Raw genomic sequence first — 69532 nt, forward strand, 5'->3', positions numbered from 1 at the left:
TTTCCAGAACCACTTCGACCTCTTTGGCTGGACGAAGCACTAGCCATCTCTTGCTTAGATAGAGCTTTCCTTACTTCACAGTTGTAGCCATTCACAGTATGGTATTTCTGAATGACAATCTTGTCTACAGAGTCATGGTCGTCAAAGGTTACAAAAGCAAAGCCTCTCTTTTTGCCACTGCCTCGGTCAGTCATGATTTCAATCACTTCTATTTTCCCATACTGTTCAAAATAATCTCTTAGGTGATGTTAATCAGTGTCTTCTTTAATACCACCGACAAAAATCTTTTTCACAGTTAAGTGGGCACTAGGTCTTTGAGAATCTTCTCTTGAGACAGCCCTCTTTGGTTCCACCACTCTTCCGTCCACCTTGTGTGGCCTTGCGTTCATGGCTGCATCCACCTCCTCCACAGTGGCATAGGTGACAAACCCAAAGCCTCTGGAGCGCTTGGTGTTTGGATCTCTCATCACCACACAGTCTGTGAGTGTTCCCCATTGCTCAAAATGGCTCCTCAGACTCTCATCGGCTGTTTCAAAGCTCAAACCTTCAATAAAGAGCTTCCGCAGCTGCTCCGGGTCCTTGGGAGACTCAGACTTAGACATGATGACTGCAACAGGGGAAATTCCAACGATGCTTACTCCGAGGCGTTCACCAGCAGAAAGGAGTTATCTCACTGCTTTCACTTTCAATATTTTCCAGGTGGCCCAAATTTGAGACAATCCTCCTAGTTCCTTATATATAACATCTTATTGTAAAGAAACAAAAATATTTTTGACCAATTTGTTAAGGTATATTGACAATTTAGTCCTAGCCGGTTTGGCTCAGTGGATAGAGCACTGGCCCGAGGACTGAAGGGTCCTGGATTGGATTCCAGTCAAGGGTACGTACCTCAGTTGCAGGCTCCATTCCAGGCCCTGGTCAGGGTGCGTGCAGGAGGCAACCAATTAATATGTCTGTCTTACATAGATGTTTCTCTCTCTGTCTCTCCCACTCTCTTCCACTTCCTCTAAAAATAAAAATAAATAAAAGGTACAAACCTGTAGCTAGAGGTGCTATTGCCCAGGATAGTGTTTTGTGGGGTTTTTTTTAAAGGTATATGACAGTTTATAGTAAGTGAAATCTCATTTCATTTTCTTTTTTAGATCTTTCTGTTTCATAAGAAGAAGAATGCTTGGATAACCAATCCATACATCCTCTACGGCGGTCTCTCCTTAGTCAAGAGCTGCTCAAGAGACAAAAGTTGTTTGTAAATCACAAGAAATGAACCCAGACTTTATTTTTAAAAAAGTGATGTCCTTACATACACAGGGTAAATTTTATGGCAATTTCTTAGGGAAAAGCTATATGTAAACCCATTGTCTATTGCACATAATTATATTCCCAGTTAATTGCACAGTACAATTTATATAGTTATCATTCCATAGTGAGTTCAGTGATTTTAAACATAAAGTCTTTTTAGAGTACTAATAAAGCAATCCTCTCAGGCACATGTGCAACAATGACCTCTACATTATTACTCTAGCCATGTTCTAGTGCCAGGAGCAGGAAAAACAAATTATGTAGAACTTCTCACAGATGATTGTTGTTAACAAGGCTTATTTTTGTTTGGGTGCTCCACTTATTATCTATGCATGCCTGACCTCTTGTGAAACTAAAACCTCTTAGGAATGTCAAGGTTAGAAGTGAGGCTCTGTAATTTTCCATTCGTCATCAGGTACTAGGTTCAAGCATCAGATTGTCTTTCAATTCATTCATTTGACTGGTGCCAAAGTCTGTTCAAATGTTCCATGTGTTGTTTACTTTTGTATTTGTGACTCAAAGTATTGCTTCCAAGTATTCTATGAGCTTTCCAAATTACTTCAATGAAAATAGGTTGGCAAATGTCATAGAAATGATTATATTGAGAAAAATGTTCAAGTACAAGCAAGTGGGGAAGGGAAGCACTTCCATGTAGATCATTAACTTTTTTTTTTAAATCTAATTTTAATTGGCACTTCTTTTTTTAAAAAAATATTTTTTATTGATTAGAGCCCTTAACCTAGGCATGTGCCCTTGACAGGAATCGAACCCGGGACCCTTCAGTCTGCAGGCCAAAGCTCTATCCACTGACCCAAACCAGCTAGGAGATATATATATATATTATACTAGTGGCCCGGTGCACAGATTTGTGCACATTAAAATGAAATTAATTAGAAGAAATATTTTAATATCGCAGCAAGCTAACCCATGGCCAATTCCACGAGGAATCAGGCTCCCTCCTCCCTCCTCTCTGGGTCCGGGGTGTCAGTGAACCAGATGTGGGGCTGACAGGGCCCCAGCAGCAAGCTAACCCACAGCCAGCAACTTAACCTGCCCCCTGGTGGTCAGGGCGGATCATAGCTACCGGTCAAATGGTCAAATGGCCAAATGGTCACTTAGGCTTTTATACAGAGAGATTTTTATTGATTTCAGAGAGGAAGGGAACGGGAGAGATAGAAACATCAATGCTGAGAGAGAATCATTGATCGACTGCCTCCTACACTCCCTACAATGGGGATAGAGCCCTGACCAGGAATCAAACTATGACCTCCTGGTTCATAGGTCCATGCTCAACCACTGAGCCATGCCAGCTGGGCAAGATCATTAACTCTATCAATAAGGATAATAAAAGGAAGACACTGGAGTATTTACCATTAGCATGGAAATAATGATTAAGAAGTAAAAACATGTAAAACTAAGATTGGAAGGTGATGAGCACATCCCAAGCAGAAAGCCAAACAGGATTGAAACCACAGTGGCAGGAAGAACAAGATAGGAAATGCAGAAGAGGAAGGACTGTAGTGTCCTGGCAGAGTGTTTGCACAATTCCATTTGAAGCATCAGTATCCTGATAAATAAATAGCCATCCTAGTAAACACTCAACCCATATGTCCAGGGTCAGACCCTGAGGGGCTAAAAGCTACAACAAATGTGACCAGATGAACAATAAAAGGCCACACTTGTGTGGAATTAAACAGCCAGCTCTGCAGGACATAATTCTCATTTCTTTTTTCTAGTACCTGACAATATTCTCTAACTCCTTCTCTAGAATAAAGTGCAAATGGCATGGTGCTGCCATCATCTCATATCAGCTCTTTAAAGCCACTGTCAACTGTTGGTTTATAGGACTCAATATCTATAGTCTGTTTCAAAATTCTGGATATTACATATGCCTATTTTCTTTCTCTTCTTAGTCACTGTCCAATAAGAACCTACAAATAAATCAGAAAATAACTAATGGTAAATATGAAAGAGTTTAAAATATATAATACACAATGATTTTGTATTAAATTTAAATGTTTCATCCAAATTGTTTAGGATAAGCTCAGACCAGGTGTACAAGAGAAAATGCATCTATTCAAATACAGAGTCAGGCTACCATCAACAAATGATAAGTGCTGGTGAGAATGTGGAGAGAAGGGAACCCTAGTACATTGCTGGTGGGAATGCAGATTGGTGCAGCCATTATGAAACAGTATGGAATTTCCTCAAAAAATTAAATGGAAACACATTGTGACTGTACACTTTTTTTTTTGCATCTAGACTGTTTTGTACAAAACGTTCTTGAGCGTCATCATGTTGCTTTTATCAGTAGTTTGTTCCTGTTTATTGCTGATTAGTATTGCATGTGAACTGTATATCCTTTGATGGATATTTGTTGTGTGTTTTCCAATCTTATCTTTCTTTCTGTGCCTCAGAATTATCTCCATCCTGCTGCCCTGCCCCCAGCCTTCAGAGGGTTGTTTCCGGACACCTAACAAATCCTCAAAGGGACTGTTCCATCCTGGTTTTCACATGCTAATTTTGGGCACTTATGGCCTTTGGGACAGAGTTAGAGGGTGGGTGCAGAAGACTCACTCTGGACTGGAGCTCCATGAGCATGTAATCTAGCATTCCAGCCCACACACAGCCATTCAACATTTGGATGGTCTCCTATTACCTGTTTAGGGTGCATTCATGTAGTAAAGTTACTAGATGTACCATAAACTGTTCTGTAGGAAATGAAAAAAACTGTCATTCCCTCCTCTCTTAGCTCTCACTACCATCTGGATTGAAGTTTATGAATGTTTATTTGTGCCCTCAGTTCTGGTCATTTTTTCATTTTTTTTAAAATATATTTTATTGATTTTTTACAGAGGAAGGGCGAGGGATAGAGAGTTCGAAACATCGATGAGAGAGGAACATCGACCAGCCGCCTCCTGCACACCCCCCACTGGGGATGTACCCGCAACCAAGGTACATGCCCTTGACCAGAATCGAACCTGGGACCCTTCAGTCCGCAGGCCGACGCTCTAGCCACTGAGCCAAACCGGTTAGGGCTCTGGTCATTTTTTAACTGATTTTAACAAATCTTTTCTGGCTTGTGCTTGTTGTGAAGTGGAGCAAGTCTCTTATAACTTTATAAATCCTGACTGGTCTCTTTACTTTTATTTTGTAATCGTTTCAGAATACCTCCTCCAGGGTTCCTGAACAGAATTCTCCTCTATGAAGTAGTAGTGACAATCACTGAAAGTGCTCCTTTTCTTCTCCCCTTCCCACTTAACTTACTGTTCTCCTTTGCATTCGCGTAGGCAAAAGCCACTGGACCCCCCTGTGACTTTTCTATCTGGCCTTGTTTCTTATTCCCAGAGCCTCTCCCTCCAGCCATGCTTTCCCTTTCCTCTATCTATGCATAGGGTTGCGGGCTCCATCCCCTGGGTGGAGGCAGCCGATCAATGATTCTCTTGGGCCTCCCTGTACTTGAAAACAATTTTGACCTTTCACAGGAAACATGTAAGTAGAATTTACCTTAAAGATCCTTGGTTTATTAAGCTCCACTCTTGGTTTAGTACCTACCATACAAGTATTGTTCAAACATTTTGCCTAGATCCTTAACTTGCATTATGGTGGCTGTTTGTTCAGGGTTTTCATACTGTTTTGAGGACGGCCCCGCCAGCATGGCTCAGCGGTTGAGGGTCAATCAATGAGCCAGGAGGTCACAGTTAGATTCCCCGTCAGGTCAGGGTTGCGGCTGGACCCCCAGTAGGGGACGTGCAGGAGGCAGCCGATCAATGATTCTTATCATCATTGATGTTTCTATCTCTCCCTCTCCCTTCCTCTCTGATATCAATAAAAATATATTTTTAAAAAAAGGATGGCCTCTTCCTGAAACCTTTTTCTTAAATTCTAACCATCTTGTCTAACCCTGGAATCTGGAAGTGCTCCATCCCAGCTGGGCTGACCTTTTGGATTTGGCAGACTGCCCCGCTGAACACACAAAACTTGCCTCTAATTCTCTAACTTCAGCTACAGTTATGGCCTCCGAAGAAGAAAATTTCGGTGATTTCCCTATTACTAGAGTTCCACCTTGAATAGTCCCACTGTCTTCCACGTCACTTACGGTCTCACCCAAGATTGCTGTTCTGATTCGATTAATACACAACCTGAAACCACAAACACAGGAGCTACCAGTTAAGATACAAATACTAGGAGAGAATGTTATTTAAATGCATGAAATGTCAAACTTTCTGCAAGCCATGAGTCCCGCCTGTGCTGAACAGTGATTCCCTGTATGTCATTTAACCCTCAGAACAACTGTGTATTGTTGTTATTCTCATTTTCTAAAGGCGATAACCTACCCTTTGAGACGCTGAGGAAAGCGGCCAAGTTACACCGATGCGGGGAGCACGGGGCTCACACTCCTGTTAACCAGCCGCCGAGGGGGAGAGGGGGGGGGGGGGGCGCGTGTGCAAAACCAACCAAACCAAAACCAAAACGAACACCAGCTGGATGCCCTCCTGCGTACATGTTCCTTCTACTGAACAAGAGGCTCCAAGTTAAAATAAGTGCGACTTTTTTAAATTAAATTAAAACAGACGTGAGTCTATCGTCCAGTTCATCCCCCTCCCAGCGCCCGCGACGGTCAGGGACGAGACGACGGCTCGGCGGAGGGCGGAGGCAGGAGCGCACGTTTTTTCCCTTTGTAAAGGGAAATGGCCTCCACGGGGGGGGGGGGGGGGCACACTATTACTTTTAAATTTTCTAGGGCCAGGCGGCCAATTTTTACCTTCAAGTGTTGGGAGACCTAGGTAAGAAACGCAAGCGCGCACATTCCCGGCCGCTGCGCTTCGGGTTGCAGGCGGCGGAGGAAGGACGCATGCGCGGGGCCCGCACACGCCTCTGAGAGCGCTCTGCGCAGGCGCGGGCGCAGGTTGCAACAGGGCTCGCATCAGCTGATCCGTCCCCGCGCTGCTCCCGCCCCCTGACTCCGCGGCGACCCTGCTGCAGGCCAGTCGCTCCAGCCCCGCAGCCTGACCGCGCTCTCCGCGACCCTGTCCTCGGGCCTGTCCGCGCCGGAGCAGCTCGGGACTACGCGGCGCCGGTGAGCGACCCCGATGCGCGGCCGCAGGTCCCCTTCCCGAGCGGAGGGAGGGGAGACCGCGGGGAGCTGGGCCCGCCTGGCGACAGGGGCGGAGCGCTGGGCGGTGTGGATGGAGGGGCTGTGCCACCTCCGCCTCCTGCCCTGACCCCGACTCCTGCGGTGGGGACGGGCTTCGGCCCAAGCCCTGGGCGCGCTGGGTTGGTTCCTCCTTGTGCGGCCGCGGGTTTTGCCATTTTTGAGTTTTCTTGCACGGTTGACTGGGTCTTCGTGGTAACCTTTCCGGAGTAGACTGTCTGCTGGGTTTGGTTTTGTTTTGTTTGTGTAGCTGACGGAAGGGACTGGCTTCCTTCGTTATCGCAGAAAGTTACGACCCATTTAAATGGGATGGACTGCTGTACTTTTTTCTCTCTCTCTCTCTTCATACCGAGTCTGAGTTCCATATTGGTTTTCAGAAAAGTAAAAGGCTGCGATAAAACAAACAAACAACACTGTGAGCACACGGAAGAGAAGGGGGCCTAGAACCTCTCTATATGCCAACCAGCCGCCAGGGATAGAAGTGCTTAAAGTCAGAAGGGTTCTGGGGAAAATTCAGTAAGAAGTGTGGGGATGCCCAGTACCCGACAAGGTCTGGTGTTTGTCCATTAGCCTGGGAACAAACACCTTTTTTTAAAAAAATTTTATTGATTTCAGAGAGGAAGGGAGAGTGGGGGAGAGACAGAGAGGAACATCAATATCAACGAGGAGAGAGAATCACCGATCGACTGCCTCCTGCACACCCCACACTGGGGATAGAGCCTGCAACCGCGGAACCTTGACCTCCTGGTTCATAGGTTGAGCTGAGCCATGCCTGAGGCATGCAGGCAGGGCAAGCACACCTTTCTGAGGCCGACTCATCAAGGCCACTGCTAATGAGGTCCAGACAGAGCCACTGGTTTTGCCTTCTGTGTCTTTCTCTCCTAAGACATACCTGTGCCTGGCAAGAATGGATTTGGCTGGGATTGAATGTCATTGAAACAAATCAAGAGAAGATAATGCATTTTTGTAGAAGTCATAAGTTATGTTTTTGAACTTACACATAATAAAAATGGCTTTAAATTTATACTTAATTTTCCCCACATTATTTTTGACACTGTTATGCTAAAATTTTGAAATTGATGTTTTGTGGGGGTAAGTTATAGTCAATATTTTGGAATGTTCCTTTCATAATTTTAGCTCTGCCCACTGCTGAATGAGAGAAAAACATGTAGAATTTGGTTTTTGAGTTGTTTTTGTTGCAAGTGTCTAAGTGTTTAAAGCAAAGAACTGTGTGGATGAGAGGGATTGTAAATTTCATTTATCACAAAGGAGCATGAATTTTAAAAGATTGAAAAATACTACTTTGAATTTGCTTGGTGATACCTAATTGTTATCTGCCCAAAGAAACTTTTGCCTTTGGTGCTAATTGATCTAAAGGTAGTATGTGTTTGTGTTTTATTCTAAGAAATGTGAGGCCCACATTACTTTTCAGAGAAAGTATAGACTTGTTAAATTATAATGTTGTTTGAAAGCCCATTCTCATCACAAGTCTATTTCATAACTAGGGGCCCAGTAAACAAATTCATGCACTTGAAAGGAACTGTGGACCGCGAGGCTGCGGTGGGCACAGGGGCAGGTCTTGGCCCATCCTCTGCACCCCCGCCCAGTCCCTCCGCCATGGCCCCTGGTCCCCTGTCTGCTGGCAACTCCACTCCCGCTGCCGCCGCTCCCACATGATGGCGCCGACCCCACTCGCACCTGCTGACAGCTCAGAGAGATTGGGGCCGGCGCCAGTAGCGGTTGTGAGCGGGGCCAGAACCATCAGCAGGTGCAAGCAGTGGCTGCTACCCCAATCACCCAGGAGCAGGGGGAGGCGGAGAAGCTCTGAGGGGAGATCGGGGCCAGCAGCTGCTGCTCACACCCACTGATGGCACTGAGCACCAGGCGGGACCACAGCACACAGGAGCAAAGAATTTTCAGGGGCCAGCAGCTGCTGCTCACACCCACTGATGGCACTGAGCACCAGGCGGGACCACAGCACACAGGAGCAAAGAATTTTCAGTAACCACCAGAGGCTCGCCCAGATGATAGCGATGGGCGCCCTGCCTTGGTCTGGCCCTCACTCACCTGCTCCATAATCCCACCACGGCTGATGCCTGCCATGTTCCCCGCATGCCCCCTTGTGGTCAGCACACATCATAGCAACCGGTTGTTCCGCCATTTGGTCTATTTGCATATTTGGGTTTTATATATAGAGATATTTTGATAGATAAACACTTTTGGACTCAAGTAAGTGGCTTCATTGTTTCAGACATTACTTTGATTGAATATAATTCTAATTCCCAAAGTAGTCTGTCTGAATGAACATTACCCTGAAGTTTTCTAAATTAATTAGGTTCGTATAAATGTTCCATACGGTTCTTGCGTATACATGTTTTGTGTGTGAAGTTTACTATAAGATTATTCTTTTTCTTTAGACATGGGAAAGTCTTTTTCCCATTTGCCTTTGCATTCAAATAAAGAAGATGCTTACGGTGGAGTCGCATCAACTGAAAACATGAGGAATGGATTGGTTAGTAATGAAGTCCATAATGAAGATGGAAGGAGTGGAGATGTCTCTCAGTTTCCATATGTGGAATTTACAGGAAGAGATAGTGTCACCTGCCCCACTTGTCAAGGAACAGGAAGAATTCCTAGGGGTATGTGCCCTTTATTTTCCCTTTAAAGAATGATTTCAGCCCTGACTGGTTTGGCTCAGTGGATAGATCGTCGGCCTGCGGACTGAAAGGTCCCAGGTTCGATTCTGGTCAAGGGCATGTACCTTGGTTGTGGGCACATCCCCAGTAGGGGGTGTGCAGGAGGCAGCGGATCGATGTTTCTCTCTCATTGATGCTTCTAACTCTCTATCCCTCCCTTCCTTTCTGTAAAAAATCAATATAATATATTTAAAAAAAAAAAAAAGAATGATTTCAGGCATTGGCAAAAGAGAAACTGCATGAAGAGGGATGGCATATGATGATGAGTCAAATAGGAAAAAAAATATCAGTTTGTGGAATATCATAGAAATCAGAAGGAAATCATTCCCGTGTGCTGTTTTCAGGCTATTTTAGGAGCAATGGCAACAATAGAAATAGTAAAAGTACGTTTGTGCTCTTCCACTATCTGCTTGGTTAGAGTTGCTGATGTGACTCTGGAGAAGCCCAGGGAAAGGACAGAGTGGCAGTATAAGGTCTAGCAGAGTCTCTGATAAATGCCTTGGGTTGGGAAAAATTATATTTGAGTTGGCCTTTGAATGTGATGATTTTATCTTTGCAGTGATAGTGACTGAGAATAAAAGGATTATTTTCGTTGAAGGGATTAATGTACCGGACTAGGGGAGGGGAAGATTACCTAGATATGTTTTTGAGGTATGGCCACCAGGCTTTTTTGGCAGCTGGAAGTGGATAGTGGGAAATCAAGGATGACTCCAAAGGTATATTTTGTCTGAGCAACTGGAAGAATGGACTAGTTATTAGGATAGGGAAAAGGTTTGAAGGTGTATGTCAGGAGAGAGCTCAGGAGCTCAGTTTTAGTTATGTATGTTTGGAGATGCATATTTGACATCTAAGTGGGTATGTGCAATAGGCAGTTATAATGAGGGCCTGGAATTCAAGTGCAACGTGTAGGCTGGAGTCATCAGTACACAGGTGATACTTAAAGCTGAGATGGATGAGAGCGTTATAGATAGTAAGAAGGTAGGAAAATTTTAGGACAAGTGAAATTGGGAAACTAAACAGATAATTAAACAGCCGTTTGCAGCCACCTAGTAAATCCTATCTTCCCTAAACAAGGACACTTAAGAGTAAATGGTTTGTACTTCTCCCCAACCAGAGGGTAAATAGTATAAATCACTCTACTCAGGGAGACAGATAACAGAAATCCAATTAGTGCCATTTGCTAACCACACCCAAGGACAGACAGGTTGAGAGAATAAATCTCATTCTGGTACATCAGCATAAAGCTAATGGGTATTCTGCTGATCCTCCCTTAAGGCCTCTCCTAAATGCCCACCCTTTAAAACCCCATGAAAACAAAGGTCCCAGCAGGCCATGCCATTCTCTTCCCCCACAGGCATGAATCTCCTAAACTCTAAGGGACCCCATGAGACTTGCAACCAGGGGAGCAATGAGCTGCAGCAATTTGTCCCAGGCTAACCCTGAACCTGTCTCCAAGGCCCCCTTTTCTCTTACTTCCCAGTGAGCCAAGGCAGCCTAGCCTAGGGTCTCCAGTTGCTTCTTCTATGCCCTTCCTTGTTTCTAAATGTGTTTTTGCTACCGTCAATAAAGTCTTGCTTGCTCTTCTGCACTTTGTCTCTTGATTGAAATCTTTCCTTTAAGAAGATAAGAACCAAGGTCTTGTAGTCTCACAGGTAACAAGAGCACCAAGTTCAGCAGTATAGGGGGAAAAAAGGAAGAAACTCTAGCACTGAACCCTCGAGCATTACATTTTGAGAACAGTTACTTGAGAAAGAATTAGCAGACACTGACAGAGCAGCTAGTGTAGAAGGAGGAAATCTGTATTTGGTGTCCTAGAAGGTAAATGTAGAACATATACCAAGGAGAAAAATTGATCAACTGTGTTAAATATTACTGATAGATCCATTAATGTGAGGACTGAGAACTTACGATTGGATTTGTGATGTAAAGACCACTGGGGACCTGTAAAGTTTTGGTAGCCTGCAAAAGTATGTATATCGTGTGTAGAGTGGAATCAAGTACATAGGAGGAGCAGTTATATAGTGGGAAGATAGTTTTTGCTTTGAGTTTTACTGTGTAAAAAAGGAGTGAAGTGTTATAGCTGGAGGGGGCTGTGAGGTCAGGAGAGGGATTTTTATAAGATGGAGTGAATAATATTTGCTAATGAGAATGATGCACAGAGAAAGCATTGATAATGCAGGAGCCAGGAGAATTAGACCTAGTGCAGAGGGCTACTCTTAGTAACAGAAGAGAAGTTAGAATGTGTGGACACGGCAGTAGATAGTTTAGATGGATGTGGTGGTGGGAGCTTGCGAAAGTTCTCTTCTGTTTGCTACATTCTGTGCTTAGAATGAGTATGGGGAAGAAGATATTGGATGTTTCAAAAAAAGTTAAAGTTATGAAATGGTGGTCTTGGTATGTCAGGTTGAGAGTGTGAACTAAGGAAATTAGTATGATTGTTGGCATCATTAAGGGCTACTTGAGATTAGTGATCTAAAATCAGACCAGTAAGTATAGTTGGATGTTTTTCTCTCTCACATTTAACTGTGGCTATAGGCACAGTAGCTAAAGGGTTGGTTTTAACCAGGATTGTAGTTTAGCCAAATGAATACCAAGATGCAATATGTATATATACACAAAGATGCAATATGTATATATACACAAAGAGACATATATGCATAATAAATATATATATATGGGTGTGTTGGGGGTAGTGTAAATGAGGGGAGGATTAAGGAGGGGGTCAGGAAGGAATAATTGAAGCATTATGGAAAGCTTTGAAAGAGAATTTAACTTTGGTGCTTTAATGGCTAATACAAAGATCCAAGTTGGGTAATTTCTGAAGATTTTGTGAGCAGTTTATTAAAGGAATGTGATTAGAACCACATGGTATTTTGGTCTCTCCAAACCAGACTTTGTTGAGCAGTCACTACATTTTTAATTAACCATGTTAATAAATTTTTAAACTTCTTTAACTCTTAGGGCAAGAAAACCAGCTGGTGGCATTGATTCCATATAGTGATCAGAGATTAAGGCCAAGAAGAACGTAAGTGATTATACTAGTAGAAAGTGGAGGGTAATATGCTAATTAGACTGGGTTGACCGACGTCTTCCGGTCATCCTGCCTTCCTTCCGGACAAAGCCACAGTGGCGGGGGCCGGGGGCCGAGGCAGAGGCAGCTAGGGTCAATTAGGCCAGCAGGGGAGAGCAGTTAGGGGCGATCAGGCCAGCAGGGGAGGACAGTTAAGGGCAATCAGGCCAGGGGGGGGGGGAGCAGTTAGGGGCAATCAGGCCGGCAGAGAAGGGCAGTTAGGGGTGATCAGGCCAGCAGGGGAGGGCAGTTAGGGGCAATCAGGCCGGCAGGGGAGGGCAGTTAGGAGAAATCAGACTGGCAGGCAGAGGTGTTAGGGGTGATTAGGATAGCAGGCAGGCAGTCCCGGATTGCAAGAGGGATGTCCAACTGCGGTTTCCCTCAAGGATAGTACCTAAACCGACAGTCGGACATCCCCTGAGAGGTCCCAGATTGGAGAGGGTGCAAGCTGGGCTGAGGGACCCAACCCCCCCATGCACGAATTTCATGCACCAGGCCTCTACTATATAATAATTACTCTGGTTAACACTATTAAAAGGGAAAAATGCTATCAGGTTGTTAAGTAATGCTCTCATATGCTTTTGTGTCATCATAAAAAAAAAAAGATTCCTGGTTGGGGTAAGGTCTTGAAAGCAACATAGTATCTGAATCTTCTCAAATCCATTTATTAAAACAGACAAAGTTAAAATAATAGTAAGAAACACACATAGAGAAAACATGTTTATTTTTTAAAAATGGGTGTTCCCACTAGCCACAGGATAAAAATGGGTATTCAAACCTTGATGACAGCAAGGACTTAACATGTTGAGCAGCTGTGTGGAAATTGTGAATGGAAGTAAATAGAGAGTTCCTAAGAGTCCTAATGCCACTGATACCCAAAGCAAATACCTATAAGAAGAAGAACCCACTCAGAGGACTTTCAGCAAATACCTTTGAGAATAACCTGTTAAAATGGGAGTGCTCCTCATGCTCCAGCGTGGAGAGAGTGCAAAAAAGGCCACAGGGATCCAGCAAGGGACCATGAAAAGATCAGAGAGAACTGGGCCATCCTAAGCTTTCAAAGACCTGAGGGAAACTGGATAAAAACTCTTACAAAAAGGACAGGCACATCCTAAGAAGAACCTGCTGGGGGTAGAATCCAGTTTGCACAGGGCAAGAATATGGATAAAGGGGAGAAAAGATTCTGCAACTAGGGAAATAATCTCAAAACTATAGAAGTGGATATTCATACTGGCCATCTTTTAATACCTTTTATAACAACAGAGAATGGCTATAAACTTGAGGTGAAATTGATAAGCCGTGTTGATATCACATTGTTTTAAGTGCGTCAGAGGTGGTTATTGATGAGTAGTCACTTTAGGGAAACACAGTGGCAAAATTCACATGTGAAGATTCTGCTTTAGGGAATTCAGGAGGAAGTCTTGAAATCTATATTTTTAAAGCTCCCTGTCTTGATTTTAATGTGCAGCCCAGTTTGGGAATCACTGCAGTGATGTTATATCTGTAATAAGCCTGAAATCCCAGTCTCCAATAAGGTAAACACCAGTACATCTTATAAAGAGAACATTTCAGCACTTAGTAGACTCAGACCCAAGCCTACTCAATACTTTTATAATGTAAAAAGTTGATAAAATACATCTTATACAGCTAGCATAATAGGGGGGAAATTCAAGTTGAAAATATCCTCTCTAAATGCTTCATTGTGTAATTTTTGGTGCACATATATTTAAATACTCCATTTTCTTTTTCAGAAAACTGTATGTGATGGCTTCTGTGTTTGTCTGTCTGTTGATTTCTGGATTGGCTGTGTTTTTCCTTTTCCCTCGCTCTATCGACGTGAAATACATTGGTGTCAAATCAGCATACGTCGGTTATGATGATGCAAAGCGTACAATATATTTAAATATCACAGTAAGTAAAAATTTATATTAATAATAGATTACTTCATTCCTTTATGATGTTAATTAGAACCTTTGTCCTTGTTGAGAGGTTAAATGTGAAGCTCGCTGGTCAGTTTGCTTTCTGTGTGTCTACAGTATTGACCTTCTCTGTCATTTCTGGTTCTGCTGAAAGTGGTGAATAATAAATACAGTCAGTTGTGTATGCAGAATCATTTAGCATTTGAAAATGCCTTTAGGAGGATAAATGAATTAAACAATTGATCGCTACCAAAAAATATATTTATAATCTGTTTACTTTTCAACATTTGTTAATGAATTTGAGACAGTTGTGAATTAGAATTAAAAAAGTTGGACCTAGTGTTACCTAAGTATAGAAGTGGTGCACCTTTATCTTTTTCCAACCAAACAGACTTAAACCTTTTCCATTTTTCTCCATGGTGACCTGGTAGAAATTTCTATTTATTTATAAGCTAAAATACCAATTTCTTTTAAACAAAATTTATTTAAAGTACTGCTATATGGCCATATTTGTATTTATTAGAATAAGAAGTAACTTTATTAACATTTAGTAAACATTTAGATGAAATTTAAAAATTATTTTTATTGAATTTTTGCTAATGCCACAAGTACCTTTTCTAACATTCTCGGCCTGTACCATTTCTGGGTCTTTTTTTTTTTACATTATTGTAGCATATTCAATACATTGGACTCACATAAAACCAAAGAATTGGTTCATTTGATATCCTTTGACATTTTTGTTAAAACTTTTATTCTAATAATGAAGCATGGCCACAACTAAAGTCATTTTTATTAGTTTGAATACATCTTCCTTTTGCTTATTTTCAGATAACTTAGACATTTTCTGCCTCCTTTCTTTTGCAGAACACACTAAATATAACAAACAATAACTATTATGCTGTTGAAGTTGAAAACATCACTGCACAAGTTCAGTTTTCAAAAACAGTTATTGGAAAGTCACGTTTAAACAACATAACAAACATTGGTCCACTGGATATGAGACAGGTAAGCTTCAGTCATGAAATATTTTGAATAAGTTAAAGGAGTCTCAACTTTATTGTACTACCTTGAGGGAGGTGGGGATTTCCTCAAAAACTTAACTTTCAAATATGCCCCGTCTATAATAATAAAAACGTAATATGCTAATTAGACTGGACAGCCGAACGACCTTCCGGATGTCCTTCTGGATGACCTTCTGGATAAAGCTGGGGCTGCTAGGGCCAAGGCAAGCCGCTGTGGCTGCGAAGGCCGAGCCCCTTGCACGAATTTCGTGCTTCGGGCCTCTAGTGAATATATAAGAGTAAATCTTAGCATCAGACTCATAAAGGGAGAGATTTCTGAACTCTTTGAAGTTATGAAATGTATCTGAAATGTTTGATTATTGATCCTATTCTCTCTGTTTATTTTTATTTTTTTGCCTTTCAGATTGATTACACAGTACCTACTATCATAGCAGAGGAAATGAGTTATATGTAGTAAGTTCTGACTTTTATTTTCTCTCGTCAAATTATAAAGTATGAAGTAAATATGTATATATTTTATCTCCCATAATCTTAGCAGTCACAAGACCACATTTTGGAATGTTCCTTCTGGCTTCTGCTCATCTCTATTTTTCTCTTCTCCCTTTTCAACATACATGACATTTATGTGCAACACCTGATTTTTTTTTTTTCATAATTAAGATCATATATACCATGTCACTTTATGTTTACTATTTTAAAATCATATTCTCCTATATTCTATTATTTGTTGATGTTTTATTATAGGAAGATTAATAATGCTAATACAGTCAAGCCTCATTTCTCAAATGTCTCTCATCTCGAACAATTCTGTTCTCAACCCAGTTCACAGAAAAAATAATCTGGGTTGTCAAAATGAACCAAACTTTGGTTTTCAATGTTTATGCTGATACCTCAGCATGACAAAAAGTCTCTCTCAGGCAACTGGGAGAGAGTGCTTTTGTTGCTGGCTAACTCAACCATTAGCACAATTTTAAAACATAAAGAGGTCCTCAAAAGTGCTAATGGCCCTAGCAGGTTTGGCTCAGTGGATAGAACCTTGGCCCGTGGACTGAAGAGTTCCTGATTCCGTTCCAGTCAAGAGCACATGCCTGGGAGGCAGGCTCAATCCCCAGTAGAGGGTGTACAAATCAATGGTGTTTCCGTCCCTCTCCCTTCCTATCTAAAAATCAATAAAAACATTAGGAAAGGGTCAGAGCGTGCAGGAGAGGTCAACAGGGGAAAAAGGAGACATATGTCATACTTTCAACAATAAAGAATTTAAATTAAGATTAAAATAATAAAATATATAATGACATTGATATTTTAGGAAAAGAAGGTAAAGTTCTTAAAAAAATGGGGAAAATTAAAAGAGTGCTAGTGTTGCTAACGGTATGAAAGAAACAATGATTACAGGCTATTGAAGAGGTAGAAAAACTGCTCTTGATTTGGATAAATGAAAAGCCATTAGCCAGTGATAGCATCTCAGAGGCAGTGATATATGAACAAGCAAAGACACTGCATGCTGACCTGAAAGACACCCCTGGACCAAGTGCTGAAAGTGATTCCTTTAAGGCTAGTAAGGGGTGGTTTGATAAATTTAAGAAATAAAGTGTTTATTTGTAGATTAAACAGTACATTAGACATGTACTCTATGTAAGAAAGGTTAAAATAGAATCATTTGGGGGTCTGGAATGGATTAATTCAACTTACATTATTTCTAATAGGAAAAAATGATTTGGGTTTTCAAACAAATCGCTTGTGGAACAAATTAAGTTCAAACCGATATTCCACTGTAATGTGTAATACTCTGTTGTTTTGATGTTCTAAAGCTTATAAATTGGTTCTAAATGATTATTAACTCTTGCTAAGTAAAACAGTGATAAATTTTTATCCTCTATCAGCCTGATATAAAATTTATGAACTACAAACTGATTAGTGAAATTTCAAAAGGTGAAAAGTAAAAGTAGGGAGAGAGACAAAATGGCAGCAGAATAGGCAGATGTGTCCCGAGCCTTGTCATGAAGCAGATTGAGGGAGCAACTAAATCGAATAACATCCACCCTGAATTGGCAAAGTGAACACAGCTGGTGAGACGATTCGCAGCCGGAAAGGGCAGAGGGTGCCTGGAGAACGGTAAAATCAGGGATCTGGCTGGAGAGGTGGGAGACCTCCAAGCCCGGAGGGTCGGAAGGAAGCCGTACGGCACCGAGGCCGTGTCCCTTTGGACAGGTGTAACATCTTTCTTCTTATCCACTCATCCTCTTTCGACTTCATCTATACTGAACTGAGGCCCTCCCCATATTCATCCAATTCCTTAACCTTACTTTCTGTATATAAGCCCGGCCTCTACAGATTCTGCCCCCACACTCCTTTCTGGGTGTTTGGTGTTTGCATTTTTTGGTTTATCTGTTTGTTCAGTGTTGTTTTCTCCCCGTATATATTTTTTTCCTTGTTCTTCTTATTCTTTTTCTTTTCTCTGTTACCATTTTTTCTCTCCTTGATATCATTTGTGCTCTTTTTTCTCTCCCCCAATTCTCTTTTCTCTGGTGGTCACTAATAGTGGGGTTATCAGTGTCATGAGTACATTCGTGTTTTGTTGCCTTTGTGTTGGGTCTTGTGTCTTGCATTTTCTCCTGTTCGGTCAATGTGGTAGAGAGCGAGCCATATAACCAGACACCCAGAGAGGAGACTCCATTCACGAACAGGTCAATAACACTCCAGATCCAACTACAGAGGCAAGAAGATGGTGTTAGTGAGGGAGAGAGTGTGAGTGAGTGAGGGAACAAAAGGGGAGTGTGTGGGGGGGGGGGGGGGGGCGGGGGTGTGTCTGTGTGTGTGTACGTGAGTGAGGGGCAGTTGGACCCTGCAGGACTGTTGCAAACAGTCCCGGGGGGGCTGGCTCTACTGCAGAGGCCGTGCCTTCTTGAAGGGGAGAGCTGCTGTGATTGGGAGCCCAGCCTCACCTCCACCCAGGGTGCCCTCAGACACCACCCAGGGTCTACAGCCACCCCCGCCAAGGACCTGCTGCCTCAGCTGTGGTCCTATGGTCACCGAGACTTCAGCCACCCTGGCCACAGGCTCCTGTGAGTTCCGAGGTGCACTCCCCTCTGGCCAGCCCAATGCTTTGGCCTAGGGCACCACAACTACACTAGTAGCAGCCGTGCAAGCATCCCGCCCCCATCCAAGGAGCAGCAGCATGCGAGCAGCCCGCCCTTGTCCGAGGAGCAGCAGCAGCATGAGCATCCCGCTGCCGTCCAAGAAGCAGCAGCCACGTGAGCAGCCTGCCCCCGCCAGCCAGAGGAACCACCACTGCTGCGAGCAGCTGCGCAAGCAGCACACAGCAGAGGAGCCACTGCCAACTGAGGAGTAGCTACTGCCATGACTGCCCAGGAAAAGCCGCCACCCAAGGAGCTTCAACCGCCCGAGGAGCAGCCCCCACATGACTCGACACCTAGATACTTCAGTGAGAATGGGGAAACAAACCCCCAAAGGAAAGGAGGAATTGCCAAAAAGGAGCTAAGTGAAACAGAGGCATGCAATATGTCAGACAAAGAATTCAGCATAAAGGTTATACAGTTCATAAACCAGATGGATGAAAAAAATCAACAACTTATGTAAGAATCAAGAGGAAATAAAGAGTGATATAGCTGCAATAAAAAAACACTATGGAAAGTTTCAACAGTAGACTAGGAGAAGCGGAGGACCGAATTAGTGAATTAGAAGACGGAAGCAAAACACATCCAAACTGAACTTCAATTGGAGAAAAATATTAAAAGACAGGAGGAGAGCCTAAGGGAGCTTTGGGACAACATGAAACAAAGCAACATACGAATAATAGGAGTGCCATAACAACAGAAAGAGGAACAATGGTTAGAAAACCTTTTTGAAGAAATGTGAGAAAACTTCCCTGATTTGGGGAAGAAAAAAGTCACACAAGCACAGAGAATCCCAAGTGAGATGAACCTAAAAAGACCCACACCAAGACACATTGAAATTATGATGGCAAACATTCAGGACAAAGAGAATCTTAAAGGCTGCAAGAGAGAAACAGAAAGTTACGTAAAAGGGATCTCCCATTAGATTATCAAATGATTTCTCAACAGAAACACACCGAGGTCAGAAAGGAATGGCGGGAAGTTTATAAAGTGATGCAGCGCAAGAGACTGAATCCAAGAATACTCTATCCAGCAAGGCTATCATTCAAAATTGAAGGGGAAATCAGAAGCTTCACAGACAAAAAAAAAAAAAAGGCTAAGGGAGTTTATCCCCACCAAGCCAGCAATGCAAGAAATGCTAAAGGGATTGGTGTAAAAAGAAGAAATAAAAAAGGAAGAAGGAACATAGGCACAAAAAATAAAAATGGCTACAAACAAGTACCTATCAATAATAACTTGAAACGTCAATGAACTAAATGCTCCAATCAAAAGACATTGAGTTGCTGAATGGATAAGAAAACATGACCCATATATATGCTGTCTACAAGAGACCCATCTCAGAACAAGGGACTCACACAGACTGAAAGTGAAGAGTTGGAAAAATATCTTCCAGGTAAATGGAAATGAAAAAAAAGCTGGGGTAGCAATACTTATATCTGCCAAAACAGACCATAACAAGGCCATAACAAGAGATAAGGAAGGCCACTTCATAATACTAAAGGGACCGATACAATAAGAGGATATAACTTTAGTAAACCCAATGCAGGAGCACCCAAATACCTGGAAGATATCAAGGGTGGAATCAACAACAAGACAATCATAGTAGGGGACTTGAATATCTCACTGACATCACTGGATAAATGCTCTAGACAGAAATCAGCAAAGAAAACAGCAATTCTAAATGACTCACTAGATCACATGGACTTAATTGACATCTTCAGAACATTTCACCCCAAAGCCACGGAATATACGTTCTCAGGTGCACATGGGACATTTTCAAAGATAGACCACATATTGGGGCACAGGCAAAGTCTCCAAATTCAAGAAGATTGAAATCATATCAAGCATCTTCTCAGACCGCTATGGCTTAATATTAGATATAAACTACAATCAAAACAATCAGAAAATTCAAACACTTCCCAGCTGAATAGCATGCTATTAAACAATGATTGGGTTACCAAAGAGATAAAAGAAGAAATTAAAAACATCCTGGAAATGAATGACAATGAAAACACAATAATCCAAAATCTATGGGACACAGTGAAAGCAGTCCTGAGAGGAGAGTTTATAGCTGTACCAGGCCTACCTCAAAAAAAGCAAATAAATAAATAAATAAATAAATAAATAAATAAATAGTAATAAATTATCTAACTCTACAACTTAAAGAATTAGAGAGCAACAAGAAAATCCCAGAGTGAGCAGAGAGAAGGAGATACTAAAGATCAGAGCAGAAATAAATGACATAGAGACCAAAAAAAAAAACAAAAAAACAAAAAAAAACAGTACAAAAGATTAATACAACAAAGAGCTGGTTCTTTGAAAGGATAAATAAGATTGATGAACCTCTACCCAGGCTCACCAAGAAGCAAAGAAAGAGGACCCAAATAAGCAAAGTCAGAAATGAAAGAGGCGAAATAACAACAGACCCCACAGAAATACAAAGAATTGTTAAAAAAAAAAAAAAAAACTATGAACAACTCTATTCCAACAAACTAGACAACCTGGAGGAAATGGACATAGGTTGTAGAAAAATACAATCTTCCAAAACTCAGTCATGAAGAATCTAAAAATCTCAAAGGCCAATAACTATGGAGGAAATTGAAGCAGTCATCAAAAAACTTCCAGCAAACAAAATCCTGGGGCCAGACAGCTTCACAGGGGAGTTTTACCAAACATTCAAAGAACTAAAACCTATCCTTCTCAGACTATTCCAAAATATTTAAGAGGAAGGAACACTTCCAAGCTCATTCCATGAAGCCAGCATTACCCTAATACCAAAACCAGATAAAGACAACACAAAGAGAGAGAATAAAAGGCCAATATCCCTCATGAACATAGATGCCAAAATCCTCAACAAAATTCTAGCAAATTGGATCAAGCCTTACATCAGAAAGATCATACACCATGACCAAGTAGGATTTGTCCTGGGGATGCAAGGATAGTACAATGTCCGCAAATCAATAAGCATGATACATCACATAAACAAATTGAGAGATAAAAATCACATAGTCATATCAATTGATGCAGAAAAAGCATTTGACAAAATCCAACACCCTTTCTTGATAAAAACCCTCAGCGAAGTGGGAATAGAGGGATCATACCTCAACATAATAAAAGCCATATATGACAAACGCACAGCCAACATCATACTCTATGGGCAAAAACTAAAACCATTTCATCTAAGAACAGTAACAAGACAGGGATGCCCACTTTAACCACTCCTGTTCCACATAGTACTGGAAGTGCTAGCCATAACAATTAGACAAGAAGAAGAAATAAAGGGTATCCAAATTGGAAAAGAAGATGTAAAACTCATTCGCAGATGACATGACACTGTACATACAAAATCCTAAAGACTCCATCAAAAAACTATTAGACTTAAAAAATGAATTCAGCTATGTGGCAGGATACAAAATTAACGCCCAGAAATCTGTGGCATTTTTATACATCAGTAGTGAACTTACAGAAAGAGAGATTTAAAAAAACAATCCCATTTACCATCGCACCAAAAAAATTAAGATACCTAGGAATAAACTTAACTAAAGAGGTAAAAGACCTGTACTCAGAGAACTTCAGGACACTGAGAAAAGAGATAGAGGAAGACATAAACAGATGGAAGAACAGACTGTGTTCATGGATTGGTAGAATCAGCATCATTAAAATGTTCATACTATTCAAAGCAATTTATAGATTCAGTGCACTCCCCATTAAAATACCAATGGCATATTTCATAGACCTAGAATGAACTCTTCAAAAATTCATCTGGAATAATAAAAGACCCCAAATAGCTGCAGCAATCCTGAGAAAGAAGAACAAAGTAGGAGGTTTCTCAATACCAGATATCAAGCTATATTACAAAGCCACTGTTCTCAAAACTGCCTGGTACTGGCACAAGAACAGACATAGACCAATAGAATAGAATAGAATAGAGAACCCAGAAACCACTATGCTCAATATTTTACAAAGGATGCAAGAGCACACAATGGAGTCAAGACAGTCTCTTCAACAAAAGGTGTTCGGAAAATTGGACAGATACATGCAAAAAAAATGAAACTAGACCACCAACTTACACCATACACAAAAATAAACTCAAAATGGATAAAGGACTTAATTGTAAGACGGGAAACCATAAAAATCTTAGAGGAATCCATAGGCGGCAAAATCTCAGGCATATGCCAAAGCATTATCTTCACCAATACAGCTCCTAGGGCAATGGAAACTAAAAAGAAAATAAACAAATAGGACTATATCAAAATAAAAAGCTTCTGCACAGCAAAGGAAACCATCAACAAAACAACAAGAAAGCCCACTACATGGGAGAACATATTTGCCAATGTTATCTCCGATAAGGGTTTAATCTCCAACATTTACAGGGAACTCATACAACTTAACAAAAAGGAAGATAAACAACCTAATAAAAAAAAATGGGCAACAGACCTAAATAGATACTTATCGAAAGAGGACATACAGAAGGCCAAGAGACATGTGAAAACATGCTCAAAGTCACTAATCATCCGAGAGATGCAAATCAATACAACGTAGTACCATCTCACACTTGTCAGAATGGCTATCATCAACAAATGACAAGTGCTGGTGAGGATGTGGAGAAAAAGGAACCCTCGTGTACTGCTGGTGGGGATGCAGACTGGTGCAGCCACTGTGGAGAACAGTATGGAGTTTCCTCAAAAAACTAAAAATGGAACTCCCATTTGACCCAGTAATCCCACTTCTAGGACTATATCCCAAGAAACCAGAAGTACCAATCAGAAAGGATATATGCACCCCTATGTTCATAGCAGCACAATTTACAGTAGCTAAGATTTGGAAACAGCTTAAGTGCCCATCAGCAGATGAGTGGATTAAAAACCTGTGGTACATCTACACAATGGAATACTATGCTGCTATAAAAAAGAAAGGAACTCCTACCATTTGCAACAGCATGGATGGACCTGGAGAGCATTACACTAAACAAAATAAGTCAGTGATATCACATGATCTCACTCATTTGTGCAATGTAATTAACAACATAAACTGATTAACAGAAACAGATCCAGAGACAGAAAAGCATCGATCAGACCGTCCAACCTCAGAGGGAACGTAGAGGAGGGTGAGGGTAAAGGGGAGAGATCAACCAAAGAACTTGTATGCATGCATATAAGCCTAACCAATGGACACAGACACCAGGGGGGTGAGGGCATGAGCGGGGGCAATGGGAGGATAAGCACACATATGTAATACCTTAATCAATAAAAAAAATTAATTATTTTTAAAAAGTAAAAGTAAATTGCCCTGGCCAAAGTGGTTCAGTTGGTTGAGCGTCATCCGTGCACTGAAAGGTCACCTGTTCCATTCGCAGTCAGGGTACATACCCAGTTTTCAGATTTGATCCTGGTCTGGGAGGCAACCAATTGTTGTTTCTCACATCAGTGTTTCTCTCTCTCTTTCTCTCTCACTCTCTCTCTCTCTCTCTCTCTCTCTCTCTCGCTCTCTCTGGCTCTCCTTCTCTCTCCCTTCCTCTCTTAAATCAATAAAAACATTTTAAAAAGTGAAAGTAAGTTGTGGCCCATGTTAAAACAGCTCTACAACTGCTATAGTAAGAAAGCATATTTGTTTATAGAATAAGAAGGCATGAAAATATTAATCATTATATGAGATAGAGGAAATGATCAACCAATACTGCTTACTTATTATATCTTAATAGTATCACTTAGCTTTAACATAGGAAGAATTGTAATTAAACTTTTACATTTATGTCATAGGTATCATGTGTTCACATTGTTTTCTCTTTAACAGTGACTTCTGTACACTGCCATCCATCAAAGTGCATAACATAGTTCTCATGATGCAGTGAGTATAAATTTTTTGAAAAAGACATTTCTTTGTTTAAATTTCAGATTCATAACATTGGCTTAGAGCAGCGATTTTCAACTGGTGTACTCTGAGAATTTTTAAAGCATGCAATACCTGACTAGTCAGGGACACTGACCTCTTTTCTCTTAGATTGTCAAATACAAAAAAATGACAATAGCCGACACAATATAGCCTTCTAGTGTGAATGCCCTGTCGCGAACCATAAGTATATAGGTCACATAATAGAGTTGCATCTTATTGGTCATGTTGCATAATAAGTTTGCATCTGACTTACTTTGAAGCAAAAAGGGTAGGTAATCACTATTAGTTTATTTATTTGTAAATCAAAAATATACCCTTATTTTTGATCAGCAAATAAGTTTTTGGTCTGTTTCAGAATTTTAGTAATTAGATTATGTGTGCCTTGAATTGAACAGGGTTGAAAATCACTGACTTGGAGCATACGCAGCATTTTTACAATGCCATCTCATTTGGGTGTTATGTCTTACAAGAGTGCTCTGATGTCAAATAACTATTATCCCATGTTACAAATGAGGAGATGGGAGCTCAAGAAATATTAGTACAGGATCGGCAAACTGCGGCTCGCAAGCCACATGCGGCTCTTTGGCCCCTTGAGTGTGGCCACGAAGTTTCAATCGCACTGTACGTGCGCGCCCACACGTGGTATTTTGTGGAAGAGCCACACTCACGGGGCTGCAGTTTGCCAACCACTGCCCTAAGCTGTTAAAACATTGTAGGTTATAGGTTTGGAATTTGAGCCTAACATTTGATGAACCCTTTTCTATAACTGTATGATTTTTAATAATATAATGAACTTATGCTATATTTTTAACTAAAGATAGGTGTTTTGGAAAAAAATACATTTGTTGTATATAATTATTTGGATAGGGCTTGCTCGGCCAGCATTTCTGTTGTCTGTTGGGAAAATATTCCCTAAGAGACCCATGTCCAGAATATGAAGCTATCATCAATCAAATAATCTCTCTCTGGAGAGAATTTTAATGTATAAAAGTATTCTCAATTGAGAAAACTTTTTTATATGTAACTATTCAATGTTTCCCCGCATTTATTTTATTTTCAGAGTCACTGTGACAACAACATACTTTGGACACTCTGAACAGATATCCCAGGAGAGGTACCAGTACGTCGACTGTGGAAGGAACACGACTTATCAGCTGGGGCAGTCTGAGTACCTGAATGTCCTTCAGCCACAACAGTGAAAGCTGGACGAGATGCGGCTAGAGAAGAAGAAACAGTATTGATTTTTTTTTAATCCTCACCTGAGGATATTTTTCTATTGATTTTTAGAGAGAGTCGGAGGGGGAGAGACAGAGAGAAACATCGATGTTTAGAAAGACATGGGGTCGGGGATTGAGCCTGCAACTGAGGTATGTGCCCTTGACCAACACTCCGTCTACTGAGCCAAATTGGCCAGGGCCCTATTGATATCTTTTAAACTCTGAAGGATGAGGGACTTACTTTCTGATAGGGGATCATACATTGAACAACCTAAATTTTACACTACTCTGTATTTACACTATTCTATACAGCTAAAAGTATGTGGACTTGCAAGTCTTTGCAGCTCTCTACTCCCAAGTACATGATATTGGTACCAGGATCTTTACTTAAATCTAAGATTACTGATTGGTTTTCTTCTCCCCCGATCCCTTCACCCCCACTCCCCAAAGGTGGAAACTGAGACTCCCTACAGTAAAATAAATATTTAAGGTTCACAGCTCCAATCACTACTGAAAACATAAGTTTGGTGATTAACATAATTCAAGAAACTTTATTTCTGAAAGTTTTTATAGACTTATTACTGGTAGCTTATTCTTTATGAAAGACTTTTAAGGAATAACCTTTTTTCCTGTTTTATCATTCCCATTGCTACAAGGAAGTATTTCATCTATATGGTATCATATTTCATCCTTTAGGTAAACATTTTTAGTTTTTCATTTGTTGAAATTCTATTCATTTGCATTTTTTGTCCATCTTATTTCAAGCCAGTGCTTGAATAACACTTATAAATAAACCAAAATAATCTTTGCAAAATTCTCTACCTAAAATTTTTAAAGTCTCTAAATGTTTCACTTGTCTTTTCATTTTAATTATAATTTTGTGAAATTTTGGTATAATCTTCAAACATAATTAATGTATAATATTGTAAATAAACTGCATGGCTTTTATACAGCTTTAATGTCAAGTGATACAGATTTAAAAGAAAGTAAGATATTCATAAATATAAAATAGGAAATGAAATTCAGAAACCTATAGAATGTGGATATATTTCCATTTACATATTAGATTAGGCATAAAATAAATTTTAAATAAAGTATTTTGATGTTCCATTTTTTAAATATTGCTTTTCATACTAAAAATTGTGAAGACACTTTTCATAACTATTAGGTACCCAAATTATCAATTTTATGAATGCTTTGAGGTAGAAATTTCTTTGGTTAAAATTATCCAAGAAATCCTGTCATTGAATGAAAGTGGCTGTATCAAAATAAAATCTATATTATGCTTTTAAATATTTAATCACTTTGCACATCACATGGATATCATGCCTCTAGCAGTTACATTTTTAAGGTTTTCTACTTTTGGTTTGAATTTTATTTAAAATTGTTTTCAACTGTAAATTATTGACTTATTCACTTTGTTGTTTTATGCTTTCAATACCACTTACCAACTGGGCCTTTTGCCTTTTTACTTACTAAGGTCTAAGTACCTTTCAAATACATACCACTGAATGTAGGGGCTGACTGTGCTATTCAAAAAAAGGGGGAGGGGATGGCTTGATCAGTATCTTTCTGTTGCCTCCTTACAGGAATAAGGCTCCCCTGGCCACCTCCCCCAAAATGTCTAACTTAAGTCTGAAACATAATTATTAAACAGTCTGACTCAATTCTGAAACATGTTGTATTAAATTATTTCTATTAATAACTAATTACTGAATTTATTATTTACTTATTAATAATTATTATGAAGCCCTCCTTTCTAACTACTTATCTTCCCTTAATTTATTGCTAACTTAATCCAGTGTTACTGCTAAACTAAAATCAGCTCTTCACATTTATTATGGAATTCTGGTCAAACCCAATTTTTAAGTTTTTTCCTTAGTTTTTGACTACTCCCATTCTTGAAATCCCACACTTCTCTAGTGTATTGATTCTATTTATATTTTCCAAATCATTGTCATTTCATTTTCCCTCATTCTCTTCTGACATCTTTTAATGAGTATTATCTAGACCAGTGATTCCCAAAGTGGGCGCTACCGCCCCCTGGTGGGCGCTGCAGCGATCCAGGGGGGCGGTGATGGCCACAGGTGCATTTGGGGGCATATATCTTTCTGTTTAATTGCTATTAAAATTTTTAAAAAAATTAATTTCCAGGGGGCGCTGAGTAATATTTTTTCTGGAAAGGGGGCGGTAGGCCAAATAAGTTTGGGAACCACTGATCTAGACCCTCTTTCACCTCATAATTTCTACTCCTGTGACTTCAACAATGCAATCATTTATATCAGATCTTCCAAATCTGTTTCCACATGCCTGATCGATAACCCATCTAGTTTCCCATGTAGCTAGTGACTTAGAAATACTAATATTTCAGTGACTATGTGTAAAACCAAACAATGTTTTACAAAATCTTACTTTTTGTTTTGTTCTCATCTTGTCCTCATATCCTGTTTCCTTCAAAATCACATTCATTTCTTCAGAATCATCTTCTACAAAAATCAATCCTAATTTATTTTCTTGCTTTGTATCTTTTAACCTTGGAAAATTATATAATGTAAATTAAATGGATTTTTTTGTTGATTTGTGGTTCTAAAATTCTTTTGGATTCATAGAATCTAATGAAGAGGCGGGAAAGTGAGGGAACATTTGGTTTTTATTAATTTAGTTTCGAATATTTTTTTTTCTTCTTTAAAAACTTATTATACCTACTTTCTGTGAGTTTAAGTCAGAAAAAAAAAACCCTAAAATTTAAAGTAAGTATTTTTTAAAAAGGTAGTGGAGAAATAAAGATCACCTATGACTACTTTCAGAGTGGGTTAAGTAACTACCAGAATAAGCCTAAAACAGCTGGCTATAAATTAATATTAATAACACTACAGAAACACATTCTGGTAAGGCCAAATTATAGCCATTTTTAAAAAATCTGGGAAGAATAAATGAGGCTTATCTTTTCTTAGGTCATTGTCCGATGTAGTTTCTTACATGGTAATAGGATAGGTATCAGTGCATTGTTTTAAAACTGCTCTCAGACCTTATCCAAAGGACATGGTAAAGATATTACATTTTTTTTCTGATAATTCCAAGGATAACTTTCTCTTAAATTACACTTTTAATAGCCTGGCCATTCTAACAAGGTATAATACTGTAACAAGCCCGTGTGTGTTGATGTCACATGTACACAGCACTGTGTCCTTTTCAGAGCACTTTCATATATTTTTCTTAGGTGATTTACCATAGCCCTGTGAGTTAGACAAAAGAGGGTAGGATCCTCCTCTTTTGAAATAGGAAGGAGAGGCATGGAGAAGTTGAAGGACATGCTGAACTTAACATATTTAGTAAATACTTTGACTGAGCCAGACCTAGTTTTTCTGTCTCCTATATCTGTGCTCTGTCATTTAATATATCCATTGGAAATGTCATTGACTCAGATTAGTATGATCAAAAATTAGAGGAACTGTTCACATGCTTAATAGTCACACTCAAAATAATATTGTGGACTATGGTTTGGGTAACTAAGTTAGTACCTGGAATATTTTAAATGGGAAATTAACACCAATAAAATATTTTGGACCATAATCTATAGCTTAATGTTTTTGTAAAATTTAGTACTTGATCATTCCAATAAAGATATGACATGTCATCAGAGTAGACTATTCATAAATAATAGAGATTTTGAGATTTGAAATATGAACAGTATGAAAATTAATTAGATACCAGACAAATTACTTGAAATTGCTAAAATGGTTACTATATAATACATAACATGTAAATGACTTTTAATTTGTATACAGTTTTTCTATGCCTTTTTTGTTTAGGTCAATGAGTTAATTATTTCTTCTAAAAATTCATGACAAAATAAAATTCAAAAAAGAAAATAAAATTCAAAAAAGAAAAGAAAATTCAAAAAAGAAAAGAAAATTCACTTCAGATCTTCTGAATTGTAGTTTGAAAATGACACAGTGCAGTGTTAAAATGTATAGGAAATAACTGCCAAAACACAATACAAGTAACCTAGGAGACTTTAAATGTTAGTCTAATGAGTCCTTTGTGGTTCTTAGCCTTATTATTGCAATATAATTCTGGATATTTCATTGGAGGGCATGTCCCCAACTGTCTCCCATGCTATTTTTTCTTTTTTAGAGTTCTTAATTCTTTAATGATTACATTGTATTTAAGAATATAATTTGTTAGGTACTTAACACTTAAGTCACTGCTAGGTATAGCTAATATTTATTGTTACTTCATGTGTCACATACTGTATTAATCTTTTGTGTGCATTATGTTACTCCTCAGAAGAGCCCTCTAAGGTGGATACTGTTGTTACCTCCCATTTTATATCTGATAAAATTGACTTTTAAGGAAGTTATAGTTAAGATTTTAAGTGGCAGATTCAAGATTTACAAGTCTGTAACTCAAGCATTATTGCTCTTATAATTAGCATATTTTCTTTCCAGTCTTTGAAAGTGATTGCAAAAATATATTGGTTGTTGCACTTAACATGTAAAACTTTGAGGTGTTTGATAGGCCATATACAGATTTTCAACCAACCACAGAGTTGACCCTTGAATAATATGGGTTTAAATTACACTGTTCAATTTGGATATAAATTGGCCTCTGCAGTCGAAACCTGTGTTGTTCGAGGATCAACTGTTTTCAAAAAATAATATTAGGATACTTTATTATTTTGTAGATCTTTGGTGTAATAAAAATGTTTATCATTGATTTTTAAAATATATTATTTCTTAGGATTTATTTCTTTTAAAAGATGAAAAATTTTAAATTTACAAATACGTATCAACCTTCTTTGATTAGCAGCATAAATTGACTTTCAAGCTATTAAGTTGCAAGCCAAAGGTTGTTACATTAGGTCATGACATCTTGAAAGCAGCAAATACTTGGCTCACATTCATATAAGAAAAATTAATTTGATTTATCTTGTAAAATATTTGAAATGAGATGTTTATCTTAAACTTTTATTTTAAGGGAAAAATGTGTTTGAGAAGGTAGGGTTAAAAGACTGTTAAACATTATTTCTTTAAAAAATGTATTTTTACATGAAAACAATATATTTACAATGTTCTTGGAACAAAAATTTCTCTTCTATATCCAAGATCTTCTTATTTTCAAAATAAACATTTTCATTTATCAGCTGAAATTTCTGATTAGAACTAATATTTGTGTATTTTTGTGTTTAGTCAGAATGTAAATTTCACAGTGGGTTTTTAAAATTATCCTTAATTTGGAAGAAAGCAAATAATATGTTTATAAAGTTACTACTGGGGGAAAATGGTAATTTTAATTTTTTTAAAACAAATAATATGATTGCTTATGTTTGTAGTTCATTTTACATGTGTTTAGCACAGGCTGTAAGTTTAAAAATATACTATGGTCTGTATTGATCCAAAAAAATATTTCATAAATTAATATAACAAACGTCAAGTTTTTCATAGCTAAATCTAATTCTTCTAGAAGGAAATTGTTGCCTTCTGTTTAATTACATTAAATGAAATGTGTTTAAATGTTTTCAGCATATTTTGTATACTAAAAAAACAAAAGGGATTAGTATTGAGCCAATGGCCAAGAGGTAATATTACTACCATGTAGACTGTTACAGTGTAAATTGTTTCACTTCCCCAGAATTTTAGAAACTAGAAGTCTGGGAGATGCAGCATCAGCTGTAGTTGGGTGATTCATCTTAAAATTATTATGTGACATGGAGCATATGCCAACTTGCAAAACATGCATAAGTTCATTATGTAATGGTTTGTTTTAGGCATAAAATATCAGCAAGCCATATCTTGAGTATTTTGTCTTATATTTCCTTGTAGAACTAAATTACATAAGATTTTGGAAAATAATTTGAAATGCTTGCTGACTTGACCTCCCTGGTCAAATATTTGAATGATGGCATTACTGGGTAGATTCTAACCCATGATTCTAATTATGGAGTAAAGAGTAATATAGATATGAGACTGTGTATAGGGTACTTACTCTTCGTATTATACATTAGCCTCCATCATAACACTTATTAGATTTCCAAGTCGAGCAGTTAACTATTGTTGCTGTTCATGTAACAAAACATGCTTATGATAGTAAACTGAGAAGTGCCCCCAAATGCTATTATTTTTAATTCACTTGTAACTGTTAACTCTTGTAATTGTGTATGACACAATAAAATTTGTAAAAATTTTAGCATGAAAAATAAAAGTTGTATTAGTCAAGTATGTTGGTTATGCTTTTGAAATTATCTTTACATAAATAAATCAGTTTAGATATTGAAAGCCCTTTAGCTTAAAGCCCTTAAGTCCTTACAACCTTTACTCAAATTCCACATTAACATCATCTTTGATTTCTTTTTCTTTCATTCACTTAGATTGTGATTCATTGCTGAATTCTATCTGTTCAATCTCTAATATCTCTGGAGTCTGTCTAATACTTGAAATCTTTTTTCCTATAAAATTATTTGGCCATATTTTTAATCCCCTAATCTTATTTCTTTCAATGCCCAGCTGTGTGTTCCACCTCTCTCTCCCTCCAAACATACTAAAACATTTGGTGACATTTCTCCCCACCCCCAATGTGTACTTTTAAAAGAATTGCCCAAGCACAAAAATTTTCTCTTTTTTTTTTTAACTCAAAACTTTTTGTTTTAAACTGAAAAACATAGTGTCAGCTTGGAGTTAGTGTTTTAATTATGGTTAAAAAAATGGTATGTTCTGAAGTTGTGAAAAATATATCTACACTAATAAAAGACAAACATGCAAATTGACCATAACTTCGCTATGCCTTAAGCCACCCCACCAGCCAATCAGAGCGACTATATGCAAATTAACCCAACCAAGATGGCCTCCAGCAGCCACGGAGCTGGAGCAAGCAGGAGGCTTGGTTGCTCCAGTGATGGAGGAAGCCAAGCTTCCCGCCTGCCACAGCAGGCTCTGAGCTCCACTCAAGGCAACAAAGTTTCAATTATAGAGGATAAACCCCAGATACCTGCTTTCAGCTGGCCGTGGCCACGGAGCTGGAGCAAGCAGGAGGCTTGAGTTGCCCCTGGCGATGGAGGAAGCCAAGCTTCCCCCGAGCCCTGGCCAGCTCTGAGCTCCACTCAAGGCTACAAAGTTTCAATTATAGAAGGTAAATAAATCACAGAATTAAAAGAAAAAAAGGAGAGGCTGGGAGCTTCTGTCGCCTGGGGGCTTGGCCAGCCTGAAAACGGCCCTCAGCCCCTCACCCAGACTGGCCAGGCCCCCCAGTGGGGAACCCCCCACCCTAAAGGGGGTGTGGCCAGCCTGCAAACAGCCATCAGCCCCTCACCCAGGCTGGCCAAACCTCCATGGGGTGAGGGTTCCCACTGGGGAGGGCTTGACCAGCCTGCAAACAGCCATCAGCCCCTCACCCAGGCTGGCCAGGCACCTCAGTGGGGACCCCCACCCTGAAGGGGGTGTGACCAGCTGCAAACACCCATCAGCCCCTCACCCAGGCTGGCCAGGCACCACAGTGGGACCCCCACCCTGATCCGGGACACCCTTCAGGGCAAACCAGCCGGCCCCCACCCATGCACCAGGCCTCTATCCTATATAATAAAAGGGTAATATGCAAACTGACCCTAACAGAAGAACGACTGGGAATGACTGGTCACTATGACACACACTGACCACCAGGGGGCAGATGCTCAATGCAGGAGCTGTCCCCTGGTGGTCAGTGCGCTCCCACAGGGGGAGCTCTGCTCAGCCACAAGCCAGGCTGCTGGCTACCAGCATAGCGGTGGTGGTGGGAGCCTCTCCCGCCTCCTCAGCAGCACTAAAGATGTCCGACTGCAGCTTAGGTCTGCTCCCTGCTGGTAAGTGGACATCCACCAAGGGCTGCCGGGCTGCCAGAGGGATGTCTGACTGCCAGCTTGGGCCCAATCCCCCAGGGAGCGGGCCTAAGAGCAGGTGGACATCCTCTGAGGGATCCCAGACTGCAAGAGGGCATAGGCCGGGCTGAGGGACCCCCCCACCCCTGTGCACAAATTTTTGTGCACCGGACCTCTAATATATATATCTATCTCCTGGTAGAATAATGGGGAAAATGAGATTACCTGGGTATGCTCTACCTAGCCAATTAAGGGAGAAAGGAGAATCATTAACAAGTTCATGAGGGTTGTGTTTTGTTTTTTGGTTTTTTTTTGGAAAATTAAAAGGTGTAGCCCTAGCCAGTTTGCTCAGTGAATAGAGCATCATCGGCCTGCAGACCAAAGGGTCTCAGGTTTGATTCTGGACAAGAGCCTGTACCGTGGTTGCAGGCTCTTCCCCGGCCCGAGCTCTGGTCGGAGTCTGTGTAGGAGGCAACCAATCAATGTGTTTCTCTCACATTGATATTTCTCTCTGTCTTTCCCTCTTCCACTCTCTGAAAATCAATGGAAAAATATCCTCAGGTGAGGATTAAAAAAAATAAAATAGAAAATTAAAAGGTGTAAAACACAAGACAAATAGAAAATAAAATTGCAAGTACTTTAAACTGAACTGAGAGCATTACATTTTTAAATGTTTCCAATAAATCCAAAGTGACAAGAAAAATTATATCTTAAAATGCATATATTAGAAAATAAAAAGACTGAAAATAAATAATCTATTTCCAACTCATAGTTTAATCACCAGTGGTTGATGATTCCCTATTTCCAACTCATAGTTTAATCACCAGTGGTTGATGATTTGATCAATCATGCCTAAGTAATGAAGCCTCCATGAAAATCCTATATAATCCTATATAATAAAAGCATAATATGCTAAGTGTTCGATCAATCGGTTGCTGTGATGTGCACTGACCACCAGGGGGCAGACACTCCAACTGGTAGCTTGCTGCTGGGGTCCAGCTGGTCAGGACTGGGCAAGAGATGCTGGACACACCTGGAGCCCTCCCCAGACAGCCCAATGGGCCCTCATCGGGGCCGGCCCCCATCAGCCCGATCACCAGCCAGGCCAAGAGATCCCACCTGTGCACAAATTCATGCACCAGGCCTCAAATAAATAAATAAATAAATACACACACCAAAAAAGACAGGGCTTAAAGAGCTTCCAGGTGGATGAATGTATCTAGGTGCTGGGAGGTAGTAAAACTCAGTTCCATGAGCAAGGATGCTCAGGACCCTGTGGCCCTACGTTCATCTGTGTCCTTTATGATATCCTCTGTAATACCTGGTAACTCTAAGTAAATGAGCTCTTGAGCCATTACTGCATCCAAGGAAGGGGTCATGGGAACCGCAGATTTTAGCCAGTAGGTCAGAAATAAGGTGACAACCTGGACTTGCAATTGGTGTCTGAAGCAGGGGCCGCCTCATGGGACTGAGACCTTAACCTGCCGTTTACCTGTGGGATCTGACGCTATCTCCAGGTAGATAATGTCAGAAGTGAGTTAAATCTGTAGCATACCTAGGCAGTGTCCTTTGAGAATTGGAGCATTGTTTGGTAGTGTTGGAAAGCAAACCATCCACTGACCACTTTTTATTCCCTCAAGTATTTTGCGTCTTCTCCATATCTCTTGAAGGAAACAAAATGGCCTTTGAACTTGAGGGATTTCTAAAAGCTGGGTGAGCACTATTTCTGCTATGCTACCTGGAGTGGATGATGGCTGGTAAACTCACAAGAGACAATCCTAAGGAAAATGAGCTAATTTTATAAATGTGAAATGTGATTCTCAGATGCAGAATATTGAAAAGCCAACTTTCTGCAAGAGCCACTCAGCACTCCAGGGGAAACTTGACCTGTCTGAATTACAGTAAGTTACAATGATAACAGCCAAGTGCACTCACAGGGTTACTGAGATTTGATGACTCAATGGTTGTGGAACCTCTAAAGTTCTGTAGGCATAAATGAATAACATATATACCATTGTTATTTCTGTATTGAATTTCTCCTGATAATTTCTTCTTATAGTCTCTTCTAAGGTAGGCACTGTATGAGACGAAAGTTATAGAAGAAATAAAATATTAAATAATATATAGTAGTGATTTCTCATGATTCTCATCTTTGATGTTTCTCTCTCTTCCTCTCCCTTCCTCTCTGAAATCAATAAAAATTATAATTAAAATAATAATATTAATAAAATGAAAAATCTCCTGAGAAGATTATGTTGAGGAAACTGCTCTTCTCATCCTTTGTTGTTTTCCTTTTCGCCTACCTGACATCCCTTTCCTCAAGACAAAGGAAGTTTGTCAGGGTGAGAAGGAAAAGAAAAATAATGTCACCTTTTTATGAGAAGAGTAATTCCAAGTGGGACAACTCCATACCAAACTTAGTGCAGGTTCCTCATCCTGATAGAGGGCAGAGGGGACACAGAGAGATGTGAGGACATCGGTACAAAACCCACACACTTTATGTTCTACCTAGGACTAGATGTGATTGCCAATAAGCATCAGAGTCCTATGCTTCTGATCATGTTTTCCAGTCACTGAATATTCTTGCCAGCACTTTATTTACAGCATTGTTTGAATACAGTTAACCATATTTCATGTGTTGAACATCCTAAATTTTGTCACTCCAGTAGCATTATGATCTATATCATTCTTGGACTTGGACCACAGGGGCCACTACCCCAGCAGGTGCTGGAGTTGTCCTTCACCATGTCACTCCCCACAGGGCCAAGGGCATGTGGCCAACCAGAGACTGTGTTCCACCTTCTAGACCAGTGGTCGGCAAACTCATTAGTCAACAGAGCCAAATATCAACAGTACAATGATTGAAATTTCTTTTGAGAGCCAAATTTTTTAAACTTAAACTATATAGGTAGGTACATTGTTATTAACTTAGTTAGGGTACTCCTAAGCTGGCCTTTGCTAAAAACGTCCTCAATCTGATTGAGGTCCGTTCGCTGAGGTCGACCCCTTCCAACTCTCCCATCCACACTCGTCTTGTATGCTTGTTTCAGATAGACGAGTGTGGATGGGAGAGTTGGAAGGGGTCGACCTCAGCGAATGGACCTCAAAACAATGTACCTCCCCCGCACTGCGTATCCCGTGGCCCGCCTGCGCCGTGTCTCCCGTCGCCCGACAGACCTACACCCCCCACTTCTTCTAATGCCACTTCTTCAAAATAGACTCGCCCAGGCCAAAAACTGACTTCTGCGCATGGGCCACGAAGTTTCAATCGCACTGTACGTGCGCGCCCACACGTGGTATTTTGTGGAAGAGCCACACTCAAGGGGCCAAAGAGCCGCATGTGGCTCATGAGCCACGGTTTGCAGACCACTGTTCTAGACCATGCCATGGGTACCTGGGACTCAGCACGGTCTGTTCCACAAGTCCCACGCCCACTTTTCAGCTGTCTGGGGTTCTTTCCTAGAGTCTTTCTTCACACAGGCCTGCTTGCAGTGGGGTCAACACTTCTAGACTGTGGGATGTCTATGGATCTTGGCTTTGAGGATGTCCTATGGGCCCTGAAGACCCCTCAAGGGCATGGTGATGTTGGGGGAAGGGAGGGACAGGAAAGAGGAGTGGGAATTGGAATGAAGAAAGCTGGAGGCCGGGGATCAAATCCTGCCATCCCCACATTCAGTTGCAGAACAAAGAAAATTCTGAGAAGTTCAGTTAGAACCTGGCCTTCCAGCCTCAAACTTCTTTCAAGACTTTTTAAAGATGAACCCAGGAGGAGGAGGAGTCTGGGATTCCAGGTACTGACCAGGTTGCATAAAGAGAAACATTAAAGCCTTCAAGACAGATTCCCTTTTCCTGCCTGGGCTGCCTTGCCTCTGTGTTTTTAGCAAATAACTAAATTAATTTTGAAATTGTGTTATCGTACTGTTTTTTTCACCCACATTTAAAAATTTTTTGTTTTAAAGCTGTATTTGTGTGGGAAGCCACCGCTTTCCCAATACTGTCAAAAGAGTGCACCAAGGAACGCAGAAGGCCGATGGACCTTGGACTTTAGCCTCAAAGTAAATGTTTACTGAATCTTTACTGATCTTTACTGACCTTTGAGACAGTCTGTCTGCTACCTGTTTGCCGTGCTTTACTGAGGGCAAGATGTGTATCTAAAACTGAATAAAAAGTGGACTGGGCAGAGTTTCGGTGTGTGCTCTTCACGAAAGAGACACTCCTGACCACCAATGCCTTCTAAATCCGTATTTCTTGTATAGCATTTTCATTTGTGCATCTGCCTCTTCTTCAGATCCTAGCTGTGCACGTTGCGGCATATTTGTTTTTTAAAAGTAGACACTATTTTATTCAGCCATTTGTTGGCTTGTTTGCTGTGTCTTCTGTGAATGAAAAAGGGGTGCTGTAACTAAGAGGAACTTCACAGGGTTATCTGATCATAAATTCCTAACTGGACAGACCAATGTGGGTAGCCACACCCCAGGCATATCACTTTTTTAGTAAAAGTTGTATCTCTGCCTTAAGCAAGTCCTATCCATTGTTTCTGTGCATCTAAATTAATACCTTTGAAAAGTCTTTTTTTTCAGACCCTCCCCAGAAGCTAACCTCAAGAGAACACATAATCTTGTTGACTATCCTGTAATCTAGTCCCCTCCTTTCGTTCTCCCACCTTCTTGGGGTTTTCTAGGAGAGGAAAGCTTTATAGAGAAGGTGTTCTGTCAGCAGACCAGCGACAACCTGAGGTGATGTCACATGGGACAATATGAAAGAATGAATCTCCTCACTCGCTCTAAACTCCTAGCTTTGTCCCATTGGCTAGAGCCAAAGCCTGTGGGCAAGGGAATCACTGATGTTTTCCAGATTCAGCATCCTGTGGTACAGAGTGAAAAAATGGAGAAGGTATTTGCATGCAGAGAAGGTAGTCAGTACAGCAATGGAAACAAAACATAAACAAATATCTCAAAAACATTCCTCCTTTGCAGGAGCAAATTAGTTAAATGTGTTAAAATACAATATAACATAGTGCTTTAAATGAGGTCTCAACTTGGGCTTAATTTACTATGCCATACATCTCTGATGTGTTCCACACCTTTTAAATAAATCCATGGAAAGGTTTAATTAGAAATATGAAAATTACTCTAGAAAAAAATCAATGACTACATTATGTGCCAACAGACTAAAATGATAACCGGCTTGGCGTGATTTTTCTAGCCCTGTGGGGTTTGATATGAGTGCTGTGAAGTGGAATGGAAGGATATGGCGAAACAGTTTCTCAATTGATTTTAATAACCTTTGAAATTAGAAATAGGTGTTCTCTGACAAATAGGTTACCTTCTCAATTTTCAGTTGAGGTTTTATTACACAGCAGCTTTTCAAACAAATTTTAGTGTTAAAGAAAAGTGGACTTTGTATATACAACTTTATCTTTTTAATTGTGCCTTGTCCATTACCCATTTTCTAATTAAGAAAATCATATTCCACATGATAAATATAATAAGAATAACAATTAAGTTTCTTTAAATTTCAACTGAATTTAGAAACTGCTTTTTTCTCGGTATCTTAAAAATTCTATATATCAATCCAGCATCACAATGCTGAGTTTTTTCCTTATCAGTGTGATAACTGATTGTGTATAGTTTATTGTCTATCACTGGGAGTAACTAAGTAGCAAGAGACAACTAATAGAACCATTGAAATTTCAGACACTCTTTCCTGACTCTGTTACTAGCAACAACCTTATCTCTTCATGATAATCAGGTCCCATGACCCCTCCCAGTATAGTAACTTTTTTGTGGGTTAATTTGTCTTTTGGTAGCAGGAATCTAAAATGCCCAGGTGGCAACCACCATTGTAGGTTTAGTTGCAAATGTTATGCCCAGATTTCAAGATTCCCAAGAAACCACATCAGGGAGCCAGTCAATCCGATGCAAAAGCATAAGAATCTGTATTTCAAGCTAGCTCGGCTCCCCGTCCACCAGACTCACCGACACAATGGCAAACCAAGTGGCTGAGAGACAGAACCCCGCCTAGAGACGGGTTTTAAAGGGGGGGGTTGGAGTAAGGGGAGGAGAAAGGACTGTGCTCTGCCGATTGGCCAGGCGCAAGTCGATGTCTTGTTCCTGGGTGTGGCTAGCAGAGTCTTAGACTTCCGGGAAGAACCTTCTTGCCAAGCACGTGGCCAAGGTAAGATGGAGAACTAGCCCTTACCCTGGGGCAAGGTGGAGGGCCTAGCCCTTACCCTGGAGCAAGGTGGAGGGCCTAGCCCTCGCCCTTTCAGCAAACCCTTGCTGTGTCCCTGATAGAAAGCATCTCATCCCATACCTCTCTCCAGACCTGTACCTCTAGTTCAGCAGAGCCGAAAGTTGTGAGACAGTGAAGCACACAGTCCCCAGGTGGGTCAGTAGGAGTGATGATGAGAGTCTACCCCCATTCCCATGCCTTGTAGCTTTTAAGAAAATATCACCATATAATGGCTTTTGGTTTAAGTATATATTTGTGGATGAAAAAGGGGTTCTACGGCAAGTAAGCTTATATGGTGATCTGATCATAAATTCCCAACTGGACAGAGCACAGTGGGTAGTCATGCCCCAGACATATACCTTCTTCAGGGTGTTTTCAGCCCTGTACCAGGGAGAGGTAGATGACATATCCAGAAATTCTTATCACTGGAGTAGGCAAGGACTTAAATCTGCATAACGACTATACTCTTATTTACTGGGCTTTTCCTGGTAATCTCCCACCACTGCCTCTCCCACTCCCCAACATCTGCTATTGTCTTTACAGAGGATGGTATTTAAGGTGGTGGCCTTAGTAATTTTGGTGAGTTACTCAGTCTCTCCCATGTACACAGGAGGTACACATGCTATTAAACTTCAATTTGTTTTTCTCCTGCTAATCTGTCACATGTCAATTTGATTATTAGATCAAAGTTTATATTTACCTTAACTAAGTCCTATCCATTGTTTTTGTGCATCTAGGGCAGCGATTTGCTATTGGGGTGCCACACAATTTATTTTTATTTTTTATTTTTATTGATTTCAGAGAGGGAGGGAGAGAGAGAGAGATAAAAAAATCAATGATGAGAATCATTGATCTTGATTGGCTGCCTCCTACATGCCCCCTACTGGGGATCAAGCCTGCAACCCGCGCATGTGCCCTTGACCAGAATCTAACCCAGAACCCTTCAGTTTGCAGGCTGACGCTCTATCCACTGAGCCAAACAAGCTAGGGCGAAAAAAATTTTTTTTAATTTGCAATACCTGATTCTTTAGTCAGGGGCACTGGCCTCTTTTCCTGTAGATTGTCAAATTTAAAAATGACAACAGCCAACACAACCAAAGCTGTCTGGTGTGAATGCCATCTTGAACCATAAATACATGGGTCATATAATAGAGTTGCTTCTTATTGGTCACGTGGCATAATAAGGTTGCACTTGACTGGTTAGTTCTTGCTACCAGAAACCCCTATATACAAGTATAAGCAACTGACTTTTTAAAAAGTCACTTTGGCCCGGCTAGTATAGCTCAGTGGATTGAGGGTTATCCCATGGACCACCAAGTCCCAGGTTTGATTCCCACAAATGTTTAAAAAGACCTTCACTGCCTGTAAATCCACTGTGTGCCATCTCTTTCATCTTGGCACTGGGAAAGCTATAAAAGAGTCCCAAGGAATAACCACACTAAAACAAAAGTTGGGATGATGATATGCACACGTCAGCATAATTTGAAAGAAAAAATAACATAGATAAAGATGGCTGGGATAACACTCTGACCTCTACATAATCTAGTTTGAAGATATAAAGTAATTCTTTTCTCTCCAAATATAGATTCAGCTTTGTACACATGAAAATCTTGGTATTTTCTCTTCACAATTTTCCACTCCTAGGTAACTCAGAACCTAGAAACAAAGTTCAGTTTCCTCTGATTTATAGTTAACACTTTGTATCTAAAAAATGTTGGAGTTTAAACAATGTCCCCTCTAAGAAATATTTCCAAGTCACAGAACACAATTCTTGTAAAGGGACATGTAATTTGGCCTCAGAGTCTCTTTATGACAAAAATTCTACACTTTTACTAAATTTCAGTGTGGTGAAAACTGATGGCCCAATAATTTGCACTAGGTAACTGAGGATCCTGCCTTTTAAAAAATTTATAACAGCATTTCAATCAGTAAAAGTTAATATTGGAATCACTTATACTCTTTCTTATAATAATTACACCTAGTTTTTATAAGTTTGAAGATATGTTTTCTAAAAGAAACATGATCAATCTCCTTAAGATAAGCATCAATTTACTATTAACTGTGTTAATTTTTAAAACATCTTGTGTCAATCTATGGTTTAAATAGAATTAAATTGCTCTGTTGATCCCTTCATGAATCCCCCAGACATTTTTTGATCACCTACTATATACATAAGGTGTGGTTATGATGCTAGGAGTGTATAATGGAGTATAACAGACAGTTAAAATATGCACAGGTCTGGGCATGCAGGTGCTCAGCTGCCTGGGAAAGGAGAGAGAAGCCTGGAGAGGAAAGAGGCCACTCTAGCTAGTGGGACATGATCTGCAGGGTGGCTGGGCTATTGGGGAGTTGTCACTATTCTCTTCTTGCTGACATAACCTGTAGAGTGCTTCCTGCCATGACAGGAGTCTGGACGTTAGCCTCCTGTCAGTTGCTAGAGTTACCTCAAGGTGTTTCTTCCCCTTCTATGGGAATATTGAGACACATTCAGAGCTGAAAATTTAGGTTACATTTTTATTTTATTTTTTTTCTTCTTTATTTCTCAAGAGATGCTGCCCAACCGCCGCCCCCCCCCACCTTCCCCTCCCCCACACGCCCCGCCCCTCCCCCATTCTAGGTTACATTTTTTTAAAAATATATTTTATTGATTTTTTACAGAGAGGAAGGGAGAGAGATAGAGAGTCAGAAACATCGATGAGAGAGAAACATCGATCAGCCACCTCCTGCACATCTCCTACTGGGGATGTGCCCGCAACCCAGGTACATGCCCTTGACCGGAATCGAACCCGGGACCCTTCAGTCCGCAGGCCGACGCTCTATCCACTGAGCCAAACCGGCTTCGGCTAGGTTACATTTTTAAATAACATGAAGATGCTGCTTTGAAATGCCAAACTTAACTGATTGGAAATATGGGAGAATACATTTCAAACTTAACAAAACCAAAAGGCCAACAAAAGTTTTGTTCAAATTAAAAAGCAAAATACAGATTCAAAGAAAAAAAGTTGTAAGCTTCTGAGAACTTTCCTAGGATTTTGAAACCTAGGTCATCAGATGGGGCCTAAAAATACAGAACTTTGTATGTGAAATAGAAATTTTTCCTGTAAATGAAAGGAACATCTGGGTAGATTCAGATGAAAACAGAATGCCACAATCAGCTTATAATACAAGCCAATTCAAATGGAAAGAGACGATTCTCTAAAAAGAAAACCCATTTTGAGAATAAAGCAATGTACTGAAAACCTACAATTTATTCTTAATGATGCTTCATTTTTCATTTGTTTTATAGCAGCCTTCTACCCAAGGGGCAAAGATTGACAGATTGTTTCTTAGTCCCTTAATTTTAGCTGTCCCCTTAACTCTGACTCTGGGGCTGGAATGCACAAACAGGACAATTAATCAGAAGGAACAAGGAGCTTTTAAAATTATAAGGTAGAGGGCGGAAGAAAAGTGTGCTGAAAAATTCCCTTTACATGCATCCTTAATAATTAATTAAAAGTACCTATTTGCTGAGCCCAGTTATGTATTTTTCAAGACAGATACATTTGTTCATGGTTTTCCCTGTCTAACTTTAGGCAACATAGAGAGTGCTTTTCACATTTTCTCATTGACATTACACTCCAGTCAATTTATTTAAAACTAGAGACCCAGTGCACAAAATTCGTGCACTGGTAGGGTCCCAATGGCTGCCAGCTGCTGGCCAGGGCCTCCCTCCCTTCCCCTTGCCAGCCCCGCCCCCTAGTCAAACTCCCAGACAAACTCCCGGTCAAAGGGACAATTTGCTTTTATTATATAGGATTAGAATAAATTGAGTTTAGTTTTAGAAATATTTATACTTCCCATGTTCTCAGCACTTTGAAAACACAAAGTATGCCTTTGTTGGTTTGTAGTAAACTTTAATTTAAACATTTATTTATTTATTTATTTTAATATTTTTATTTATTTCAGAGAGAAAGAGAGAGGGAGAGATAGAAACATCAATGATGAAAGAGAATCATTGACCAGCTGCCTCCTGCACGCCCCCTATTGGGGATCAAGCCCAAAACCCGGGCATGTGCCCTTGACAGGAATCAAACTGGGACCCATCAGTCCTCAGGCTGACACTCTATCCACTGAGCCAAACTGGCTAGGGCTAAACATTGTTTTAAAAGAAATACACTGTTGCTTTAGTCAGTAATCCTCTGAATTGGGGATTTCTCTTTAGCTAAATCTAAAACTTCTGAGATAAGCTTACATTACCTCCAAAACATAAATACCAGTCCTTTTTAGTCTCATGAATTATACTAGACAAGATCTTATTAGATGTTTTTCCCCTGATTTAAATATTTGTTTGTTTAACGTTTTGTTTTTAATATATTTTTATTGATTTCAGAGAAAAGGAAATAGAAACATCAATGATAATAGAGAATCATTGATTGGCTGCCTCCTGCATGCCCCCTACCTGGATCAAGATTGAAACCCAGGCATGTGCCCAGACCCACCGGGAATTGAACCGTGACCTCCTGGTTTATAGGTTGACCAACACTCAACCATTGAACCACACTGGCTGAGCTACACGTTTTATAATGTCATAGTTGAACTATATTTTATCTGTGCTAAAATATTGTAAATAATTTCCTTTACGTAAGCATTAAAATATTTTTTGACCTAACAACTAGAAGCATGCATATCAAGGTAAAAAGTTGTCATAGTAGCCTTTATTACTATTTTATTTCTGTCATTGTCAGATAGTTAAAAGCACAGTCAGGTCAGAATGAAAGCCCAAGAAAGAGGGACTGGTTAGAGATGCTTTGGAGTGGACAAACGGACCTAGTTAATTCTCATCTCAAGGACCTGGGTGAGACTATGACAGGTTATGTTTTTTGAAATAACCATTGGGTAGAGGGTAGTTGGTTAAGTTTTCCTACTAATAACTAAAAGTAGGCGTGTTGGGAGTGAAAAAACAAGCTCTAGAAATGGTGCATATATGCTTCAGTTTCATTGCACTTTCCAGGGAGCCTAAAATGACGCTGGACTATGGCAGTGCCCATTCTCATATGTATTAAAAGTAGGTGGTCAGAGAGTGTTGATAAAATATAGACAGGAGTGAAGAAGTTTTGTGCTAATGTGACAGCTTTCCTTTATGGTATGGAATTAGTTTCTTCCACTTATTTTTATTCTGTTCTTCCTTCTTAACTTACAGTGATTTTTTTCTTTATATATGTCATTAATATAGTAATTGCCTATAAATAAGAAATAAAACTGTATACAAAAATTAGCAAAGCATTTTTATGATTGGCATCCATCTTTTACATCAGTAAGAAAAAAAATTTGGATTATGAATTCACTTTTCAGTAGTCTTTAGTTTTCTTTTTCTGAAAGCTTTTGATTGATGGGGAATATAAGACATTTTTGGGGGGCTAGCAATCTGAATCTGTGCCAGTAACCTGCCTTCTAACGCACACTCTTGCTAGCCGATGATTAACTCCGTCGATGCCTGTCCTGTCTTGCAGAACCTGTTTCCCAGAACACTCCCATTTTACAGAGACTATAAACCATGAACCATACACAAACCCGGGAGGGGGTTGTAAGCTCTGGAGCCAGGCCAGGCCTTTGGGTGTGGTCTCACGTCCCCCATCCCAACACGGGGCTTTTCGCAAAGCCCACGAAAGGTCCGGAAGTCTGATCAATATTTGGGGGACAAAGAAACCAAAGGGGATAAAGGAAAAGCTTCCTCCATATTCACTCAAGGATTTGGAGAACTGACCCCCTGAGTCACTGAACTAGTACATCTGAGAATAAATGGGTTTTTCCTGGATCTCCAAGTACTCCCTGTGTATTTTTTGGTCTCCTGGTAAATTCTGTAACATGATCACATTAGGCCAAATCTCTAAACATTTTTTTTCTTTTTTATGAGATTCTCCATTTCCATTCAACAATGTCCATTCTGTTGCCAGAGGTGCTACATTTGGAGAATTGCTCTGCCCCTTTTATTTACAGTGGAAAAGGGTTTGCTTATTTATCTTTAATATTCTTGAAGCAATTTCACATAAAATACTCAGTGATGATTGGCATGGCAATATTCAGGTGAAGCAAAAAAAAAGATTTGTTTTTCCTGGTTTATTTGGGAATTGCTCATGATTCTGAAGAATTCAATTCAGTCTTGTTTTGTTAGGGACAAAAATAGAATATTGGGGACTAGCTATAGCTATAAGAAATATTAATCATGCTCTGTTAATTGTGATTGCCTTGTTCTGATTAAAGAAAGGACATTCTAACTTGGCTGGGAGTTGTACACCCCTAGGACCTGGGAGTCAACCTTGGACCTAGGAGTCAACTTTGGAATGCGGTCCATTCTCATTCAAGAACTGCCTATTAACATGGAAAGATTAACAACCTTGTTGCCCAAACGATGGAGTCCTGTCCCAGCTCCCGTTGCCTACTTCCCCATGCCTGTAATTCCTACTTCCCCAGGTCATCTTTGTCCTTTGCAGAGCAGGTTTTTGTGGATGACCGGCTGCTCTCCCATTCTGCTGACAGCATTGGAATAAATGCTATTATATGACTCAACCCTGTCTCTGCTTCACTGGCTCAAGTAGTGACAGGCAGCCCAGACCCATTGGTTGTCCCACTGCAGTTTGAGGATAAATACGCTTTGTGCTTTTGTGTCTTTCATAAATAAAAGAATAAAGCCCAGCTTCACAAAGAAGTAAAAACATTAACACTATTCCGGTAGAGAGAGGGAACTAAGTGCCCTGACAACTCCCTTCTCCTGGCCTTAGATCTCTAAGATTCAGTTCCTCCTGGGCTATTGGACTGAGGGCCTCAGTTCTTCCTGGTTGGGCTGGAGACAGTTCTTGGAAATATATAGATCTTTTCGTAGATAAACTGACCTCTCGGCAAATGACTTTCTTCAGAGCAAGCAAGATAGAGCAAGAGGAGAGTGAAGAAAGAGAGACAGAGAGAGAGAGAGAGAAAAGCTCCAGTAATTTTATAACCTAATTTCCAAAGTGACAGTCATTACTTCTGTCATATTCTATTTGTTAGAAGTGAATCACTAAATCCAGCCCACCCTCAAAGCAAGGGAATTACATAAGGGTGTGAATAACCGAAAGTGGTAGTCTTTGGGGACCATCTTAGAGATTGCCTAGCATAGGCAATAAACACAAAATACAGGGGTGTATTTTGTGTTTATTGGGGTGGAAAGAAGCAGTATTATAAGAGGAGCCTAGAGGTTGGCATTGGCATATTTCTGAATTGGATGATTGAATTGTAGGTGTTCATTTTGGTATGTTTTTTAAACTTTATAGATACAATATTATTTTCCTTCATATATATAAAAATATATTTTTTTTCAAAATGAAAGAAAGAGTTCATCTTCTGAAACAAAACATCTGTACATATTCAAGACTGACCCTTAATAACTTTAGTTCCTATTGAAAATTAGCCATTGCATTTCATCTGATTTATGAATTCTGAGGAAGGTCACTTGCCGGGAGCCGTTCCATCCTTGCTGCTTGACACAGTCGCTGCAGGAAAGAAACATCTGCACAGCATATGTTTCAAGGGACCTGGCGTATATAGCATACTGTTCTTAATATGTTTGCTCCCCTTAGCACTATGTGTTTTAACCAAGGTCACCTCTCCGAGAAAGGTTGTTTCCCCAGGTGGGATTTTTCCCTGAGGTTAGGGAGGGGATACAACCCCTTAATAAAGTGCCAGGCGGATAGTTAAGCTACATAATCTTTACTCCCTGGAATGGAGATAAGAAACGCCCTAACCTTTGTAATAGAAATTGACAGGATTAAAATCGGCTGGTATAAATACGGATGTAACAAGACAATAAACAACACAACCTGATCAGATCCTCAGATCCTCAGATCCTAACCAGAACCTAGACAGAGAACATGGCAAAAGAACCTGGATAGAACCTGGCTAAAGAACCTGGCGACCGAACCTGGCTGGAGAACCTAGCGAGAGAACATGGCACCAGAACTTGGTTGGAGATCCTGACCAGAACTTCGCTGGAGATCCTAGCCAGAACTTCGCTGGAGATCCTGGAGGGAGAACCTCGCTATGCTGATGAACTGAACCCAGTCTCCATGTCATTCATTCTTCGCCGACTCCGTCCACACCTTTGGGGATCCCTGGACCCGTTGGGGTTGGACCCCAACTTCACTGGACCCGTTGGGGTTGGACCCCAACAGTCACTTCATTCCTTCACACCTCAGGTTATATATGTCAAACGAATAGTGTGCTTTAATTCTATCTCTAAAGTAAAATGTTCATGAACTCATTTTAAAGTATCTTTACTTTAGTCTTTTAACGTATCTTTAATTCAGTCTTTTAAAGTTTCCAAAATTTTCATATTAAAGGCACTCTACAAACTTATAAGAAGAAACATTATTTTGTGGTGTCTTTGCTTACATAAATTTAGGCAAATGTGAGCTTTGTGTTTGAATGACTCAATAAACCTAACTCTTTCCTGTAAATGTGACCTGTAAATATTAGAATTAATGCAAACAAAAGAACTTGGTTCCATCATTTTGATATGTAATATTTCTCTCCCATCTATCCCATTGCCTGGTATTATAAGAAATATAGTTCGATAACATGAATCAAGCTAATGACATTAGCCCGTGACTGATTACCTGTCCAGTTTGGCCTCATGAACATTCCAAGCAATTAATTTTAATCTTATGGTAACACTCATGGGATTGTAAACCATTCTCATTAACTTAAATTCACTGGTTTCCTACTCAAATATATATGCAGAACTGAATTAGCAAAATCATTTACTCTAAAAAGAGTATAATTATAAGTTTCACAACAAAAATGACACAAATTTTTAAATTAATTTTATTGCCCCTTTTCAGTTAAGAAAAACTATGTAGCAGTTCTTTGATTTTCAATTTACATTATTCTGAGTGTCTCTTAATTGGTGTTTTAAGAAAGCTTCATTGTTGGAGGCAAATGGGAGATTCTACAAAAACATAAATTACAAAATAACTTATGACTACTATACAATTTTAAGCAGTACAAATATATATGACGTATTAAGTAAAATCCATCTAAATCAACCCTCAGTTCCTAATTCCACTTACCTGAGGTAAAAAATTTTAAAAACTTGATGTTTGTCTTTTTAGAAATGTTCTGTTATTAAAAACATATATGCATTTACACATATGCAAACACATACACATTTTAAAATGAGAAAATACCATAATTGTGGTCTGGAAATTTGCCTTTTCAACAGTAAATATCCATATTTATAAGATACAACTCTACATGAATCACTGTTTTATTGACTGTATAAAAATTCCATAGTTGGATCTATAATCATTTAACTATTTTTCTGTTGATATTATTTAAATATTTTATGTATTAATCTTTATTTTCTAGTATTTAAAAAAATGCCAAAATAAACTCTTGGCTCTGAAATTGTTAATCTAATAATTAAAATGAATTATTAGAAGAGTAATATTTAAATTTTTTATGTCCTCTTTTAAATTGCTGTATCTCTCAAAATTCCTACTTACAGGTAGGAATTTCATAGCACTGCTCTTACTAGTGGATGTTATAGGCTTTATATTTGGGCCTTAATAAGAGGTTATAAATCTTGACTTTTATTTTCATTGTTAATTAAATTATGATTACATATTAGCTAAAGAATTCATAACAGTATGCCAATTTCAACTCAAATGAATAGCTTAAAAATAGTTTTAAATATTTTATTTATTTTAGCATAAAAACCATAATATGGTAGTGTAAGAGTGTTTATTTTTCTCTGGCAGTTCCGTACATATAAACAAGAATTTGCTTCTTAAAAAAATAATGAGCAGCAATCATCTTAATTAATTGCAATGCGGCTTTTGTAAAGAGCTTGGGGCCTAATTAGTTAAAAATCTCATCTGTAATATTTTCAGCATGAGTAGTCCATCAGAAATTACAAACTGATTATTCATTTTAGTGTCAACCATGCTCGTCATTTTAGTTTTCCCTGAGGGTTGGGGAACCTAACTTTCTTTCTAGAAAGTTGTCTCAGTTGTGCTTAGTGACATAGATAGACTGAGCCTGTAATCTGTCCACTTCCATGGATTGGTAAAGGATTTTGGTGTTTTAGCGGAAACTCAGTATTTACCCACCGGCAAGGCTATCATGGAGTTAAAACAATTAGAATAGGAATTTTCTCTTAATAGTTGGGTTTCACAGTAATTGGAAGGTAGATCATCTAAGAAGAGCTGACAGGTAGTGTTCTGCCTGGCATCTTTGTTTTCTCATTGCAGGAGAAAAAAACATCAGGATATTTCTTGGCTGCCTCCTTTTTAATGTGCATCTAAGATTGGGAGCTTTTCAAATATATTATGCATCAGGACTTTATCATTCACTGTGAACTGCCTTCAGTCTGCTCTAGCCCGTTGCCCTTCTTGATTCAACCATATGGCTCTAGAAAAACCTCTCTGCAGAGCCAGGCACACAGCCATATGCCAACCCTCAAAACGAGCAATTCCGGTTTTATGCTCCGGCAATGCCAATTTCTATTTCCTATAGTTATGTCTTCTGTTATGGGGAGAAAAAGATAATGAAAACATTTCTTTTTAAAATACTTGTCCGACTAATGTGAAGCATGATGCATTTTCTCCGGGAAGGTGACCAAGCTTTGCTGCTGCCTTGTAACTTTTTTCCTAGATTGAACCATTCTACTCTTCCATGTAGGCCACTGTGTAGGAAATGAGGTCAGACTATACATGTCATGTCTAATGCTTTATTTATTTCAGTAGTAATGCTGTAGCAGGGTATGCTTATGGCATTGCACTGAAAATGGCTGGATTCTTTGATATGGAGAGATAGGTTTCAGGTCAACTCCGAAGAAAGAATTGATTGTTATCACAAGAAGGGATTTTAAAAAAGATCCTGTCCATTTCCACAGTCCTCAGAAATTGTCAATCATCAGTTAGAAAGCATCAGCAGAGAACACTGGGGTGGCAAAGAGCAGTCAGAGTAAGGGATGAGCCATTGGCAGCTGCCATCTCCATTAGCTAATATAATAGGCATCATCAAAGTCTTCCCTAGAAATAAAGGGCAGGTCTTGGTGGCTAAAATCACAACTTGGGGCCATGGAAAAAGGCAAACCCTAAGAAGTTCCTAATCAGAACCCTCAACCAGAGAGGAACATCTCAGCTCAAGAAGCAGTGAAGGAAATGCAGATGGAGATCCTCAGATGCTAGAATGAGAATCCAAACTAGACCATAAGACTACTGCTAGGCCACACTAGCATGGATTCCCACTGGTTCCTTGGTGAGGAAGATGGAAGCTGAATAGCAGAATTCACTCTGTAAACGTTTTATCTTTATCTATATCTATTTATCTAGCTATTGTACATTGGGATTATTCTCACTATAATGTTTGTGTTTAAGAAGTCTTAGTATTTTTTTCAAGTTCATAGTGTCTCAGGTCAAAGGTTCTCCAGGCATTGCCATGTACAAGATGTATAGCTGGGGGACCCTCCTTACTTCAGACAAAATCATGGTGCCAAGAAGGAGCATATTCAGGAAAGCATTATCCTTTACGAAGACGTTTTTCTCGCCCTAGCCGGTTTGACTCAGTGGATAGAGTGTTGGCCTTGGGACTGAAGGATCCAGGGTTTGATTCCGGTCAAGGGCACATGATCCCCAGTAAGGGGCATGTAGGATGCAGACAATCAATGATTCTCTTTCATCATTGATGTTTGTATCTCTCTCTCCTTCTCCCTTCCTCTCTGAAATCAATAAAAATATATTTTAAAAAAAGACTTTTTTTCTCTCAGGGTGTGCTGCCTATTGATTTATGATTATTTGTCAGTGACAAGGAAAAAAGATATCATTTTGAAATACCTGAAAGTATTGGCTGTTATAATTGGTAGAATTTTCCAAGTTCAATGTATATATGAAAAACAAAATGTTTCTGCTTATCTTAATACCACTCACAACAATTTTAATCTCATATATATTGAGGAAGGTACCAAATCTTCAAATGAAAGTAACATCCCTTACTCGCACAAATAGGGATCGTTAACAGCACCCAGTCAAGTGACTACAGTTATTGATTAATCACTAGGTGTAATAAAGATGTCTAGGCTCACAGAAAAGACCCATGTTGTGTCAATGAAGAATTTTATTTTTGAAAAGATGTCGCGTTTGCACTAAATGTTTAATATGCTCCATTTCCAAAGTTGGATTTTTCATTTCAGGCCCGTTACCTGGGAATTGAGCATCTAGCACCATCTGCAGGCAAAGATCTGCTAATTTCACAAAAGCTTTACAACTGAGGTTAAAGTTAGTTCCATATGACGGAGAGGGCTGTGCTTACAATAAAAATATAAACTGAAATGCTATCTAGTTTGTCTTCCTTTTATTCTCTCAGAGCGTTCACAGTGGCCACCTTTCTGATTGGGAACAGGGGGCACAGCATCTAGGGTCCACAATACCTTTAAAGGCTCATGGGAACGATTTAATTTCTTTTAAACTCAGAAGTAAAAATGAACTTCTAGGTCAAAGAAAATGTTTTGACATATGATGTGAATATACCAACCCATCTTGTAGAATATAATTTTTAATGTTTTTAAGTGGAGAAAGGGATTTGGGAAGATGCATGTGCCTAGAGCCCACAAAGGTCCTACTGGCAGGCTGATTGCTCAATGCTGAAGGACCACGAAGAGTCAGGAGCCATAATCAACTTAATCCTTATAAATCCTTGCCAATTTAGAAAATTTGTCATTATATATCAGCTGCTTTTAGCCTTTTTGTCAGGTTCTTACTAATGCTATGCCAGAGATGATTTAAAATTTATGTTCACATATCTTTCTTTTTTCTCACACATTGTTTAATCAATGCTTTTAAAAAATAAATTCTTTAATTAGGGAACAAGAAACACTAGTATACAGTAATCATTGGAAAACCTAAAACCCAAATGAGGAAGTTTGTCATCATTTCCTAGAGTGGTTCCACTGATTCATTTTTAAAAAATATATTTTTATTGATTTAAGAGAGGAAGGGAGAGGGAGAGAGATAAAAATATCAATGATGAGAATTACTGATGGCTGCCTTCAGCACACCAGGGACTGAGCCCACAACCCGGACATGTGCCCTGACTGGGAATCAAACCGTGACCTTCTGGGTCATAGGTCGATGCTCACCCACTGAGCCATGCCAGTGAGGCCACTGATTCATTTTTAGCAACAAAAACATATAATAAAACCTGTAGATTGGGCATTTAAAAACATTTTTATTGATTTCAGAGAGGAAGGAAGAGGAAAAAAGAGATAGAAACATCAACGATGAGAGAGAATCATGGATTGGCTGCCTCCTGCACACCCCACACTGGGGATCAAGCCCAAACCCAGGCATGTGCCCTGACCAGGAATTAAACCATGACCTCCTGGTTCACAGGTCAACACTCAACTACTGAGGCATGCTGGCCAGGCTATATTGAGTACTTATTAAATGACACTCATTGTGAAAAAATTATTTATAATAATCTCATTTTAAATTAAAAACACCCATTTCTTCTTACAAGTGAAGGAATTAAATATAGAGGGAGGTGAAGCTCTGTGAAAGTCGAGGCATAGCTTTTTCTGTCAACCCATGACATGAATTGAAAAAATAGGGAAAGATACTCAAGTAAGATCCCTTATCAAGTGGTCGTGAGCCATTAAAGTCATTGAAAATTCTTGGCTTTTAAAAAAAATAAGTGAGCCCAGTTTGAGCTTCGACCTCTGAACTAGGAGGTCATGGTTCGATTCCTGGTCAGGGCACATGCCTGAATTGTGGACTTGATCCCCAGTGTGGGGCGTGCAGGAGGCAATCAATGATCCTCTCTCATCATTGATGTTTCTAACTCTCTCCTTTCCTCTCTAAAATCAATAACAATATGTTTTAAAAAAATAAGTGATACTATGCCATTGAAATAAATAAATAATAGCCCTCCATATGAGACAGATGTGCATTCAAATACAGCCACTTTAAATGTAAGCAGGTAATAGGTGTGAAAATAGCATTTAAAAAATAAGCAAAAAATTAAATTTCTTTTCCATAAATTTATTAAATTTCTTTCTTTTCTAAACTCATTATATTTCTAAAACATTTCTTTCATTTGCATGAGTCATTAGCTTTCATAGGAGTGCTTTTTTTTTTTTTTTTTTTTTAAATATATTTTATTGATTTTTTACAGAGTGGAAGGGAGAAAGACAGAGAGTTAGAAACATCGATGAGAGAGAAACATCGATTAGCTGCCTCCTGCACATCTCCCACTGGGGATGTGCCCGCAACCCAGGTACATGCCCTTGACCGGAATCGAACCCGGGACCTTTCAGTCCGCAGGCCGACGCTCTATCCACTGAGCCAAACCGGTTTCGGCATCATAGGAGTGCTTTTATAAAATCTGTAAACTATAGCATTTCTTCATTATTAGCATGTACAGGTCTATTAAACTCTATGTAATAAAAGCCTAATATGCTAAGTGTCCGATCGTCTGGTCACCCATTTAACCAATCAAAGCGTAATATGCTAATGATATGTAAGGCCGCTCAACTGCTCACTATGACCACCAGGGGGCAGACTCTCTGACCGCTGGGTTAGCTTGCTGCTGGGGTCTGGCCGATCGGGACTGAGCATGACAGGCAGGACATGCCCTGGAGCCCTCCTGTGGTTCCTCATTGGCTGGCCAACCTCCCGTGTCCCTCCCCGGCCCCAATTGTGCACTGGTGGGGTCCCTCTGCCTGGTCTGCGTCTTCTCGCAATCCGGGCTGAGGAACCCTCCCCCAAGTGCACGAATTTCGTGCAGTGGGCCTCTAGTCTATTATAAATGGATAGCCTACTGATTAATATTTTAATGAAAGCTTGGGATTTGTGGTGTGGATCTAGGAAATATTTATGAAAAATTTTAAGTGCTGGTTTAGAGCCCTGGCCAGTTTGGCCCAGTGGGTAGAGCATTGGCTTGAGGATTGAAAGGTCCCGGGTTCTATTTCAGTCAAGGGCACATACCTCAGCTGCAGGCTTTATCCAGGTGCATGCAGGAAGCAACCAATAGATGCATCTCTCTCATCATTGATGTTTCTATCTCTCCTTCTCCCTTTCTCTCTTAAATCAATAAAAATATATTTAAAAACATAAAGTGCTGGTTTAGACATTTCAGAATCAATCCCTGGGCAATGATAACTTTTTAACCATAAAAAGTATATATTGAAAATCAATTAAATAAGGCTACTGATAAATTTGCTCCATTGTATATCAAGCAAAGGAGGCAAAGAGACAGATATTAAAATTATCTCTATTTCCATAGTAAAAATTTCATTTCCAATTGTTAACTTTAATTTTTTTCATTTTTATCTAGAGTACTTTTTCTTTCTAGTACTCACATTTTCACAAGAGCTTAAAATTTTAAGTACACACTAATTGTTAAAGGTTTATTTTGCATTTATATGTTTGTATGTTTTATAACAAAATAAAACATCGTGAAATGTTTAATTCTCTTAATAATTCTTTAAAACTTTTAGCAAATATGAAATGATAAATCAAAATCTTATTAATTCTGATATTAAACTTTATTACTTAAAAGATTCTTATCAAAGTTAGCAATAATTTTATTTTGATAATGTCTCACTTTATCTTATACTTTAGACATGTCTCACTAAGTCCCTTAGAAGTTTCTAGAAGATTCTTGAGTAACCTTATATCAGTGATTTTGAACTCTATATCCAGTAGTTTTCTTTCTTCCATTTCTTTCATTTGTGACATGTTTCTTTGTCTCAACATTTTGGCTGCTTCCCTGTGTTTGTTTCTATGCATTGTGTAGAACTACTATATCTCCTTGAGTTGATAGAGTGGCCTTGTGTAGTAGGTGTCCTATAAGGCGCAGTGGCTCAGCTTCCTCAATCATCTGAGGTAGACACTCTAGGTCAGTGATGGCGAACCTTTTGAGCTCAGTGTGTCAGCATTTTGAAAAACCCTAATTTAACTCTGGTGCCGTGTCACATATAGAAATTTTTTGATATTTGCAACCATAGTAAAACAAAGACTTATATTTTTAATATTTATTTTATATATTTAAATGCCATTTAACAAAGAAAAATCAACCAAAAAAATGAGTTCGCGTGTCACCTCTGACACGCGTGTCACCTTTGACACGCGTGTCATAGGTTCGCCATCACTGCTCTAGGTGCACCCCTTTATGTAGTTGAGACTTGATTGCTGTTGGTGTCACTAGGAGGAATTGACCTCTAGGCCAATTGGCTGTGAGCTGTGAGGACCAGCTGCTACGACAGTGGGAGAGCTGCTGTGCAGGAGATACCCCTATGGAGCAGGACTTGCTTCAGTGGAGCTTTGGTGCTCACTGAGTCTGCCCCTTGAGTGTGTTGTTTATGGATGTGTAGAGTTGTCATCTGATATGGTCTGACACTGACCACTGGGTAACTGGCTCTTGGGTCTCCAGGGAGGAGTAAAGGCAGCTACTGCCCGGAGGCCACCCAGCAGGAGCTACAGAGAGATCTGCAGATTCCTCCTCTTTGTATTGGGTTTGGAAGTGCCCAGAAGAGGCCCAGCTGCGAAGCAAGGCAGGCTGTTGCTGGTGCTGGGTCTTGGGCCTTCTATTGATAGGTTTGGAGCTCTCTGACTCCCTGCAGCTTGTTTGACAGATTTTACCCTGAGCAAGGAGAGGCCATTTATATGCAAAAGCTGCTGCTCACAGCTTGGGTGGGGTTGTAAATTGGATGAGGCGGGTTCTCAGGGAATCACCAGGGTGGAGCAAACAGAAATGGCTGCCAGTCAGCCGGGTGACTGACCAGGGAGGTCCCAGCATAGGAAAAATGATCCCTGCAAGCACCTCCATCTGGGAGAAAGCTGCCTCCAAGTTCCTGCCCTGATGCCAGACAATCCAGTTTCTCTTTGTATGTGTCTGTGTCCCCCAGAGCTTCGCCCTGGTGTTGGAGCTCAGAGGAAGCGGGACCTTATAAGTTCAGTTTGTGCGCTGGCCTTTTAAGAGGAACAGCTGGGTCTCCAGCAGTCTCTGAGTCACTGAGCCCCAATCTGCATTGGTTTTTACAGCCGAGGTTACGGGGACTTCTTTTCCCAGCTCTGGGACCCTGGGCTGGGCATCTGGTGTGGGGCTGGGACCCCTTGCTCCTCTGGGTGGCCTCCGCAGAGATGACCTCTCTCCTGATTAAAAAAGCGGCACACGTGGTGCTGGACCAGTCTGTTCCGCACCTCTGCACCTCCTACCAGTGTCAGTGTGCTTTCTTTTTTACTTCTGTATGATGGTTGTTCTGTATTTTAGTTGTAATTTTATGTGGTTGAGAGTACAGGAGTTTGCCACCATCATGGCCTCTGAGAAAATTCTTATAATAGTAATAACTTCTAAATAAATGTTCCACATAAGGAGGAAAGGTCAAGTGAATTGTAGTGTTAGTATTATAGAACTTAATATATCATTGAGAGTTTGTTTTTAAGGACATGGACATGCTTTTAAATAATATTGAGTGAAAATAAACATAATATAAATTTATAATCACTACACTTATTTTTCATGAGAGAGGTATCTGCTTCAATAGCTCATACTGCAAACTGGTATAATTCAAGATAATTATAGCATTTACAGGTTGTTTTCATCAGGACTGGCATGAATGGTTGGGCAGGATGTGTAATGCACAAGCCGCACAGCTAAGGAAGAGCTGTTCACGTCACAGACATCACGGATTTGAATACTTATGAAACAATTTTCCTGAAAAAGGCAATAGGACATCTTGTTAAATAATGTCATCAAGCCGGGCTGGCATAGCTCAGTGGTCGAGCCTTGACCTGTGAACCAGGAGGTCACGGTTCGATTCCCAGTCAAGGCACATGCCTGGGTTGTGGGCTTGATCCCATGCAGGAGGCAGCCGATCAATGATTCTCTCTCATCAGTGATGTTTCTATCTCTCACTCCATCTCCTTCCTCTGCTGAAATCAATAAAAACATATTTTTTAAAAATGTCCTCAATACTTAGATAGTTTCTGGACAGTTGGAAACAAAGCATTTCGAGGAAGGGGATTTTTAAAAGAGACACATAATGGAGGAGCATTTGACATATTGCCACCCCCCTCCCCTGCACATGTCATCAGTTGGGCTCCAATAAGCTCATCAAAATTCTCTGCGGGTCTGGACGTCCTTACGTCACGGGCCGGCACGCAGCGCGCGTGGTGCGTCAGGACCCGAGGAAGCCCACCGCCTTCTGCCTCCACCCGGCCAACCCGTGAGTTTCTCTTAGGATTCTCGGCCTCCCGCTCTCAGTAGCCGGCCATGACTTTATTTAAGCTGCTCTTCGGAAACCCTCAAGGTGGGTAAGGGTTGAGATAACCGGGGAAAGAAAAAAAAAGGTGCCACTTTTAATTTCGGCTTTTTCGTTGGATTGCTTGCCGAGGCTAAACGAACGTCGTGCTGGGCCCATGAGAGACCCCGCTCCCTCTCCCCCGGAGAGAGGACACTTGCTTCCCCAGCCCCCGTGGCCGAGGGGCCGGCACTCAGACTTCAGCCCTCCGCATCCGGAGGGGCGGGCAGTGAGGACGCGGCCGGCCCCGAGCGACCCGGGCCGGGTGCACCCGGGGAGGCTCAGGAAGGGGCCGCGCCTCCGGATGCCTGGTGGCCCCGGGCGGCCGGTGAGCTCTGCCCGGCCCTTGCCCGGGACTCGGAGGGGAATCAGGGTTTTTGAGGCTTTGCCTGCGGAAAAGCTGCCCTGGGCGTAAGGCAGGGCTGAAGGAGGCCCACTGCGTTTGGCTTGTCCGGAGACAGGCATGTCGGGCTGGTCTTCCCTAGACTTTCGTTAGACCTGCAGGTCTCACAGTGATCCCGGGAAATCGTGCCCCAGCGGCTAAGAGGGCCTGACCGTGTGGCTCAGTGGCTGCGCACCGACCTATGAGCCAGGAGGGCCCGGCTCAATCCCCGGTGTGGGGCGTGCAGGAGGCAGCCCATCAGTGATTCTCTCTCGTCATTGATGTTTCTCTCTCTCTCTCCCTTTCCCTTTCTCTCTAAAATAAAAAATACATATATTTTTCAAAACTAACAACAACACTAAAAAAACCACTAACGTGGCTGAAATGGGGACCCTTTGATAGTTCTAAATTAACTTTACTGTGCACAATTAGAAAAAGCTGGCTATAATGTTAGGCAGAATGAATGGAAAATGTATTGGCCTCTCCAAGCTTCAAAAAGAGGATTTAGATAAATACTTCAACTAGGATGTCATTGAAGTGTCAGTCCAGTTCTCTGAGGAATTAAAAATGTCCGTCCCGCCTGGCCAGTGCAGGTCAGTGGTAGAGTGTCGAACGACCCTTTCACAGGGGTCGCCTAAGACCATCGGAAAACACATATATAATTACATATTGTTTTTGTGATGAATCTCTATGCTTTATGTTCAATTTGTAACAATGAAAATACATCCTGCATATCAGATATTTACATTATGATCCATAACAGTAGCAAAATTACAGTTATGAAGTAGCAACAAAATAATTTTATGGTTGGGGGTCACCACAACATGAGGAACTGTATTAAAGGGTCGCGGCATTCGGAAGGTTGAGAACCACTGATCTAAGTGATAAACAGACCCCAAAATAAAGACCAGTTTGTAAAACTGGCCCATTTTAATGTTCTTTACGGTAGAATAAATAATTCTTTTGATGACTGCAGACATGTAAGCTGTTTGCTAGCACTCAGGAACAGCACAGTAAAGGAGCTGATTGGTGCATACTCTTCAACAATTACAAAGAGTTACTTGTATGAAACTGCTGTCAAACCAGGAAGACTGCATTTATGCCCCATCATTTTCAGGACTGTTGGTAACCTGGGAATATTTTCCCCAAATAACCTTGCCTCCTTGTGTCACAAGGGCCAACTCATTCATGTTCACCTCGATGACAGCACCTTTGGTTATAACACCCAAAGTTGTATAAAGTGGGGAGAAGGGATTCTGCCGGAAGCCGGTCCATCCTTGCTGCTTGACACAGTCGCTGCAGGAAAGAAACATCTGCACAGCATATGTTTCAAGGTACCTGGCATATATAGCATATTGTTCTTAATATGTTTGCTCTCTTTAGCGCCATGTGTTTTAACCAAGGTCACCTCTCCGAGAAAGGTTGTTTCCCCAGGTGGGGATCTTTCCCTGAGGTTAGGGAGGGGATACAACCCCTTAATTAAGTGCCAGGCGGGTAGTTAAGCTACATAATCTTTACTCCCTGGAATGGAGATAAGAAACGCCCTAACCTTTGTAATAGAAATTGACAGGATTAAAATCAGCTGGTATAAATATGGATGTAACAAGACGATAATCATCAGATCCTGATCAGTTCCTAACCAGAACTCCGACCAGAACTTTGGCTGGAGATCCTGGCTAGAGGTCCTGACTAGGCTGCTGATCAACTGAAGGCTGTCTTCGTGTCATTCCTTCTTCGCCGACTCCGTCCACACCTTTGGGGACCCCTGGACCCGCTGAGATTGGACCCCAGCAGGATTCTTCTTTACACCAAGTATTGGCAGGCAAAAGGTAGCTTTCCGTTCAGGATGTGTTACGTGCGCCTTCTTGAAACGTACGTCCATTGGCCTAATGAATCTCGTATTTAGGTGGTTTTCGAGTAAAGCCCTCTCCAACAAAGCAGACTTTAGTAACCATCCTCTTCCATGCTTTTGTCTTTCTCTTTCCTGTTCGAATAACGTTTAATACCTGTTTCTCCCTGGGCATGAACTTTGGGCAGAGGGACTTCCCATTTTCCCACTTTCTCTTTTCGTTTTTGTTTAATCATATTGGAAAGTACTTTGGCTCGGGACTGTCCCTCTATGTCCAGTAGATATGCAGGTACTGCTCCTTGTGGAATCTTTTTGTCATTCTATTGTTTGGTGTTTCATTTTTCATGCATCTTGATAGTCTTTTTCATTTGTGTTTTCTCAGCATGGCGCTGTTTATGGTAGAGCTTAGCCTTCAGACCAATCATCTTTTTTTTTGCCTTCTTTGAATGTTCATGAACCTCTCAGCCTGCCTTCTTTCTCTTTTTCTCACGGTAATCCAAACGATATCCATAGAACTTCCAGGGTAATTCGATATACTCGTTTTGTGGGTGCAGTCCCCCGAGAGAAAGCGACGTGCTAGAAATTGAGTTTAAGGGTTTAAAATCTCAATATATGTAGGAATAACTTGGTGGTATTTCAGAAGGACCCCTGGAATACCTCAAAATATTTGAAATTGCATGGGAAGCATCATAAAATTAGTGATGAAAACTTCTAGGGTATATTGTATGGATAAACAATGGTTGTAAATTAAACAAATAGTAGGGGCTATGGGAAACCCAAGATGGCTGGTTCTTTCCTGCTCTCTGGCTAATTTATCGTAGAAAATGAATGCTGTAGGCTTACGTATTTGACACTGCATTCCTTCCCAGGTGGCAGGACAATGGCATATACTGGGAGCAATACATTCACCACCATTTTTACATTTCTGAACGCAGATAGCTGCAAATAGAAACATACACAAGTCAAAAATATGATTTACTAAACAAATCCTATCATAAAACACAAAAATGTTCATTAGAGAAATAAAATGACAGTTAAAAGTCAGTGATGAAAGGATCTTGTCCCTTAACATTTTATCCAGAATATTTCCAGTGTCACTACTTATTCTTGATTTTAATGGTTGTATAATGTTCCATTGGTAAAGTGCATAGTGATTTAACTTTCCTCCAATTATTAGACATCATATTACTTCTCATTTTTCTCTTTGACCAATATATTATCATAGCCACTCATTTTAAGTAATAATTTATAAAAAGGAAAAAAAATATTTGAATGAGGAGAGCTGCTGTCATTTAAAAAACTAACCAGGTTTGAAGGCAGTGGCACCCCACCTTGGGAGGTTCTAAATTGGTTGGTCTGAGATGGGACCATGGAATTAGTAATTATTTAAAACCTTCTCCTGACTCCTCTTTAAAACTAGAAGACCAGGACTTAAAGACTGGCTATTTATCCTGACAATTGCAGTGGACAGACTGGAAAATACAATATATTTGCTTCTTCTGCTAAATCGAAAGAACAAGTTGAAAGGATTTGGTATTTTACTCAGATTTCTATTTTTTTTAAAAAGATATCACTTAAAATGGAAACAAAGCAAAAATAAAAACAAGGAAAATGTTGTCTTAAATTCGAATTCATATTCACAAGATAATGGAGGTGTTAACACTGAGTATTCCTCTTACGTGTGTTGCAGTGTTTGCCTCTCCAACCAGAAGGACAAGAGCAAATGTTTGGTCCCACACATTTTCCTCCATTCATGCATATGGGATCACAGATACCTTAAGGTAAAAAGGTGAAATGTCAGGTCTTAAATAGCAATAGTTTAGCTATTTAATGTGTTTTATTTACCTGTAGTTGGCAAATACACATAGTGGTGTCTTACTTTTTTGGCATCTCCTACCAGTGTATCCTTCACGACAGGTGCACACATTATTTCTCACGCAGTGGCCACCATTCTTACAGGGAGGGTGACAGATAGCTAAAAGAACACATGGCAGCAATCTGTGAATATTACACATTCAATTGCTATATATTACATATTGCATCGTGTGCTTGTTATCTGTGGGGCCATAAGGCAGAGAGATGTGCTATTAAAATAAAAGATCACAACTGCAAGTACTAAAATTACCCCTTCTAAATCAAAATACAATTCTTGGAGCTATAAGCTGCTAGTGGGTTAGCACAGTTTGCAATGTATTGGGGAATTGGTCATAACAAATGGAGTCTTTGGTATTATAGTGCACATAGTATGAACCTTATCTTATGTTTTACCACACTTTAAGTAAAGAATGAAATGATTTGACCAAAACCAAGAAAATATGTCAAAACCTAGCTGTGTAAGAATGTATCTGTTCCTGTGGAAATCAGAAAAATCTAAATAATCTGTCACATAATATTTGGAAAATACTTTAACTTTTAAATACCTACCGAGGTAATGAGTGCAGAGCTTTATATGTGACTTTTCTATGACTGTTTGGTAAAAATCTTTTAAACAGTAAATCCTTGGCTTTGTTAGGAATATTTATTGGGTAATCTTGAACATACTGTAGTATCATACTACAGTATCAGATATATATATCTGTTCTATGAAGCTCAGAATCTAATATCATCTTTTATGAAAGGATTATTATATTGCTCCATGTTTCTTCTAGCTATGACAATTAAATGTGGTTGTTTTAAAAATAATAATACATAGGCAATTTTAAATTTAATTTTTCCTAAATGATAAATAAATAAATTTTAGTTTGTGTTTTAAAAATGAATGTCAAATAATGGCGAGGGCTGTTGCTATTTTTTATTATGGAGAAATACTCTCCTAGTTAACTGTTGGCATATAAATTTTATTTAAAATATTTTTTACTGATTTCAGAGAGGAAAGGAGAGGGAGAGAGAGAAACATGAATGATGAGAGAGAATCATTGATTGGCTGCCTCCTGCAAGCCCCCTACTGGAGATCAAGAGACAACCCCGGCATGTACCCTTGACTGGAATTGAACCTGGGACCTTTCAGTCCGCAGGCTGACGCTCTATCCACTGAGCCAAACCAGCTAGGGCATGCATATAAATTTTAGAGAATTGCCCGGCCAGTGTGGCTCAGTGATTGAGCTACCAATGACCCAGGAGGTAATGGTTCTATTCCCGGTCAGGGGACATGCCTAGGTTTTGGGCTCGATCCCCAGTAAGGGGCCTGCAGGAGGCAGTTGATCAATGATATCTCTCATCATTGATGTTTCTATATTTCTTTCCCTCTCCCTTCCTCTCTGAAATCAATAAAAATATATTTTTAAAAAAATTTTAGAAAATAAAATAAACTTAAAAATTTTTAGAGAACTTTAAAATTATATTTTATATCTACTTCTAATAGTATAAGAGATGTAAGCTTTTTGTTTCCCTTCTAATATTCTCCACTTAACATTATATCTATAACTCATAAACATGGGCTTAAACATAGTCTCCTAATTTTCAAGATTTGCCTTATATCTGTCTTTACTTTCTTCTCTTTTTCTATTTAGTTTCTTATAGGAAATTTGAATTATAGGAACTTATTTCCAATGTGCACATATATAGTATTAAAATTATGGTTTTTTTTCTCTGCCTCAATTGCCACCTAATACTTCTAGCCAACATCCAAATAAAAAATTGGAATAAAATCAGTGTAACAGGACAAAAAAAGTATACATTTTAGGAATTAAGTTATGACATGTTCTGACATGCTTTTACTAAAAAATCTACCCTACACTTTGCATTAGCTAAAAAAATATGAAGATCAGAAGATGCATTTTAAATTTCATTTATTGACATTAATTCATGTCTACACTGACAACTTCAGGCATGCCCACTATTCTAAAAACCCATAGCATTAACATTATGAGGGAAAGTATTAAAATAACAGGCCATAAAGGGGAAATGATGCATTTTTATGTTCACATATCACCTTGCATAGTGCTGTGCATATCTGGCTCTTCATAAATGTTTAATAAAACTGAAGCCAAGAGAGATCATGAGATAAAAGTGAACATTAAATTGAGCACAAGTCAAACGTTTTTGCTGTCAAGGCAACAAAAATGATACCATTTCATTATAATACTAGACTGTGAGAAAACTTTCCTTATTTGTTTTACACCTTGGTTCTATAAAACTGCACAGACAACTGCCATAGTTGTGAGCCTAACATATGCTGAATAAATATAATCGTTGTTCATCATAACTCTGATATGTTTCTATGAAGTGATCCTTTGATGGCCAAACTTGCAACATCATAAGAAATAGAGAAAAAAAATAGCATCTTTCCTTTGGAACTTGTCTCTTTATATTTACTCAGATCTCTGTTTATGTCTAACTTCCCCTTAGTCTTTTTATTTATAAAGAAAGAATAATTACCATTCTGACACTGTGCGCCAAAGAATCCATTTGGACAGCGGCAAGTGTTCGGCTTATTACAGGAACCACCATTGAGGCAAACAGGGTCACACAAAGCTAATGAACAGCAGGAAGGAGAGAGACCGTAAACGTTTTATTATTTAAAAAAAAATGAAAGCTGCATGGAAGTGCAAAATGGTGCATAATGAAATATTTTTTATTTTTACTGCAAATAAAACCCATAACTTATAATTAGTTAGAATTTGCCAAATACAAGAGGAATTAAATAACTGGATAATAGCTTTGAAAGTCTGTTCATCAAGCTTACAAATAATACCAAGCTAAGACTATGGTTAGAATTCAGAATGCCCTTGTTAAGCTGAAAGGGTGACTAGAAGTTAGGAGAAGGCAATTCAAAAGCTCAAACAGGATGGTCTGTAATTGCACGAGTACAAGTGGCCATGTGGACCTCTTTAAGTCTCCTTCCCAATTCATAAGGAACACTGCACTCAAGTCTTAGCACACTAAAAAACAATCTTCGTTTTTGCTTCTTTATCTTTGCTTCATTTTAAAAGGTACCCCCAATTACATTTTTCTTTTTAAAAATTCATTTATTGGGTTACACTGGTTAATAACAAATTTCAAGTGTATAATTTATAATACAACATCTGAATACTGCATTGTGTGCTCACCACCCAAAGTTTAGTCTCCTCCCATCACCATATACTTGACACCCTTTACTTCTTCATTCTTCCCCAACCTCCTTCCCCTCTGGTAACCACCATTCTGTTGTCTGTATCTGCAAGTTTGTTTATTTTGTTTGTTCATTTGTTGCTTTTTGTTTTATACCCCACATATGAGTGAAACCCTTTTCCCTCCAAAATGACTTGCCTGGTCAGCCTGGATGAGGGGATGATGGCTGTTTGCAGCTGGTCACACCCCCTTCAGGGTGGGGGTCCCCACTGGGGTGCCTGGCCAGTCTGGGTGAGGGGCTGAGGGCCGTTTTCAGGCTGGCGGGTGACTGAAGCTCCCAACCTCTCCTTTTTTTTTTTTTAATTCTGGGATTTATTTACCTTCTATGGCTGTCACTGGAGCTGAGAGCCAGCTTTAGCTCTGAGGCTCCGCTCCAGCTCTGAGACCTCGGCTGCTGAAAGCAGGTATCTGGGCTTTGTTTAGCTTCTATAATTGAAACACTGTTGCAACTCCAGCTCTGAGGCCCGGCTGGCTGAAAGCAGGTTTCTGGGGATTGTTTAGCTTCTATAATTGCAACATAGTTGCTTAGACTGCAGCTCAGAGGCCGGCAGCGGCAGGCGGGGAACCTTGGCTTCCTCCATCACTGGAGCAAGCAAGCCTCCTGTTCTCTTCAGGTGCCTGGCTGCTGGCCGCCATCTTGGTTGGCAGTTAATTTGCATATCGCCCTGATTAGCCAATGGGAAGCGTTCGGAGGTACGGTTAATTACCATGTTTGTCTATTATTAGATAGGATATAGATTGGATATGTCACAATCCACCCCCTCTCCCTGCCAAATCTCCTTCTGTCTTTTAAACTGTTCAAAATATGTGTAGAAAATTTTTAAATTTTACTTGCAATAAACAAGCCATACTCTTAAAAACCTCATTACAACTTTAACATTAGAATGTAAGTTATAGTTAACTAAATTATGAGGATTGTTTAAGCTCCCATGTGAGAGTTTGAGGGCTTAGCTCCTCAAGTACTAAAAGAACAGGTTTATAAGCACATCTCATCTAACTGTCAATTTCATAACATGAATGATGTGTAGAACTTTTAAGCAAACTCCTAATATAACATTTCCCTCAAAACAAGAGTACATATAAAATAAAAATTAAAATTTACATTTCTATTTGTTCTGCCTTCTTCCTTTTTTTAAATATATTTTTATTGATTTTTTTACAGAGAGGAAGCGAGAGGGATAGAGAGTTAGAGACATCGATGAGAGAGAAACATCATCAGCTGCCTCCTGCACACCCTCTACTGGGGAGTGAGCCTGCAACCAAGGTACATGCCCTTGACTGGAATCGATCCCCGGAACCTTTCAGTCCACAGCCCAACGCTCTATCCACTGGGTCAAACCGGTCAGGGCTGCCTTCTTCCTAAGATAATTTAAAGCAGCTAAGTATTATATAATAGAATCTGCAATACTTGGATTTCAAATACTTTGGGAGAATGTGTCAAGTTATAAATAATAGATACATAATAATACAATATGCACTTGGTTTTCAAGTTTTGTTTGTAAATACAAGATAACTTGTATTATATTGTTTTCTGGTTTAATACAATGGCCAGACTAGCATTTTTTTAAAGATTCATAATAGGCAAATATGTTAAGAAAATAAATAAATTCTTTAAGAGATGAATATGCTTAATACCAGAAGAGAGGAACTTTATAATATCTGAGATTGTAATTATAAAACCATTGGTATATTGATTGCCCTATGTTAATTTCAAATATTTGTGAATTTTTAAAAGTCTTACAACTTCCCCCAAAGACGTGGGAAAGAGAAAAACTACCTTGAAGCTCCAAATTCAAGGATAAATAAAAAATTGTTAAGCTTCTGGCTTTCAAAATAGGATTATGGTTTCTGCAACAACACAAAAGTTTGGAAAGCAATGTCAAACAGAGAGGTATTGGTTTGCTAAATCTATTTGGCTCTCTTACCACAATTCTGAATCACACACTCAGTATTCCCATAAGGGAATACGATTGTTAATTCTAGACACTTATCCTCTTATTGCACCTCTACCCAAGAATGAAGGGATGAGGGGATGATGGCTGTTTGCCCAGACAAGTATCTCACCAATAACTCCTTCCTGCCTTTGCATCTGCAAACAGTGAGGGCTTATCTGAGGCTGAAAAACAGGCTTATCCAGAGGGAGTTTGACACCAGCATTCGACAATTGGGGCTTCACCCCAGGCTTTCCCATTCAAAGGCTGTCTGGCCTTAAAAGCGACACTTCACCTCTCTGAACTTCAGGGATAATAATAATAATAATAATAATAATCAACAAACAGGGTGCTGTAACGTTCAGTTGATTAGTTACAACCCACAGCTCCCCACATCCTTAGGTGCCACCAAGAAGACAACTCCAGCACAGGCATTGTTCATGGACAGAGGAGTTGGTTTCAGGACTGTGTCAGATCTGCTCCTGGCTTCAGAGCACGGCTGTTGGGAAGGTTGGCGCCAATTCCGACGCCAGCAGGAAGCCCCAGTTTGGGGTGTGGTGAGGAGGGAGAATTTATTCAGGCAACAGTAGCAAGGGTCTGCTCTGCCCCGCTCCTCCCAGAGGTCTTCGATGTTTCAGCTCCAGCCGGAAAGCGCTTCAGTCTTTGGACTTTGGTCTTCGGTGGAAAGTCTGTTTTGTTTTAACGTCACTGTATTTTAAACTGTTCTTTGTCGTGGATAACGAAGTGGGAGGGGCGCTATTCTCTCCATAGAGATCTCTTTTACTGGTACAGTAGCAAAACGGATTCTAACAGCTATACAAAAATACCATCACCAAACTGGTTATTGATTTTTGGTAGGAATAAGGTATTCATCTACTAATTATTTCCGGCTGTGGGATGGGGTAGAAGTCGTGCAGTTTAGAGCTAAACTCTCTTCTGAGAATTCGCATCCAATGCTGCTAGGATACCTGACATGTCTGGGAAAAGTTTCTTACGTTAAATTAAAGGGACCTTACGTAGCAAGATATCAGCAGGACACAAACAAAGGAACGAAAACAGAGCCGAGGATCTTAAAGCAGAAGAGGAGACAACAACCTCCCAAGGATTACTGAAGAACACCAAGGCTGTAAATGACTGAAGACCGTAGATGGACAGAGCAGAAGTCGGCGAGGGACAAATACCGATACAGCCTTCAGTGTGCACAGGATTTCCTACGTGCCACCGGGAAAGCCCCCACCCCAAAGGTCCAGGTGGCGCCCTGCGCTCCCATCCGCCAGCGCCCTACCTTGCCGACCATTCCCCAGGTCCAGGAGCATCAGCGCCAGCCCAGGCCCCCAAACTTCGGCAGCATCGCTGCTGCCACGGGGAGGGACCTAAAGGTTTTTAGAATCCCCGTTGGCGGTTGCCGGGGAGGATGGGGGCCCCGCAGGCTTTTGGTTAAGCTTAGGGGCTCCTCGGCCTTCAGGGTCCCTGCTTGTCCTCGCTTTTGAGGGTGCAGCCGTCCTTTCCAGGGACTGTGGCGCGAGCCTGGTGGTGACTCCTCCCTCCAAGCCCCGGCCACCTGCCCAGAAGCCACGCCCAACCTGTCCCTGGAGTCAGCGGCACGCCCCTCGGTCCTGGCGGTGAGGTCTCAGGTGCCCACAGCAGGTAGTACACGCCCCAGGCACAAGCTCCCGGGATATAGCTTGGCACCTTGGGTCTGGCTGTTGGAACAAATGCTTTAGGAAAACGTGGTAATCCTAGAAACTGCTCAGAGGGACCTGCAATAAAAGAAGCCTTGCAAGGTTCTGTTGAAAGGAGCAGTGCCCCGTCGTACTTGCAGATGGATTTTTAATCTGTTAATCCGGGTTGCTTGTTTGCTGTTTGCTCCCCAAAGGCGAACATTCTCAGAAGTTGCCTCAGAGATGAAGGATGGCAGGAGCCAGTAGAGTGTGTTGCGACAGTAGTCCTTCTCTTCCTTTACCTCTGTGCCAGGTTAGGAAGGGAGATATTTAGATATTTTCCAAACACATGGTGTCAGTCATCATGTATTTACTGAGCAATGATGCCCAGAGCTCCCTTGGGCCCGTGGTGACCAGTGACTCAGGATCCGTACAGCGGTTCTCAACCTGTGGGTCGCGACCCCTTTGGCGGTCGAACGACCCTTTCACAGGAGTCTCCTAAGACCATCCTGCATATCAGATATTTACATTACGATTCATAACAGTAGCAACATTACAGTTATGAAGTAGCAACGAAAATAATTTTATGGTTGGGTCACAACATGAGGAACTGTATTTAAAGGACCAGAAGGTTGAGAACCACTGCTTAGCACATGGTCACATGACTCCCAAGGTTGCACTGGGGATGGTCTCCAATCTGAGGTTGTCTTCAGATGTGTGGTGGTCTCCGCAGAGGGAGCCCCTACCTTAAAACAAACAAAAAACAACCCTCCCCCCCCCCCACGGATTCTGCATTATGT

At 40.2% G+C, this 69532-nt stretch overlaps 1 protein-coding gene and 2 pseudogenes across 1 annotated transcript; 1 reads left to right on the top strand and 2 right to left on the bottom strand.

The window, feature by feature from the left end:
- Nucleotides 1-2: 2 nt before the first annotated feature.
- LOC106696424 lies at nucleotides 3-664 on the bottom strand (annotated as a pseudogene).
- Nucleotides 665-6233: 5569 nt separating this feature from the next.
- TMEM106B (transmembrane protein 106B) lies at nucleotides 6234-31622 on the top strand. Its single transcript, XM_006085021.3, has 8 exons — nucleotides 6234-6379; nucleotides 8872-9093; nucleotides 12112-12175; nucleotides 13972-14131; nucleotides 15004-15144; nucleotides 15565-15614; nucleotides 24089-24142; nucleotides 25248-31622. Exons 2-8 carry the CDS (start codon nucleotides 8874-8876, stop codon nucleotides 25384-25386), a joined length of 828 nt encoding a protein of 275 aa, XP_006085083.1. The 5' UTR covers nucleotides 6234-6379; nucleotides 8872-8873; the 3' UTR covers nucleotides 25387-31622.
- Nucleotides 31623-59259: 27637 nt separating this feature from the next.
- LOC102417039 overlaps nucleotides 59260-69532 on the bottom strand; it is a 14197-nt pseudogene continuing 3924 nt past the window's right edge.

Source organism: Myotis lucifugus, unplaced genomic scaffold (genome assembly GCF_000147115.1).
Source record: "Myotis lucifugus unplaced genomic scaffold, Myoluc2.0 scaffold_15, whole genome shotgun sequence".
NCBI lineage: Eukaryota > Metazoa > Chordata > Mammalia > Chiroptera > Vespertilionidae > Myotis > Myotis lucifugus.

Coding starts and splice junctions, on each gene's coding strand:
- TMEM106B (XM_006085021.3), top strand. CDS start 8,874: ATGGGAAAGTCTTTTTCCCATTTGCCTTTGCATTCAAATAAAGAAGAT. Junction 9,094..12,111: donor AACAGGAAGAATTCCTAGGG/GTATGTGCCCTT, acceptor TTTAACTCTTAG/GGCAAGAAAACCAGCTGGTG. Junction 12,176..13,971: donor AGATTAAGGCCAAGAAGAAC/GTAAGTGATTAT, acceptor TTTCTTTTTCAG/AAAACTGTATGTGATGGCTT.